This window comes from Lepidochelys kempii, chromosome 25 (assembly GCF_965140285.1).
Source record: "Lepidochelys kempii isolate rLepKem1 chromosome 25, rLepKem1.hap1, whole genome shotgun sequence".
NCBI classification, from domain to species: Eukaryota; Metazoa; Chordata; order Testudines; family Cheloniidae; genus Lepidochelys; species Lepidochelys kempii.
Genome location: NC_136404.1, coordinates 1451266 through 1523354, shown reverse-complemented (window position 1 = coordinate 1523354; position 72089 = coordinate 1451266).

Sequence of the window (72089 nt, the reverse complement as noted above, 5' to 3'; positions counted from 1 at the left end):
GCTCTGTTTGCTAGCTCCTGTGCCACTGCAGCTGTCTGTGCCGCTGCCTGACTGGCTGCTACCTTTATAGAACCCCTAGTCAGTGAAGCCCCGCCCCTAATCAGGGCTCAGCTTCTCTCACAGCACCTAGCCCCTCCAAGCCTCTACACATACAGATAATACCAATACAAAAACACACACAAATACCTTCTCCTCCAACAGAACTCCCACTCAAACGCCCCTGTTCACAGCTCTGTTTGCTAGCTCCTGTGCCACTGCAGCTGTCTGTTCCGCTGCCTGACTGGCTGCTACCTTTATAGGACCCCTAGTCAGTGAAGCCCCGCCCCCTAATCAGGGTTCAGCTTCTCTCCCAGCACAAAGACTCTCCAAGCCTCTACACATACAGATACTACCAATACAAAACCAAACACACACAAATACCTTCTCCTCCAACAGAACTCCCACTCAAACTCCCCTCTTTACAGCTCTGTTTGCTAGCTCCTGTGCCACTGCAGCTGTCTGTGCCGCTGCCTGACTGGCTGCTCCCTTTCTAGGACCCCTAATCAGTGAAGCCCCGCCCCCTAATCAGGGCCCAGCTTCTCTCCCAGCACAAAGCCCCTCCAAGCCTCTACACATACAGATAATACCAATACAAAAACACACACAAATACGTTCTCCTCCAACAGAACTCCCACTCAAACTCCCCTGTTTACAGGTCTGTTTGCTAGCTCCTGTGCCGCTGCCTGACGGGCTGCTACCTTTATAGGACCCCAAGTCAGTGAAGCCCCGCCCCCTAATCAGGGCTCAGCTTCTCTCGCAGCACCGAGCCCCTCCAAGCCTCTACACATACAGATACTACCAATACAAAAACACACACAAATACCTTCTCCTCCAACAGAACTCCCACTCAAACTCCCCTGTTCACAGCTCTGTTTGCTAGCTCCTGTGCCGCTGCCTGACTGGCTGCTACCTTTATAGGACCCCTAGTCAGTGAAGCCCCGCCCCTAATCAGGGCTCAGCTTCTCTCACAGCACCTAGCCCCTCCAAGCCTCTACACATACAGATAATACCAATACAAAAACACACACAAATACCTTCTCCTCCAACAGAACTCCCACTCAAACTCCCCTGTTTACAGGTCTGTTTGCTAGCTCCTGTGCCGCTGCCTGACGGGCTGCTACCTTTATAGGACCCCAAGTCAGTGAAGCCCCGCCCCCTAATCAGGGCTCAGCTTCTCTCGCAGCACCTAGCCCCTCCAAGAATCTACACATACAGATACTACCAATACAAAAACACACACAAATACCTTCTCCTCCAACAGAACTCCCACTCAAACTCCCCTGTTCACAGCTCTGTTTGCTAGCTCCTGTGCCGCTGCCTGACTGGCTGCTACCTTTATAGGACCCCTAGTCAGTGAAGCCCCGCCCCCTAATCAGGGCTCAGCTTCTCTCCCAGCACAAAGCCCCTCCAAGCCTCTACACATACAGATAATACCAATACAAAAACACACACAAATACGTTCTCCTCCAACAGAACTCCCACTCAAACTCCCCTGTTTACAGGTCTGTTTGCTAGCTCCTGTGCCGCTGCCTGACTGGCTGCTACCTTTATAGGACCCCTAGTCACTGAAGCCCCGCCCCCAAACCAGGGCTCAGCTTCTCTCCCAGCACAAAGCCCCTTCAAACCTCTACACATACAGGAACTACCAATACAAAACCAAACACACACAAATACCTTCTCCTCCAACAGAACTCCCACTCAAACTCCCCTGTTTACAGCTCTGTTTGCTAGCTCCTGTGCCGCTGCAGCTGTCTGTTCCGCTGCCTGACTGGCTGCTACCTTTATAGGATCCCTAGTCAGTGAAGCCCCGCCCCCTAATCAGGGTTCAGCTTCTCTCCCAGCACAAAGCCCCTCCAAGCCTCTACATATACAGATACTACCAATACAAAAAAACACACAAATACCTTCTCCTCCAACAGAACTCCCACTCAAACTCCGCTGCTTACAGCTCTGTTTGCTAGCTCCTGTGCCGCTGCCTGACTGGCTGCTACCTTTATAGGACCCCTCGTCAGTGAAGCCCCGCCCCCTAATCAGGGTTCAGCTTCTCTCCCAGCACAAAGCCCCTCCAAGCCTCTACATATACAGATACTACCAATACAAAAAAACACACAAATACCTTCTCCTCCAACAGAACTCCCACTCAAACTCCCCTGTTCACAGCTCTGTTTGCTAGCTCCTGTGCCACTGCAGCTGTCTGTTCCGCTGCCTGACTGGCTGCTACCTTTATAGGACCCCTAGTCAGTGAAGCCCCGCCCCTAATCAGGGCTCAGCTTCTCTCACAGCACCTAGCCCCTCCAAGCCTCTACACATACAGATAATACCAATACAAAAACACACACAAATACCTTCTCCTCCAACAGAACTCCCACTCAAACGCCCCTGTTCACAGCTCTGTTTGCTAGCTCCTGTGCCACTGCAGCTGTCTGTTCCGCTGCCTGACTGGCTGCTACCTTTATAGGACCCCTAGTCAGTTAAGCCCCGCCCCCTAATCAGGGTTCACCTTCTCTCCAAGCACAAAGCTCCGCCAAACCCCGACACATACAGATACTACCAATAAAAAACCAAACACACACAAATACCTTCTCCTCCAACAGAACTCCCACTCAAACTCCCCTGTTCACAGCTCTGTTTGCTAGCTCCTGTGCCGCTGCCTGACTGGCTGCTACCTTTATAGGACCCCTAGTCAGTGAAGCCCCGCCCCCTAATCAGGGCTCAGCTTCTCTCCCAGCACAAAGCCCCTCCAAGCCTCTACACATACAGATAATACCAATACAAAAACACACACAAATACGTTCTCCTCCAACAGAACTCCCACTCAAACTCCCCTGTTTACAGGTCTGTTTGCAAGCTCCTATGCCGCTGCCTGACGGGCTGCTACCTTTATAGGACCCCTAGTCAGTGAAGCCCCGCCCCCTAATCAGGGCTCAGCTTCTCTCGCAGCACCTAGCCCCTCCAAGGCTCTACACATACAGATACTACCAATACAAAAACACACACAAATACCTTCTCCTCCAACAGAACTCCCACTCAAACTCCCCTGTTCACAGCTCTGTTTGCTAGCTCCTGTGCCGCTGCCTGACTGGCTGCTACCTTTATAGGACCCCTAGTCAGTGAAGCCCCGCCCCCTAATCAGGGCTCAGCTTCTCTCGCAGCACCTAGCCACTGCAAGCCTCTACACATACAGATACTACCAATACAAAAACACACACAAATACCTTCTCCTCCAACAGAACTCCCACTCAAACTCCCCTGTTCACAGCTCTGTTTGCTAGCTCCTGTGCCGCTGCCTGACTGGCTGCTACCTTTATAGGACCCCTAGTCAGTGAAGCCCCGCCCCCTAATCAGGGTTCAGCTTCTCTCCAAGCACAAAGCTCCGCCAAACCCCGACACATACAGATACTACCAATAAAAAACCAAACACACACAAATACCATCTCCTCCAACAGAACTCCCACTCAAACTCCCCTGTTTACAGCTCTGTTTGTTAGCTCCTGTGCCGCTGCCTGACTGGCAGCTAGCTTTATAGGACCCCTAGTCAGTGAAGCCCCGCCCCCTAATCAGGGCTCAGCTTCTCTCCCAGCACAAAGCCCCTCCAAGCCTCTACACATACAGATAATACCAATACAAAAAAACACACAAATACCTTCTCCTCCAAAAGAACTCCCACTCAAACTCCCCTGCTTACAGCTCTGTTTGCTAGCTCCTGTGCCGCTGCCTGACTGGCTCCAACCTTTATAGGACCCCTAGTCAGTGGAGCCCCGCCCCCTAATCAGGGCTCAGTTTCTCTCACAGCACCTAGCCCCTCCAAGCCTCTACACATACAGATACTACCAATACAAAAACACACACAAATACCTTCTCCTCCAACAGAACTCCCACTCAAACTCCCCTGTTCACAGCTCTGTTTGCTAGCTCCTGTGCCACTGCAGCTGTCTGTGCCGCTGCCTGACTGGCTGCTACCTTTATAGGACCCCTAGTCAGTGAAGCCCCGCCCCTAATCAGGGCTCAGCTTCTCTCACAGCACCTAGCCCCTCCAAGCCTCTACACATACAGATAATACCAATACAAAAACACACACAAATACCTTCTCCTCCAACAGAACTCCCACTCAAACGCCCCTGTTCACAGCTCTGTTTGCTAGCTCCTGTGCCACTGCAGCTGTCTGTTCCGCTGCCTGACTGGCTGCTACCTTTATAGGACCCCTAGTCAGTGAAGCCCCGCCCCCTAATCAGGGCTCAGCTTCTCTCCCAGCACAAAGCCCCTCCAAGCCTCTACACACACAGATACTACCAATACAAAACCAAACACACACAAATACCTTCTCGTCCAACAGAACTCCCACTCAAACTCCCCTGTTTACAGCTCTGTTTGCTAGCTCCTGTGCCGCTGCCTGACTGGCAGCTAGCTTTATAGGACCCCTAGTCAGTGAAGCCCCGCCCCCTAATCAGGGCTCAGCTTCTCTCCCAGCACAAAGCCCCTCCAAGCCTCTACACATACAGATACTACCAATACAAAAAACCACACAAATACCTTCTCCTCCAAAAGAACTCCCACTCAAACTCCCCTGCTTACAGCTCTGTTTGCTAGCTCCTGTGCCGCTGCCTGACTGGCTCCTACCTTTATAGGACCCCTAGTCAGTGAAGCCCCGCCCCCTAATCAGGGCTCAGCTTCTCTCGCAGCACCTAGCCCCTCCAAGCCTCTACACATACAGATACTACCAATACAAAAACACACACAAATACCTTCTCCTCCAACAGAACTCCCACTCAAACTCCCCTGTTCACAGCTCTGTTTTCTAGCTCCTGTGCCGCTGCCTGACTGGCTCCTACCTTTATAGGACCCCTAGTCAGTGAAGCCCCGCCCCCTAATCAGGGCTCAGCTTCTCTCGCAGCACCTAGCCCCTCCAAGCCTCTACACATACAGATACTACCAATACAAAAACACACACAAATACGTTCTCCTCCAACAGAACTCCCACTCAAACTCCTCTGTTTACAGCTCTGTTTGCTAGCTCCTGTGCCGCTGCCTGACGGGCTGCTACCTTTATAGGACCCCTAGTCAGTGAAGCCCCGCCCCCTAATCAGGGCTCAGCTTCTCTCGCAGCACCTAGCCCCTCCAAGCCTCTACACATACAGATACTACCAATACAAAAACACACACAAATACCTTCTCCTCCAACAGAACTCCCACTCAAACTCCCCTGTTCACAGCTCTGTTTGCTAGCTCCTGTGCCGCTGCTTGACTGGCTGCTACCTTTATAGGACCCCTAGTCAGTGAAGCCCCGCCCCCGAATCAGGGCTCAGCTTCTCTCGCAGCACCTAGCCACTCCAAGCCTCTACACATACAGATACTACCAATACAAAAACACACACAAATACCTTCTCCTCCAACAGAACTCCCACTCAAACTCCCCTGCTTACAGCTCTGTTTGCTAGCTCCTGTGCCGCTGCCTGACTGGCTGCTACCTTTATAGGACCCCTCGTCAGTGAAGCCCCGCCCCCTAATCAGGGTTCAGCTTCTCTCCCAGCACAAAGCCCCTCCAAGCCTCTACATATACAGATACTACCAATACAAAAAAACACACAAATACTTTCTCCTCCAACAGAACTCCCACTCAAACTCCCCTGTTCACAGCTCTGTTTGCTAGCTCCTCTGCCACTGCAGCTGTCTGTGCCGCTGCCTGACTGGCTGCTACCTTTATAGGACCCCTAGTCAGTGAAGCCCCGCCCCTAATCAGGGCTCAGCATCTCTCACAGCACCTAGCCCCTCCAAGCCTCTACACATACAGATAATACCAATACAAAAACACACACAAATACCATCTCCTCCAACAACTCCCACTCAAACTCCCCTGTTTACAGCTCTGTTTGCTAGCTCCTGTGCCGCTGCCTGACGGGCTGCTACCTTTATAGGACCCCTAGTCAGTGAAGCCCCGCCCCCTAATCAGGGCTCAGCTTCTCTCGCAGCACCTAGCCCCTCCAAGCCTCTACACATACAGATACTACCAATACAAAAACACACACAAATACCTTCTCCTCCAACAGAACTCCCACTCAAACTCCCCTGTTCACAGCTCTGTTTGCTAGCTCTTGTGCCGCTGCCTGACTGGCTGCTACCTTTATAGGACCCCTAGTCAGTGAAGCCCCGCCCCCTAATCAGGGCTCAGCTTCTCTCGCAGCACCTAGCCACTCCAAGCCTCTACACATACAGATACTACCAATACAAAAACGCACACAAATACCTTCTCCTCCAACAGAACTCCCACTCAAACTCCCCTGTTCACAGCTCTGTTTGCTAGCTCCTGTGCCACTGCAGCTGTCTGTGCCGCTGCCTGACTGGCTGCTACCTTTATAGGACCCCTAGTCAGTGAAGCCCCGCCCCTAATCAGGGCTCAGCTTCTCTCACAGCACCTAGCCCCTCCAAGCCTCTACACATACAGATAATACCAATACAAAAACACACACAAATACCTTCTCCTCCAACAGAACTCCCACTCAAACGCCCCTGTTTAGAGCTCTGTTTGCTAGCTCCTGTGCCGCTGCAGCTGTCTGTGCCGCTGCCTGACTGGCTGCTACCTTTATAGGACCCCTAGTCAGTGAAGCCCCGCCCCCTAATCAGGGTTCAGCTTCTCTCCAAGCACAAAGCTCCGCCAAACCCCGACACATACAGATACTACCAATAAAAAACCAAACACACACAAATACCATCTCCTCCAACAACTCCCACTCAAACTCCCCTGTTTACAGCTCTGTTTGCTAGCTCCTGTGCCGCTGCCTGACTGGCAGCTAGCTTTATAGGACCCCTAGTCAGTGAAGCCCCGCCCCCTAATCAGGGCTCAGCTTCTCTCCCAGCACAAAGCCCCTCCAAGCCTCTACACATACAGATACTACCAATACAAAAAACCACACAAATACCTTCTCCTCCAAAAGAACTCCCACTCAAACTCCCCTGTTCACAGCTCTGTTTGCTAGCTCCTGTGCCGCTGCCTGACTGGCTGCTACCTTTATAGGACCCCTAGTCAGTCAAGCCCCGCCCCCTAATCAGGGCTCAGCTTCTCTCCCAGCACAAAGCCCCTCCAAGCCTCTACACATACAGATAATACCAATACAAAAACACACACAAATACGTTCTCCTCCAACAGAACTCCCACTCAAACCCCCTCTTTACAGCTCTGTTTGCTAGCTCCTGTGCCACTGCAGCTGTCTGTGCCGCTGCCTGACTGGCTGCTCCCTTTCTAGGACCCCTAATCAGTGAAGCCCCGCCCCCTAATCAGGGCCCAGCTTCTCTGCCAGCACAAAGCCCCTCCAAGCCTCTACACATACAGATAATACCAATACAAAAACACACACAAATACCTTCTCCTCCAACAGAACTCCCACTCAAACTCCCCTGTTTACAGGTCTGTTTGCTAGCTCCTGTGCCGCTGCCTGACGGGCTGCTACCTTTATAGGACCCCTAGTCAGTGAAGCCCCGCCCCCTAATCAGGGCTCAGCTTCTCTCGCAGCACCTAGCCCCTCCAAGCCTCTACACATACAGATACTACCAATACAAAAACACACACAAATACCTTCTCCTCCAACAGAACTCCCACTCAAACTCCCCTGTTCACAGCTCTGTTAGCTAGCTCCTGTGCCGCTGCAGCTGTCTGTGCCGCTGCCTGACTGGCTGCTAGCTTTATAGGACCCCTAGTCAGTGAAGCCCCGCCCCCTAATCAGGGCTCAGCTTCTCTCCCAGCACAAAGCCCCTTCAAACCTCTACACATACAGATAATACCAATACAAAAACACACACAAATACCTTCTCCTCCAACAGAACTCCCACTCAAACGCCCCTGTTCACAGCTCTGTTTGCTAGCTCCTGTGCCACTGCAGCTGTCTGTTCCGCTGCCTGACTGGCTGCTACCTTTATAGGACCCCTAGTCAGTTAAGCCCCGCCCCCTAATCAGGGTTCAGCTTCTCTCCAAGCACAAAGCTCCGCCAAACCCCGACACATACAGATACTACCAATAAAAAACCAAACACACACAAATACCTTCTCCTCCAACAGAACTCCCACTCAAACTCCCCTGTTCACAGCTCTGTTTGCTAGCTCCTGTGCCGCTGCCTGACTGGCTGCTACCTTTATAGGACCCCTAGTCAGTGAAGCCCCGCCCCCTAATCAGGGCTCAGCTTCTCTCCCAGCACAAAGCCCCTCCAAGCCTCTACACATACAGATAATACCAATACAAAAACACACACAAATACGTTCTCCTCCAACAGAACTCCCACTCAAACTCCCCTGTTTACAGGTCTGTTTGCAAGCTCCTATGCCGCTGCCTGACGGGCTGCTACCTTTATAGGACCCCTAGTCAGTGAAGCCCCGCCCCCTAATCAGGGCTCAGCTTCTCTCGCAGCACCTAGCCCCTCCAAGGCTCTACACATACAGATACTACCAATACAAAAACACACACAAATACCTTCTCCTCCAACAGAACTCCCACTCAAACTCCCCTGTTCACAGCTCTGTTTGCTAGCTCCTGTGCCGCTGCCTGACTGGCTGCTACCTTTATAGGACCCCTAGTCAGTGAAGCCCCGCCCCCTAATCAGGGCTCAGCTTCTCTCGCAGCACCTAGCCACTGCAAGCCTCTACACATACAGATACTACCAATACAAAAACACACACAAATACCTTCTCCTCCAACAGAACTCCCACTCAAACTCCCCTGTTCACAGCTCTGTTTGCTAGCTCCTGTGCCGCTGCCTGACTGGCTGCTACCTTTATACGACCCCTAGTCAGTGAAGCCCCGCCCCCTAATCAGGGCTCAGCTTCTCTCGCAGCACCTAGCCACTCCAAGCCTCTACACATACAGATACTACCAATACAAAAACACACACAAATACCTTCTCCTCCAACAGAACTCCCACTCAAACTCCCCTGTTCACAGCTCTGTTTGCTAGCTCCTGTGCCGCTGCCTGACTGGCTGCTACCTTTATAGGACCCCTAGTCAGTGAAGCCCCGCCCCTAATCAGGGCTCAGCTTCTCTCACAGCACCTAGCCCCTCCAAGCCTCTACACATACAGATAATACCAATACAAAAACACACACAAATACCTTCTCCTCCAACAGAACTCCCACTCAAACGCCCCTGTTCACAGCTCTGTTTGCTAGCTCCTGTGCCACTGCAGCTGTATGTTCCGCTGCCTGACTGGCTGCTACCTTTATAGGACCCCTAGTCAGTGAAGCCCCGCCCCCTAATCAGGGCTCAGCTTCTCTCCCAGCACAAAGCCCCTCCAAGCCTCTACACATACAGATACTACCAATACAAAACCAAACACACACAAATACCTTCTCGTCCAACAGAACTCCCACTCAAACTCCCCTGTTTAGAGCTCTGTTTGCTAGCTCCTGTGCCGCTGCCTGACAGGCAGCTAGCTTTATAGGACCCCTAGTCAGTGAAGCCCCGCCCCCTAATCAGGGCTCAGCTTCTCTCCCAGCACAAAGCCCCTCCAAGCCTCTACACATACAGATACTACCAATACAAAAACACACACAAATACCTTCTCCTCCAACAGAACTCCCACTCAAACTCCCCTGTTTACAGCTCTGTTTGCTAGCTCCTGTGCCGCTGCCTAACTGGCTGCTACCTTTATAGGACCCCTAGTCACTGAAGCCCCGCCCCCAAACCAGGGCTCAGCTTCTCTCCCAGCACAAAGCCCCTCCAAGCCTCTACACATACAGATACTACCAATACAAAACCAAACACACACAAATACCTTCTCCTCCAACAGAAGTCCCACTCAAACTCCCCTGCTTACAGCTCTGTTTGCTAGCTCCTGTGCCGCTGCCTGACTGGCTGCTACCTTTATAGGACCCCTAGTCAGTGAAGCCCCGCCCCCTAATCAGGGTTCAGCTTCTCTGCCAGCACAAAGCCCCTCCAAGCCTCTACACATACAGATACTACCAATACAAAACCAAACACACAGAAATACCTTCTCCTCCAACAGAACTCCCACTCAAACTCCCCTGTTTAGAGCTCTGTTTGCTAGCTCCTGTGCCGCTGCAGCTGTCTGTGCCGCTGCCTGACTGGCTGCTACATTTATAGGACCCCTAGTCAGTGAAGCCCCGCCCCCTAATCAGGGTTCAGCTTCTCTCCAAGCACAAAGCTCCGCCAAACCCCGACACATACAGATACTACCAATAAAAAACCAAACACACACAAATACCATCTCCTCCAACAGAACTCCCACTCAAACTCCCCTGCTTACAGCTCTGTTTGTTAGCTCCTGTGCCGCTGCCTGACTGGCAGCTAGCTTTATAGGACCCCTAGTCAGTGAAGCCCCGCCCCCTAATCAGGGCTCAGCTTCTCTCCCAGCACAAAGCCCCTCCAAGCCTCTACACATACAGATAATACCAATACAAAAAAACACACAAATACCTTCTCCTCCAAAAGAACTCCCACTCAAACTCCCCTGCTTACAGCTCTGTTTGCTAGCTCCTGTGCCGCTGCCTGACTGGCTCCAACCTTTATAGGACCCCTAGTCAGTGGAGCCCCGCCCCCTAATCAGGGCTCAGTTTCTCTCACAGCACCTAGCCCCTCCAAGCCTCTACACATACAGATACTACCAATACAAAAACACACACAAATACCTTCTCCTCCAACAGAACTCCCACTCAAACTCCCCTGTTCACAGCTCTGTTTGCTAGCTCCTGTGCCACTGCAGCTGTCTGTGCCGCTGCCTGACTGGCTGCTACCTTTATAGGACCCCTAGTCAGTGAAGCCCCGCCCCTAATCAGGGCTCAGCTTCTCTCACAGCACCTAGCCCCTCCAAGCCTCTACACATACAGATAATACCAATACAAAAACACACACAAATACCTTCTCCTCCAACAGAACTCCCACTCAAACGCCCCTGTTCACAGCTCTGTTTGCTAGCTCCTGTGCCACTGCAGCTGTCTGTTCCGCTGCCTGACTGGCTGCTACCTTTATAGGACCCCTAGTCAGTGAAGCCCCGCCCCCTAATCAGGGCTCAGCTTCTCTCCCAGCACAAAGCCCCTCCAAGCCTCTACACACACAGATACTACCAATACAAAACCAAACACACACAAATACCTTCTCGTCCAACAGAACTCCCACTCAAACTCCCCTGTTTAGAGCTCTGTTTGCTAGCTCCTGTGCCGCTGCAGCTGTCTGTGCCGCTGCCTGACTGGCTGCTACCTTTATAGGACCCCTAGTCAGTGAAGCCCCGCCCCCTAATCAGGGCTCAGCTTCTCTCCCAGCACAAAGCCCCTCCAAGCCTCTACACACACAGATACTACCAATACAAAACCAAACACACACAAATACCTTCTCGTCCAACAGAACTCCCACTCAAACTCCCCTGTTCACAGCTCTGTTTTCTAGCTCCTGTGCCGCTGCCTGACTGGCTCCTACCTTTATAGGACCCCTAGTCAGTGAAGCCCCGCCCCCTAATCAGGGCTCAGCTTCTCTCGCAGCACCTAGCCCCTCCAAGCCTCTACACATACAGATACTACCAATACAAAAACACACACAAATACGTTCTCCTCCAACAGAACTCCCACTCAAACTGCTCTGTTTACAGCTCTGTTTGCTAGCTCCTGTGCCGCTGCCTGACGGGCTGCTACCTTTATAGGACCCCTAGTCAGTGAAGCCCCGCCCCCTAATCAGGGCTCAGCTTCTCTCGCAGCACCTAGCCCCTCCAAGCCTCTACACATACAGATACTACCAATACAAAAACACACACAAATACCTTCTCCTCCAACAGAACTCCCACTCAAACTCCCCTGTTCACAGCTCTGTTTGCTAGCTCCTGTGCCGCTGCCTGACTGGCTGCTACCTTTATAGGACCCCTAGTCAGTGAAGCCCCGCCCCCGAATCAGGGCTCAGCTTCTCTCGCAGCACCTAGCCACTCCAAGCCTCTACACATACAGATACTACCAATACAAAAACACACACAAATACCTTCTCCTCCAACAGAACTCCCACTCAAACTCCCCTGTTCACAGCTCTGTTTGCTAGCTCCTGTGCCGCTGCCTGACTGGCTGCTACCTTTATAGGACCCCTAGTCAGTGAATCCCCGCCCGCTAATCAGGGCTCAGCTTCTCTCCCAGCACAAAGCCCCTCCAAGCCTCTACATATACAGATACTACCAATACAAAAAAACACACAAATACCTTCTCCTACAACAGAACTCCCACTCAAACTCCCCTGTTTAGAGCTCTGTTTGCTAGCTCCTGTGCCGCTGCAGCTGTCTGTTCCGCTGCCTGACTGGCTGCTACCTTTATAGGATCCCTAGTCAGTGAAGCCCCGCCCCCTAATCAGGGTTCAGCTTCTCTCCCAGCACAAAGCCCCTCCAAGCCTCTACATATACAGATACTACCAATACAAAAAAACACACAAATACCTTCTCCTCCAACAGAACTCCCACTCAAACTCCCCTGCTTACAGCTCTGTTTGCTAGCTCCTGTGCCGCTGCCTGACTGGCTGCTACCTTTATAGGACCCCTCGTCAGTGAAGCCCCGCCCCCTAATCAGGGTTCAGCTTCTCTCCCAGCACAAAGCCCCTCCAAGCCTCTACATATACAGATACTACCAATACAAAAAACACACAAATACCTTCTCCTCCAACAGAACTCCCACTCAAACTCCCCTGTTCACAGCTCTGTTTGCTAGCTCCTGTGCCGCTGCCTGACTGGCTGCTACCTTTATAGGACCCCTAGTCAGTCAAGCCCCGCCCCCTAATCAGGGCTCAGCTTCTCTCCCAGCACAAAGCCCCTCCAAGCCTCTACACATACAGATAATACCAATACAAAAACACACACAAATACGTTCTCCTCCAACAGAACTCCCACTCAAACCCCCTCTTTACAGCTCTGTTTGCTAGCTCCTGTGCCACTGCAGCTGTCTGTGCCGCTGCCTGACTGGCTGCTCCCTTTCTAGGACCCCTAATCAGTGAAGCCCCGCCCCCTAATCAGGGCCCAGCTTCTCTGCCAGCACAAAGCCCCTCCAAGCCTCTACACATACAGATAATACCAATACAAAAACACACACAAATACCTTCTCCTCCAACAGAACTCCCACTCAAACTCCCCTGTTTACAGGTCTGTTTGCTAGCTCCTGTGCCGCTGCCTGACGGGCTGCTACCTTTATAGGACCCCTAGTCAGTGAAGCCCCGCCCCCTAATCAGGGCTCAGCTTCTCTCGCAGCACCTAGCCCCTCCAAGCCTCTACACATACAGATACTACCAATACAAAAACACACACAAATACCTTCTCCTCCAACAGAACTCCCACTCCAACTCCCCTGTTTACAGCTCTGTTTGCTAGCTCCTGTGCCGCTGCAGCTGTCTGTTCCGCTGCCTGACTGGCTGCTACCTTTATAGGATCCCTAGTCAGTGAAGCCCCGCCCCCTAATCAGGGTTCAGCTTCTCTCCCAGCACAAAGCCCCTCCAAGCCTCTACATATACAGATACTACCAATACAAAAAAGCACACAAATACCTTCTCCTCCAACAGAACTCCCACTCAAACTCCCCTGCTTACAGCTCTGTTTGCTAGCTCCTGTGCCGCTGCCTGACTGGCTGCTACCTTTATAGGACCCCTAGTCAGTGAAGCCCCGCCCCCTAATCAGGGTTCAGCTTCTCTCCCAGCACAAAGCCCCTCCAAGCCTCTACATATACAGATACTACCAATACAAAAACACACACAAATACCTTCTCCTCCAACAGAACTCCCACTCAAACGCCCCTGTTCACAGCTCTGTATGCTAGCTCCTGTGCCACTGCAGCTGTCTGTTCCGCTGCCTGACTGGCTGCTACCTTTATAGGACCCCTAGTCAGTGAAGCCCCGCCCCCTAATCAGGGTTCAGCTTCTCTCCAAGCACAAAGCTCCGCCAAACCCCGACACATACAGATAATACCAATACAAAAACACACACAAATACTTTCTCCTCCAACAGAACTCCCACTCAAACTCCCCTGTTTACAGGTCTGTTTGCAAGCTCCTATGCCGCTGCCTGACAGGCTGCTACCTTTATAGGACCCCTAGTCAGTGAAGCCCCGCCCCCTAATCAGGGCTCAGCTTCTCTCGCAGCACCTAGCCCCTCCAAGGCTCTACACATACAGATACTACCAATACAAAAACACACACAAATACCTTCTCCTCCAACAGAACTCCCACTCAAACTCCCCTGTTCACAGCTCTGTTTGCTAGCTCCTGTGCCGCTGCCTGACTGGCTGCTACCTTTATAGGACCCCTAGTCAGTGAAGCCCCGCCCCCTAATCAGGGCTCAGCTTCTCTCGCAGCACCTAGCCACTGCAAGCCTCTACACATACAGATACTACCAATACAAAAACACACACAAATACCTTCTCCTCCAACAGAACTCCCACTCAAACTCCCCTGTTCACAGATCTGTTTGCTAGCTCCTGTGCCGCTGCCTGACTGGCTGCTACCTTTATAGGACCCCTAGTCAGTGAAGCCCCGCCCCCTAATCAGGGCTCAGCTTCTCTCGCAGCACCTAGCCACTCCAAGCCTCTACACATACAGATACTACCAATACAAAAACACACACAAATACCTTCTCCTCCAACAGAACTCCCACTCAAACTCCCCTGTTTAGAGCTCTGTTTGCTAGCTCCTGTGCCGCTGCCTGACGGGCTGCTACCTTTATAGGACCCCAAGTCAGTGAAGCCCCGCCCCCTAATCAGGGCTCAGCTTCTCTCGCAGCACCTAGCCCCTCCAAGCCTCTACACATACAGATACTACCAATACAAAAACACACACAAATACCTTCTCCTCCAACAGAACTCCCACTCAAACTCCCCTGTTCACAGCTCTGTTTGCTAGCTCCTGTGCCGCTGCCTGACTGGCTGCTACCTTTATAGGACCCCTAGTCAGTGAAGCCCCGCCCCTAATCAGGGCTCAGCTTCTCTCACAGCACCTAGCCCCTCCAAGCCTCTACACATACAGATACTACCAATACAAAAACACACACAAATACCTTCTCCTCCAACAGAACTCCCACTCAAACTCCCCTGTTCACAGCTCTGTTTGCTAGCTCCTGTGCCGCTGCCTGACTGGCTGCTACCTTTATAGGACCCCTAGTCAGTGAAGCCCCGCCCCTAATCAGGGCTCAGCTTCTCTCACAGCACCTAGCCCCTCCAAGCCTCTACACATACAGATAATACCAATACAAAAACACACACAAATACCTTCTCCTCCAACAGAACTCCCACTCAAACTCCCCTGTTTACAGGTCTGTTTGCTAGCTCCTGTGCCGCTGCCTGACGGGCTGCTACCTTTATAGGACCCCAAGTCAGTGAAGCCCCGCCCCCTAATCAGGGCTCAGCTTCTCTCGCAGCACCTAGCCCCTCCAAGCCTCTACACATACAGATACTACCAATACAAAAACACACACAAATACCTTCTCCTCCAACAGAACTCCCACTCAAACTCCCCTGTTCACAGCTCTGTTTGCTAGCTCCTGTGCCGCTGCCTGACTGGCTGCTACCTTTATAGGACCCCTAGTCAGTGAAGCCCCGCCCCCTAATCAGGGCTCAGCTTCTCTCGCAGCACCTAGCCCCTCCAAGCCTCTACATATACAGATACTACCAATACAAAAAAACACACAAATACCTTCTCCTCCAACAGAACTCCCACTCAAACTCCCCTCTTTACAGCTCTGTTTGCTAGCTCCTGTGCCACTGCAGCTGTCTGTGCCGCTGCCTGACTGGCTGCTCCCTTTCTAGGGCCCCTAATCAGTGAAGCCCCGCCCCCTAATCAGGGCCCAGCTTCTCTCCCAGCACAAAGCCCCTCCAAGCCTCTACACATACAGATAATACCAATACAAAAACACACACAAATACGTTCTCCTCCAACAGAACTCCCACTCAAACTCCCCTGTTTACAGGTCTGTTTGCTAGCTCCTGTGCCGCTGCAGCTGTCTGTTCCGCTGCCTGACTGGCTGCTACCTTTATAGGATCCCTAGTCAGTGAAGCCCCGCCCCCTAATCAGGGTTCAGCTTCTCTCCCAGCACAAAGCCCCTCCAAGCCTCTACATATACAGATACTACCAATACAAAAAAACACACAAATACCTTCTCCTCCAACAGAACTCCCACTCAAACTCCGCTGCTTACAGCTCTGTTTGCTAGCTCCTGTGCCGCTGCCTGACTGGCTGCTACCTTTATAGGACCCCTCGTCAGTGAAGCCCCGCCCCCTAATCAGGGTTCAGCTTCTCTCCCAGCACAAAGCCCCTCCAAGCCTCTACATATACAGATACTACCAATACAAAAAAACACACAAATACCTTCTCCTCCAACAGAACTCCCACTCAAACTCCCCTGTTCACAGCTCTGTTTGCTAGCTCCTGTGCCACTGCAGCTGTCTGTTCCGCTGCCTGACTGGCTGCTACCTTTATAGGACCCCTCGTCAGTGAAGCCCCGCCCCCTAATCAGGGTTCAGCTTCTCTCCAAGCACAAAGCTCCGCCAAACCCCGACACATACAGATACTACCAATAAAAAACCAAACACACACAAATACCTTCTCCTCCAACAGAACTCCCACTCAAACTCCCCTGTTCACAGCTCTGTTTGCTAGCTCCTGTGCCGCTGCCTGACTGGCTGCTACCTTTATAGGACCCCTAGTCAGTGAAGACCCGCCCCCTAATCAGGGCTCAGCTTCTCTCCCAGCACAAAGCCCCTCCAAGCCTCTACACATACAGATAATACCAATACAAAAACACACACAAATACGTTCTCCTCCAACAGAACTCCCACTCAAACTCCCCTGTTTACAGGTCTGTTTGCAAGCTCCTATGCCGCTGCCTGACGGGCTGCTACCTTTATAGGACCCCTAGTCAGTGAAGCCCCGCCCCCTAATCAGGGCTCAGCTTCTCTCGCAGCACCTAGCCCCTCCAAGGCTCTACACATACAGATACTACCAATACAAAAACACACACAAATACCTTCTCCTCCAACAGAACTCCCACTCAAACTCCCCTGTTCACAGCTCTGTTTGCTAGCTCCTGTGCCGCTGCCTGACTGGCTGCTACCTTTATAGGACCCCTAGTCAGTGAAGCCCCGCCCCTAATCAGGGCTCAGCTTCTCTCACAGCACCTAGCCCCTCCAAGCCTCTACACATACAGATAATACCAATACAAAAACACACACAAATACCTTCTCCTCCAACAGAACTCCCACTCAAACGCCCCTGTTCACAGCTCTGTTTGCTAGCTCCTGTGCCACTGCAGCTGTATGTTCCGCTGCCTGACTGGCTGCTACCTTTATAGGACCCCTAGTCAGTGAAGCCCCGCCCCCTAATCAGGGCTCAGCTTCTCTCCCAGCACAAAGCCCCTCCAAGCCTCTACACATACAGATACTACCAATACAAAACCAAACACACACAAATACCTTCTCGTCCAACAGAACTCCCACTCAAACTCCCCTGTTGAGAGCTCTGTTTGCTAGCTCCTGTGCCGCTGCCTGACAGGCAGCTAGCTTTATAGGACCCCTAGTCAGTGAAGCCCCGCCCCCTAATCAGGGCTCAGCTTCTCTCCCAGCACAAAGCCCCTCCAAGCCTCTACACATACAGATACTACCAATACAAAAACACACACAAATACCTTCTCCTCCAACAGAACTCCCACTCAAACTCCCCTGTTTACAGCTCTGTTTGCTAGCTCCTGTGCCGCTGCCTAACTGGCTGCTACCTTTATAGGACCCCTAGTCACTGAAGCCCCGCCCCCAAACCAGGGCTCAGCTTCTCTCCCAGCACAAAGCCCCTCCAAGCCTCTACACATACAGATACTACCAATACAAAACCAAACACACACAAATACCTTCTCCTCCAACAGAAGTCCCACTCAAACTCCCCTGCTTACAGCTCTGTTTGCTAGCTCCTGTGCCGCTGCCTGACTGGCTGCTACCTTTATAGGACCCCTAGTCAGTGAAGCCCCGCCCCCTAATCAGGGTTCAGCTTCTCTGCCAGCACAAAGCCCCTCCAAGCCTCTACACATACAGATACTACCAATACAAAACCAAACACACAGAAATACCTTCTCCTCCAACAGAACTCCCACTCAAACTCCCCTGTTTAGAGCTCTGTTTGCTAGCTCCTGTGCCGCTGCAGCTGTCTGTGCCGCTGCCTGACTGGCTGCTACATTTATAGGACCCCTAGTCAGTGAAGCCCCGCCCCCTAATCAGGGTTCAGCTTCCCTCCAAGCACAAAGCTCCGCCAAACCCCGACACATACAGATACTACCAATAAAAAACCAAACACACACAAATACCATCTCCTCCAACAGAACTCCCACTCAAACTCCCCTGTTTACAGCTCTGTTTGTTAGCTCCTGTGCCGCTGCCTGACTGGCAGCTAGCTTTATAGGACCCCTAGTCAGTGAAGCCCCGCCCCCTAATCAGGGCTCAGCTTCTCTCCCAGCACAAAGCCCCTCCAAGCCTCTACACATACAGATAATACCAATACAAAAAAACACACAAATACCTTCTCCTCCAAAAGAACTCCCACTCAAACTCCCCTGCTTACAGCTCTGTTTGCTAGCTCCTGTGCCGCTGCCTGACTGGCTCCAACCTTTATAGGACCCCTAGTCAGTGGAGCCCCGCCCCCTAATCAGGGCTCAGTTTCTCTCACAGCACCTAGCCCCTCCAAGCCTCTACACATACAGATACTACCAATACAAAAACACACACAAATACCTTCTCCTCCAACAGAACTCCCACTCAAACTCCCCTGTTCACAGCTTTGTTTGCTAGCTCCTGTGCCACTGCAGCTGTCTGTGCCGCTGCCTGACTGGCTGCTACCTTTATAGGACCCCTAGTCAGTGAAGCCCCGCCCCTAATCAGGGCTCAGCTTCTCTCACAGCACCTAGCCCCTCCAAGCCTCTACACATACAGATAATACCAATACAAAAACACACACAAATACCTTCTCCTCCAACAGAACTCCCACTCAAACGCCCCTGTTCACAGCTCTGTTTGCTAGCTCCTGTGCCACTGCAGCTGTCTGTTCCGCTGCCTGACTGGCTCCTACCTTTATAGGACCCCTAGTCAGTGAAGCCCCGCCCCCTAATCAGGGCTCAGCTTCTCTCCCAGCACAAAGCCCCTCCAAGCCTCTACACACACAGATACTACCAATACAAAACCAAACACACACAAATACCTTCTCGTCCAACAGAACTCCCACTCAAACTCCCCTGTTTAGAGCTCTGTTTGCTAGCTCCTGTGCCGCTGCAGCTGTCTGTGCCGCTGCCTGACTGGCTGCTACCTTTATAGGACCCCTAGTCAGTGAAGCCCCGCCCCCTAATCAGGGTTCAGCTTCTCTCCAAGCACAAAGCTCCGCCAAACCCCGACACATACAGATACTACCAATAAAAAACCAAACACACACAAATACCATCTCCTCCAACAACTCCCACTCAAACTCCCCTGTTTACAGCTCTGTTTGCTAGCTCCTGTGCCGCTGCCTGACTGGCAGCTAGCTTTATAGGACCCCTAGTCAGTGAAGCCCCGCCCCCTAATCAGGGCTCAGCTTCTCTCCCAGCACAAAGCCCCTCCAAGCCTCTACACATACAGATACTACCAATACAAAAAACCACACAAATACCTTCTCCTCCAAAAGAACTCCCACTCAAACTCCCCTGCTTACAGCTCTGTTTGCTAGCTCCTGTGCCGCTGCCTGACTGGCTCCTACCTTTATAGGACCCCTAGTCAGTGAAGCCCCGCCCCCTAATCAGGGCTCAGCTTCTCTCGCAGCACCTAGCCCCTCCAAGCCTCTACACATACAGATACTACCAATACAAAAACACACACAAATACCTTCTCCTCCAACAGAACTCCCACTCAAACTCCCCTGTTCACAGCTCTGTTTGCTAGCTCCTGTGCCGCTGCCTGACTGGCTGCTACCTTTATAGGACCCCTAGTCAGTGAAGCCCCGCCCCCTAATCAGGGCTCAGCTTCTCTCCCAGCACAAAGCCCCTCCAAGCCTCTACACATACAGATAATACCAATACAAAAACACACACAAATACGTTCTCCTCCAACAGAACTCCCACTCAAACTCCCCTGTTTACAGGTCTGTTTGCAAGCTCCTATGCCGCTGCCTGACGGGCTGCTACCTTTATAGGACCCCTAGTCAGTGAAGCCCCGCCCCCTAATCAGGGCTCAGCTTCTCTCGCAGCACCTAGCCCCTCCAACGCTCTACACATACAGATACTACCAATACAAAAACACACACAAATACCTTCTCCTCCAACAGAACTCCCACTCAAACTCCCCTGTTCACAGCTCTGTTTGCTAGCTCCTGTGCCGCTGCCTGACTGGCTGCTACCTTTATAGGACCCCTAGTCAGTGAAGCCCCGCCCCCTAATCAGGGCTCAGCTTCTCTCGCAGCACCTAGCCACTGCAAGCCTCTACACATACAGATACTACCAATACAAAAACACACACAAATACCTTCTCCTCCAACAGAACTCCCACTCAAACTCCCCTGTTCACAGCTCTGTTTGCTAGCTCCTGTGCCGCTGCCTGACTGGCTGCTACCTTTATAGGACCCCTAGTCAGTGAAGCCCCGCCCCCTAATCAGGGTTCAGCTTCTCTCCAAGCACAAAGCTCCGCCAAACCCCGACACATACAGATACTACCAATAAAAAACCAAACACACACAAATACCATCTCCTCCAACAGAACTCCCACTCAAACTCCCCTGTTTACAGCTCTGTTTGTTAGCTCCTGTGCCGCTGCCTGACTGGCAGCTAGCTTTATAGGACCCCTAGTCAGTGAAGCCCCGCCCCCTAATCAGGGCTCAGCTTCTCTCCCAGCACAAAGCCCCTCCAAGCCTCTACACATACAGATAATACCAATACAAAAAAACACACAAATACCTTCTCCTCCAAAAGAACTCCCACTCAAACTCCCCTGCTTACAGCTCTGTTTGCTAGCTCCTGTGCCGCTGCCTGACTGGCTCCAACCTTTATAGGACCCCTAGTCAGTGGAGCCCCGCCCCCTAATCAGGGCTCAGTTTCTCTCACAGCACCTAGCCCCTCCAAGCCTCTACACATACAGATACTACCAATACAAAAACACACACAAATACCTTCTCCTCCAACAGAACTCCCACTCAAACTCCCCTGTTCACAGCTCTGTTTGCTAGCTCCTGTGCCACTGCAGCTGTCTGTGCCGCTGCCTGACTGGCTGCTACCTTTATAGGACCCCTAGTCAGTGAAGCCCCGCCCCTAATCAGGGCTCAGCTTCTCTCACAGCACCTAGCCCCTCCAAGCCTCTACACATACAGATAATACCAATACAAAAACACACACAAATACCTTCTCCTCCAACAGAACTCCCACTCAAACGCCCCTGTTCACAGCTCTGTTTGCTAGCTCCTGTGCCACTGCAGCTGTCTGTTCCGCTGCCTGACTGGCTGCTACCTTTATAGGACCCCTAGTCAGTGAAGCCCCGCCCCCTAATCAGGGCTCAGCTTCTCTCCCAGCACAAAGCCCCTCCAAGCCTCTACACACACAGATACTACCAATACAAAACCAAACACACACAAATACCTTCTCGTCCAACAGAACTCCCACTCAAACTCCCCTGTTTAGAGCTCTGTTTGCTAGCTCCTGTGCCGCTGCAGCTGTCTGTGCCGCTGCCTGACTGGCTGCTACCTTTATAGGACCCCTAGTCAGTGAAGCCCCGCCCCCTAATCAGGGTTCAGCTTCTCTCCAAGCACAAAGCTCCGCCAAACCCCGACACATACAGATACTACCAATAAAAAACCAAACACACACAAATACCATCTCCTCCAACAACTCCCACTCAAACTCCCCTGTTTACAGCTCTGTTTGCTAGCTCCTGTGCCGCTGCCTGACTGGCAGCTAGCTTTATAGGACCCCTAGTCAGTGAAGCCCCGCCCCCTAATCAGGGCTCAGCTTCTCTCCCAGCACAAAGCCCCTCCAAGCCTCTACACATACAGATACTACCAATACAAAAAACCACACAAATACCTTCTCCTCCAAAAGAACTCCCACTCAAACTCCCCTGCTTACAGCTCTGTTTGCTAGCTCCTGTGCCGCTGCCTGACTGGCTCCTACCTTTATAGGACCCCTAGTCAGTGAAGCCCCGCCCCCTAATCAGGGCTCAGCTTCTCTCGCAGCACCTAGCCCCTCCAAGCCTCTACACATACAGATACTACCAATACAAAAACACACACAAATACCTTCTCCTCCAACAGAACTCCCACTCAAACTCCCCTGTTCACAGCTCTGTTTTCTAGCTCCTGTGCCGCTGCCTGACTGGCTCCTACCTTTATAGGACCCCTAGTCAGTGAAGCCCCGCCCCCTAATCAGGGCTCAGCTTCTCTCGCAGCACCTAGCCCCTCCAAGCCTCTACACATACAGATACTACCAATACAAAAACACACACAAATACGTTCTCCTCCAACAGAACTCCCACTCAAACTCCTCTGTTTACAGCTCTGTTTGCTAGCTCCTGTGCCGCTGCCTGACGGGCTGCTACCTTTATAGGACCCCTAGTCAGTGAAGCCCCGCCCCCTAATCAGGGCTCAGCTTCTCTCGCAGCACCTAGCCCCTCCAAGCCTCTACACATACAGATACTACCAATACAAAAACACACACAAATACCTTCTCCTCCAACAGAACTCCCACTCAAACTCCCCTGTTCACAGCTCTGTTTGCTAGCTCCTGTGCCGCTGCCTGACTGGCTGCTACCTTTATAGGACCCCTAGTCAGTGAAGCCCCGCCCCCGAATCAGGGCTCAGCTTCTCTCGCAGCACCTAGCCACTCCAAGCCTCTACACATACAGATACTACCAATACAAAAACACACACAAATACCTTCTCCTCCAACAGAACTCCCACTCAAACTCCCCTGTTCACAGCTCTGTTTGCTAGCTCCTGTGCCGCTGCCTGACTGGCTGCTACCTTTATAGGATCCCTAGTCAGTGAAGCCCCGCCCCCTAATCAGGGTTCAGCTTCTCTCCCAGCACAAAGCCCCTCCAAGCCTCTACATATACAGATACTACCAATACAAAAAAACACACAAATACCTTCTCCTCCAACAGAACTCCCACTCAAACTCCCCTGCTTACAGCTCTGTTTGCTAGCTCCTGTGCCGCTGCCTGACTGGCTGCTACCTTTATAGGACCCCTCGTCAGTGAAGCCCCGCCCCCTAATCAGGGTTCAGCTTCTCTCCCAGCACAAAGCCCCTCCAAGCCTCTACATATACAGATACTACCAATACAAAAAAACACACAAATACCTTCTCCTCCAACAGAACTCCCACTCAAACTCCCCTGTTCACAGCTCTGTTTGCTAGCTCCTCTGCCACTGCAGCTGTCTGTGCCGCTGCCTGACTGGCTGCTACCTTTATAGGACCCCTAGTCAGTGAAGCCCCGCCCCTAATCAGGGCTCAGCATCTCTCACAGCACCTAGCCCCTCCAAGCCTCTACACATACAGATAATACCAATACAAAAACACACACAAATACCATCTCCTCCAACAACTCCCACTCAAACTCCCCTGTTTACAGCTCTGTTTGCTAGCTCCTGTGCCGCTGCCTGACGGGCTGCTACCTTTATAGGACCCCTAGTCAGTGAAGCCCCGCCCCCTAATCAGGGCTCAGCTTCTCTCGCAGCACCTAGCCCCTCCAAGCCTCTACACATACAGATACTACCAATACAAAAACACACACAAATACCTTCTCCTCCAACAGAACTCCCACTCAAACTCCCCTGTTCACAGCTCTGTTTGCTAGCTCTTGTGCCGCTGCCTGACTGGCTGCTACCTTTATAGGACCCCTAGTCAGTGAAGCCCCGCCCCCTAATCAGGGCTCAGCTTCTCTCGCAGCACCTAGCCACTCCAAGCCTCTACACATACAGATACTACCAATACAAAAACGCACACAAATACCTTCTCCTCCAACAGAACTCCCACTCAAACTCCCCTGTTCACAGCTCTGTTTGCTAGCTCCTGTGCCACTGCAGCTGTCTGTGCCGCTGCCTGACTGGCTGCTACCTCTATAGGACCCCTAGTCAGTGAAGCCCCGCCCCTAATCAGGGCTCAGCTTCTCTCACAGCACCTAGCCCCTCCAAGCCTCTACACATACAGATAATACCAATACAAAAACACACACAAATACCTTCTCCTCCAACAGAACTCCCACTCAAACGCCCCTGTTTAGAGCTCTGTTTGCTAGCTCCTGTGCCGCTGCAGCTGTCTGTGCCGCTGCCTGACTGGCTGCTACCTTTATAGGACCCCTAGTCAGTGAAGCCCCGCCCCCTAATCAGGGTTCAGCTTCTCTCCAAGCACAAAGCTCCGCCAAACCCCGACACATACAGATACTACCAATAAAAAACCAAACACACACAAATACCATCTCCTCCAACAACTCCCACTCAAACTCCCCTGTTTACAGCTCTGTTTGCTAGCTCCTGTGCCGCTGCCTGACTGGCAGCTAGCTTTATAGGACCCCTAGTCAGTGAAGCCCCGCCCCCTAATCAGGGCTCAGCTTCTCTCCCAGCACAAAGCCCCTCCAAGCCTCTACACATACAGATACTACCAATACAAAAAACCACACAAATACCTTCTCCTCCAAAAGAACTCCCACTCAAACTCCCCTGTTCACAGCTCTGTTTGCTAGCTCCTGTGCCGCTGCCTGACTGGCTGCTACCTTTATAGGACCCCTAGTCAGTCAAGCCCCGCCCCCTAATCAGGGCTCAGCTTCTCTCCCAGCACAAAGCCCCTCCAAGCCTCTACACATACAGATAATACCAATACAAAAACACACACAAATACGTTCTCCTCCAACAGAACTCCCACTCAAACCCCCTCTTTACAGCTCTGTTTGCTAGCTCCTGTGCCACTGCAGCTGTCTGTGCCGCTGCCTGACTGGCTGCTCCCTTTCTAGGACCCCTAATCAGTGAAGCCCCGCCCCCTAATCAGGGCCCAGCTTCTCTGCCAGCACAAAGCCCCTCCAAGCCTCTACACATACAGATAATACCAATACAAAAACACACACAAATACCTTCTCCTCCAACAGAACTCCCACTCAAACTCCCCTGTTTACAGGTCTGTTTGCTAGCTCCTGTGCCGCTGCCTGACGGGCTGCTACCTTTATAGGACCCCTAGTCAGTGAAGCCCCGCCCCCTAATCAGGGCTCAGCTTCTCTCGCAGCACCTAGCCCCTCCAAGCCTCTACACATACAGATACTACCAATACAAAAACACACACAAATACCTTCTCCTCCAACAGAACTCCCACTCAAACTCCCCTGTTCACAGCTCTGTTAGCTAGCTCCTGTGCCGCTGCAGCTGTCTGTGCCGCTGCCTGACTGGCTGCTAGCTTTATAGGACCCCTAGTCAGTGAAGCCCCGCCCCCTAATCAGGGCTCAGCTTCTCTCCCAGCACAAAGCCCCTTCAAACCTCTACACATACAGATAATACCAATACAAAAACACACACAAATACCTTCTCCTCCAACAGAACTCCCACTCAAACGCCCCTGTTCACAGCTCTGTTTGCTAGCTCCTGTGCCACTGCAGCTGTCTGTTCCGCTGCCTGACTGGCTGCTACCTTTATAGGACCCCTAGTCAGTTAAGCCCCGCCCCCTAATCAGGGTTCAGCTTCTCTCCAAGCACAAAGCTCCGCCAAACCCCGACACATACAGATACTACCAATAAAAAACCAAACACACACAAATACCTTCTCCTCCAACAGAACTCCCACTCAAACTCCCCTGTTCACAGCTCTGTTTGCTAGCTCCTGTGCCGCTGCCTGACTGGCTGCTACCTTTATAGGACCCCTAGTCAGTGAAGCCCCGCCCCCTAATCAGGGCTCAGCTTCTCTCCCAGCACAAAGCCCCTCCAAGCCTCTACACATACAGATAATACCAATACAAAAACACACACAAATACGTTCTCCTCCAACAGAACTCCCACTCAAACTCCCCTGTTTACAGGTCTGTTTGCAAGCTCCTATGCCGCTGCCTGACGGGCTGCTACCTTTATAGGACCCCTAGTCAGTGAAGCCCCGCCCCCTAATCAGGGCTCAGCTTCTCTCGCAGCACCTAGCCCCTCCAAGGCTCTACACATACAGATACTACCAATACAAAAACACACACAAATACCTTCTCCTCCAACAGAACTCCCACTCAAACTCCCCTGTTCACAGCTCTGTTTGCTAGCTCCTGTGCCGCTGCCTGACTGGCTGCTACCTTTATAGGACCCCTAGTCAGTGAAGCCCCGCCCCCTAATCAGGGCTCAGCTTCTCTCGCAGCACCTAGCCACTGCAAGCCTCTACACATACAGATACTACCAATACAAAAACACACACAAATACCTTCTCCTCCAACAGAACTCCCACTCAAACGCCCCTGTTCACAGCTCTGTTTGCTAGCTCCTGTGCCACTGCAGCTGTCTGTTCCGCTGCCTGACTGGCTGCTACCTTTATAGGACCCCTAGTCAGTTAAGCCCCGCCCCCTAATCAGGGTTCAGCTTCTCTCCAAGCACAAAGCTCCGCCAAACCCCGACACATACAGATACTACCAATAAAAAACCAAACACACACAAATACCTTCTCCTCCAACAGAACTCCCACTCAAACTCCCCTGTTCACAGCTCTGTTTGCTAGCTCCTGTGCCGCTGCCTGACTGGCTGCTACCTTTATACGACCCCTAGTCAGTGAAGCCCCGCCCCCTAATCAGGGCTCAGCTTCTCTCGCAGCACCTAGCCACTCCAAGCCTCTACACATACAGATACTACCAATACAAAAACACACACAAATACCTTCTCCTCCAACAGAACTCCCACTCAAACTCCCCTGTTCACAGCTCTGTTTGCTAGCTCCTGTGCCGCTGCCTGACTGGCTGCTACCTTTATAGGACCCCTAGTCAGTGAAGCCCCGCCCCTAATCAGGGCTCAGCTTCTCTCACAGCACCTAGCCCCTCCAAGCCTCTACACATACAGATAATACCAATACAAAAACACACACAAATACCTTCTCCTCCAACAGAACTCCCACTCAAACGCCCCTGTTCACAGCTCTGTTTGCTAGCTCCTGTGCCACTGCAGCTGTATGTTCCGCTGCCTGACTGGCTGCTACCTTTATAGGACCCCTAGTCAGTGAAGCCCCGCCCCCTAATCAGGGCTCAGCTTCTCTCCCAGCACAAAGCCCCTCCAAGCCTCTACACATACAGATACTACCAATACAAAACCAAACACACACAAATACCTTCTCGTCCAACAGAACTCCCACTCAAACTCCCCTGTTTAGAGCTCTGTTTGCTAGCTCCTGTGCCGCTGCCTGACAGGCAGCTAGCTTTATAGGACCCCTAGTCAGTGAAGCCCCGCCCCCTAATCAGGGCTCAGCTTCTCTCCCAGCACAAAGCCCCTCCAAGCCTCTACACATACAGATACTACCAATACAAAAACACACACAAATACCTTCTCCTCCAACAGAACTCCCACTCAAACTCCCCTGTTTACAGCTCTGTTTGCTAGCTCCTGTGCCGCTGCCTAACTGGCTGCTACCTTTATAGGACCCCTAGTCACTGAAGCCCCGCCCCCAAACCAGGGCTCAGCTTCTCTCCCAGCACAAAGCCCCTCCAAGCCTCTACACATACAGATACTACCAATACAAAACCAAACACACACAAATACCTTCTCCTCCAACAGAAGTCCCACTCAAACTCCCCTGCTTACAGCTCTGTTTGCTAGCTCCTGTGCCGCTGCCTGACTGGCTGCTACCTTTATAGGACCCCTAGTCAGTGAAGCCCCGCCCCCTAATCAGGGTTCAGCTTCTCTGCCAGCACAAAGCCCCTCCAAGCCTCTACACATACAGATACTACCAATACAAAACCAAACACACACAAATACCTTCTCCTCCAACAGAACTCCCACTCAAACTCCCCTGTTTAGAGCTCTGTTTGCTAGCTCCTGTGCCGCTGCAGCTGTCTGTGCCGCTGCCTGACTGGCTGCTACATTTATAGGACCCCTAGTCAGTGAAGCCCCGCCCCCTAATCAGGGTTCAGCTTCTCTCCAAGCACAAAGCTCCGCCAAACCCCGACACATACAGATACTACCAATAAAAAACCAAACACACACAAATACCATCTCCTCCAACAGAACTCCCACTCAAACTCCCCTGTTTACAGCTCTGTTTGTTAGCTCCTGTGCCGCTGCCTGACTGGCAGCTAGCTTTATAGGACCCCTAGTCAGTGAAGCCCCGCCCCCTAATCAGGGCTCAGCTTCTCTCCCAGCACAAAGCCCCTCCAAGCCTCTACACATACAGATAATACCAATACAAAAAAACACACAAATACCTTCTCCTCCAAAAGAACTCCCACTCAAACTCCCCTGCTTACAGCTCTGTTTGCTAGCTCCTGTGCCGCTGCCTGACTGGCTCCAACCTTTATAGGACCCCTAGTCAGTGGAGCCCCGCCCCCTAATCAGGGCTCAGTTTCTCTCACAGCACCTAGCCCCTCCAAGCCTCTACACATACAGATACTACCAATACAAAAACACACACAAATACCTTCTCCTCCAACAGAACTCCCACTCAAACTCCCCTGTTCACAGCTCTGTTTGCTAGCTCCTGTGCCACTGCAGCTGTCTGTGCCGCTGCCTGACTGGCTGCTACCTTTATAGGACCCCTAGTCAGTGAAGCCCCGCCCCTAATCAGGGCTCAGCTTCTCTCACAGCACCTAGCCCCTCCAAGCCTCTACACATACAGATAATACCAATACAAAAACACACACAAATACCTTCTCCTCCAACAGAACTCCCACTCAAACGCCCCTGTTCACAGCTCTGTTTGCTAGCTCCTGTGCCACTGCAGCTGTCTGTTCCGCTGCCTGACTGGCTGCTACCTTTATAGGACCCCTAGTCAGTGAAGCCCCGCCCCCTAATCAGGGCTCAGCTTCTCTCCCAGCACAAAGCCCCTCCAAGCCTCTACACACACAGATACTACCAATACAAAACCAAACACACACAAATACCTTCTCGTCCAACAGAACTCCCACTCAAACTCCCCTGTTTAGAGCTCTGTTTGCTAGCTCCTGTGCCGCTGCAGCTGTCTGTGCCGCTGCCTGACTGGCTGCTACCTTTATAGGACCCCTAGTCAGTGAAGCCCCGCCCCCTAATCAGGGCTCAGCTTCTCTCCCAGCACAAAGCCCCTCCAAGCCTCTACACACACAGATACTACCAATACAAAACCAAACACACACAAATACCTTCTCGTCCAACAGAACTCCCACTCAAACTCCCCTGTTCACAGCTCTGTTTTCTAGCTCCTGTGCCGCTGCCTGACTGGCTCCTACCTTTATAGGACCCCTAGTCAGTGAAGCCCCGCCCCCTAATCAGGGCTCAGCTTCTCTCGCAGCACCTAGCCCCTCCAAGCCTCTACACATACAGATACTACCAATACAAAAACACACACAAATACGTTCTCCTCCAACAGAACTCCCACTCAAACTCCTCTGTTTACAGCTCTGTTTGCTAGCTCCTGTGCCGCTGCCTGACGGGCTGCTACCTTTATAGGACCCCTAGTCAGTGAAGCCCCGCCCCCTAATCAGGGCTCAGCTTCTCTCGCAGCACCTAGCCCCTCCAAGCCTCTACACATACAGATACTACCAATACAAAAACACACACAAATACCTTCTCCTCCAACAGAACTCCCACTCAAACTCCCCTGTTCACAGCTCTGTTTGCTAGCTCCTGTGCCGCTGCCTGACTGGCTGCTACCTTTATAGGACCCCTAGTCAGTGAAGCCCCGCCCCCGAATCAGGGCTCAGCTTCTCTCGCAGCACCTAGCCACTCCAAGCCTCTACACATACAGATACTACCAATACAAAAACACACACAAATACCTTCTCCTCCAACAGAACTCCCACTCAAACTCCCCTGTTCACAGCTCTGTTTGCTAGCTCCTGTGCCGCTGCCTGACTGGCTGCTACCTTTATAGGACCCCTAGTCAGTGAATCCCCGCCCGCTAATCAGGGCTCAGCTTCTCTCCCAGCACAAAGCCCCTCCAAGCCTCTACATATACAGATACTACCAATACAAAAAAACACACAAATACCTTCTCCTACAACAGAACTCCCACTCAAACTCCCCTGTTTAGAGCTCTGTTTGCTAGCTCCTGTGCCGCTGCAGCTGTCTGTTCCGCTGCCTGACTGGCTGCTACCTTTATAGGATCCCTAGTCAGTGAAGCCCCGCCCCCTAATCAGGGTTCAGCTTCTCTCCCAGCACAAAGCCCCTCCAAGCCTCTACATATACAGATACTACCAATACAAAAAAACACACAAATACCTTCTCCTCCAACAGAACTCCCACTCAAACTCCCCTGCTTACAGCTCTGTTTGCTAGCTCCTGTGCCGCTGCCTGACTGGCTGCTACCTTTATAGGACCCCTCGTCAGTGAAGCCCCGCCCCCTAATCAGGGTTCAGCTTCTCTCCCAGCACAAAGCCCCTCCAAGCCTCTACATATACAGATACTACCAATACAAAAAAACACACAAATACCTTCTCCTCCAACAGAACTCCCACTCAAACTCCCCTGTTCACAGCTCTGTTTGCTAGCTCCTCTGCCACTGCAGCTGTCTGTGCCGCTGCCTGACTGGCTGCTACCTTTATAGGACCCCTAGTCAGTGAAGCCCCGCCCCTAATCAGGGCTCAGCTTCTCTCACAGCACCTAGCCCCTCCAAGCCTCTACACATACAGATAATACCAATACAAAAACACACACAAATACCATCTCCTCCAACAACTCCCACTCAAACTCCCCTGTTTACAGCTCTGTTTGCTAGCTCCTGTGCCGCTGCCTGACTGGCAGCTAGCTTTATAGGACCCCTAGTCAGTGAAGCCCCGCCCCCTAATCAGGGCCCAGCTTCTCTCCCAGCACAAAGCCCCTCCAAGCCTCTACACATACAGATAATACCAATACAAAAACACACACAAATACTTTCTCCTCCAACAGAACTCCCACTCAAACTCCCCTGTTTACAGGTCTGTTTGCTAGCTCCTGTGCCGCTGCCTGACGGGCTGCTACCTTTATAGGACCCCTAGTCAGTGAAGCCCCGCCCCCTAATCAGGGCTCAGCTTCTCTCGCAGCACCTAGCCCCTCCAAGCCTCTACACATACAGATACTACCAATACAAAAACACACACAAATACCTTCTCCTCCAACAGAACTCCCACTCAAACTCCCCTGTTCACAGCTCTGTTTGCTAGCTCTTGTGCCGCTGCCTGACTGGCTGCTACCTTTATAGGACCCCTAGTCAGTGAAGCCCCGCCCCCTAATCAGGGCTCAGCTTCTCTCGCAGCACCTAGCCACTCCAAGCCTCTACACATACAGATACTACCAATACAAAAACGCACACAAATACCTTCTCCTCCAACAGAACTCCCACTCAAACTCCCCTGTTCACAGCTCTGTTTGCTAGCTCCTGTGCCACTGCAGCTGTCTGTGCCGCTGCCTGACTGGCTGCTACCTTTATAGGACCCCTAGTCAGTGAAGCCCCGCCCCTAATCAGGGCTCAGCTTCTCTCACAGCACCTAGCCCCTCCAAGCCTCTACACATACAGATAATACCAATACAAAAACACACACAAATACCTTCTCCTCCAACAGAACTCCCACTCAAACGCCCCTGTTTAGAGCTCTGTTTGCTAGCTCCTGTGCCGCTGCAGCTGTCTGTGCCGCTGCCTGACTGGCTGCTACCTTTATAGGACCCCTAGTCAGTGAAGCCCCGCCCCCTAATCAGGGTTCAGCTTCTCTCCAAGCACAAAGCTCCGCCAAACCCCGACACATACAGATACTACCAATAAAAAACCAAACACACACAAATACCATCTCCTCCAACAACTCCCACTCAAACTCCCCTGTTTACAGCTCTGTTTGCTAGCTCCTGTGCCGCTGCCTGACTGGCAGCTAGCTTTATAGGACCCCTAGTCAGTGAAGCCCCGCCCCCTAATCAGGGCTCAGCTTCTCTCCCAGCACAAAGCCCCTCCAAGCCTCTACACATACAGATACTACCAATACAAAAAACCACACAAATACCTTCTCCTCCAAAAGAACTCCCACTCAAACTCCCCTGTTCACAGCTCTGTTTGCTAGCTCCTGTGCCGCTGCCTGACTGGCTGCTACCTTTATAGGACCCCTAGTCAGTCAAGCCCCGCCCCCTAATCAGGGCTCAGCTTCTCTCCCAGCACAAAGCCCCTCCAAGCCTCTACACATACAGATAATACCAATACAAAAACACACACAAATACGTTCTCCTCCAACAGAACTCCCACTCAAACCCCCTCTTTACAGCTCTGTTTGCTAGCTCCTGTGCCACTGCAGCTGTCTGTGCCGCTGCCTGACTGGCTGCTCCCTTTCTAGGACCCCTAATCAGTGAAGCCCCGCCCCCTAATCAGGGCCCAGCTTCTCTGCCAGCACAAAGCCCCTCCAAGCCTCTACACATACAGATAATACCAATACAAAAACACACACAAATACCTTCTCCTCCAACAGAACTCCCACTCAAACTCCCCTGTTTACAGGTCTGTTTGCTAGCTCCTGTGCCGCTGCCTGACGGGCTGCTACCTTTATAGGACCCCTAGTCAGTGAAGCCCCGCCCCCTAATCAGGGCTCAGCTTCTCTCGCAGCACCTAGCCCCTCCAAGCCTCTACACATACAGATACTACCAATACAAAAACACACACAAATACCTTCTCCTCCAACAGAACTCCCACTCAAACTCCCCTGTTCACAGCTCTGTTAGCTAGCTCCTGTGCCGCTGCAGCTGTATGTTCCGCTGCCTGACTGGCTGCTAGCTTTATAGGACCCCTAGTCAGTGAAGCCCCGCCCCCTAATCAGGGCTCAGCTTCTCTCCCAGCACAAAGCCCCTTCAAACCTCTACACATACAGGAACTACCAATACAAAAACACACACAAATACCTTCTCCTCCAACAGAACTCCCACTCCAACTCCCCTGTTTACAGCTCTGTTTGCTAGCTCCTGTGCCGCTGCAGCTGTCTGTTCCGCTGCCTGACTGGCTGCTACCTTTATAGGATCCCTAGTCAGTGAAGCCCCGCCCCCTAATCAGGGTTCAGCTTCTCTCCCAGCACAAAGCCCCTCCAAGCCTCTACATATACAGATACTACCAATACAAAAAAACACACAAATACCTTCTCCTCCAACAGAACTCCCACTCAAACTCCCCTGCTTACAGCTCTGTTTGCTAGCTCCTGTGCCGCTGCCTGACTGGCTGCTACCTTTATAGGACCCCTAGTCAGTGAAGCCCCGCCCCCTAATCAGGGTTCAGCTTCTCTCCCAGCACAAAGCCCCTCCAAGCCTCTACATATACAGATACTACCAATACAAAAACACACACAAATACCTTCTCCTCCAACAGAACTCCCACTCAAACGCCCCTGTTCACAGCTCTGTATGCTAGCTCCTGTGCCACTGCAGCTGTCTGTTCCGCTGCCTGACTGGCTGCTACCTTTATAGGACCCCTAGTCAGTGAAGCCCCGCCCCCTAATCAGGGTTCAGCTTCTCTCCAAGCACAAAGCTCCGCCAAACCCCGACACATACAGATAATACCAATACAAAAACACACACAAATACTTTCTCCTCCAACAGAACTCCCACTCAAACTCCCCTGTTTACAGGTCTGTTTGCAAGCTCCTATGCCGATGCCTGACGGGCTGCTACCTTTATAGGACCCCTAGTCAGTGAAGCCCCGCCCCCTAATCAGGGCTCAGCTTATCTCGCAGCACCTAGCCCCTCCAAGGCTCTACACATACAGATACTACCAATACAAAAACACACACAAATACCTTCTCCTCCAACAGAACTCCCACTCAAACTCCCCTGTTCACAGCTCTGTTTGCTAGCTCCTGTGCCGCTGCCTGACTGGCTGCTACCTTTATAGGACCCCTAGTCAGTGAAGCCCCGCCCCCTAATCAGGGCTCAGCTTCTCTCGCAGCACCTAGCCACTGCAAGCCTCTACACATACAGATACTACCAATACAAAAACACACACAAATACCTTCTCCTCCAACAGAACTCCCACTCAAACTCCCCTGTTCACAGCTCTGTTTGCTAGCTCCTGTGCCGCTGCCTGACTGGCTGCTACCTTTATAGGACCCCTAGTCAGTGAAGCCCCGCCCCCTAATCAGGGCTCAGCTTCTCTCGCAGCACCTAGCCACTCCAAGCCTCTACACATACAGATACTACCAATACAAAAACACACACAAATACCTTCTCCTCCAACAGAACTCCCACTCAAACTCCCCTGTTTAGAGCTCTGTTTGCTAGCTCCTGTGCCGCTGCCTGACGGGCTGCTACCTTTATAGGACCCCAAGTCAGTGAAGCCCCGCCCCCTAATCAGGGCTCAGCTTCTCTCGCAGCACCTAGCCCCTCCAAGCCTCTACACATACAGATACTACCAATACAAAAACACACACAAATACCTTCTCCTCCAACAGAACTCCCACTCAAACTCCCCTGTTCACAGCTCTGTTTGCTAGCTCCTGTGCCGCTGCCTGACTGGCTGCTACCTTTATAGGACCCCTAGTCAGTGAAGCCCCGCCCCTAATCAGGGCTCAGCTTCTCTCACAGCACCTAGCCCCTCCAAGCCTCTACACATACAGATACTACCAATACAAAAACACACACAAATACCTTCTCCTCCAACAGAACTCCCACTCAAACTCCCCTGTTCACAGCTCTGTTTGCTAGCTCCTGTGCCGCTGCCTGACTGGCTGCTACCTTTATAGGACCCCTAGTCAGTGAAGCCCCGCCCCTAATCAGGGCTCAGCTTCTCTCACAGCACCTAGCCCCTCCAAGCCTCTACACATACAGATAATACCAATACAAAAACACACACAAATACCTTCTCCTCCAACAGAACTCCCACTCAAACTCCCCTGTTTACAGGTCTGTTTGCTAGCTCCTGTGCCGCTGCCTGACGGGCTGCTACCTTTATAGGACCCCAAGTCAGTGAAGCCCCGCCCCCTAATCAGGGCTCAGCTTCTCTCGCAGCACCTAGCCCCTCCAAGCCTCTACACATACAGATACTACCAATACAAAAACACACACAAATACCTTCTCCTCCAACAGAACTCCCACTCAAACTCCCCTGTTCACAGCTCTGTTTGCTAGCTCCTGTGCCGCTGCCTGACTGGCTGCTACCTTTATAGGACCCCTAGTCAGTGAAGCCCCGCCCCCTAATCAGGGCTCAGCTTCTCTCGCAGCACCTAGCCCCTCCAAGCCTCTACATATACAGATACTACCAATACAAAAAAACACACAAATACCTTCTCCTCCAACAGAACTCCCACTCAAACTCCCCTCTTTACAGCTCTGTTTGCTAGCTCCTGTGCCACTGCAGCTGTCTGTGCCGCTGCCTGACTGGCTGCTCCCTTTCTAGGGCCCCTAATCAGTGAAGCCCCGCCCCCTAATCAGGGCCCAGCTTCTCTCCCAGCACAAAGCCCCTCCAAGCCTCTACACATACAGATAATACCAATACAAAAACACACACAAATACGTTCTCCTCCAACAGAACTCCCACTCAAACTCCCCTGTTTACAGGTCTGTTTGCTAGCTCCTGTGCCGCTGCAGCTGTCTGTTCCGCTGCCTGACTGGCTGCTACCTTTATAGGATCCCTAGTCAGTGAAGCCCCGCCCCCTAATCAGGGTTCAGCTTCTCTCCCAGCACAAAGCCCCTCCAAGCCTCTACATATACAGATACTACCAATACAAAAAAACACACAAATACCTTCTCCTCCAACAGAACTCCCACTCAAACTCCGCTGCTTACAGCTCTGTTTGCTAGCTCCTGTGCCGCTGCCTGACTGGCTGCTACCTTTATAGGACCCCTCGTCAGTGAAGCCCCGCCCCCTAATCAGGGTTCAGCTTCTCTCCCAGCACAAAGCCCCTCCAAGCCTCTACATATACAGATACTACCAATACAAAAAAACACACAAATACCTTCTCCTCCAACAGAACTCCCACTCAAACTCCCCTGTTCACAGCTCTGTTTGCTAGCTCCTGTGCCACTGCAGCTGTCTGTTCCGCTGCCTGACTGGCTGCTACCTTTATAGGACCCCTCGTCAGTGAAGCCCCGCCCCCTAATCAGGGTTCAGCTTCTCTCCAAGCACAAAGCTCCGCCAAACCCCGACACATACAGATACTACCAATAAAAAACCAAACACACACAAATACCTTCTCCTCCAACAGAACTCCCACTCAAACTCCCCTGTTCACAGCTCTGTTTGCTAGCTCCTGTGCCGCTGCCTGACTGGCTGCTACCTTTATAGGACCCCTAGTCAGTGAAGACCCGCCCCCTAATCAGGGCTCAGCTTCTCTCCCAGCACAAAGCCCCTCCAAGCCTCTACACATACAGATAATACCAATACAAAAACACACACAAATACGTTCTCCTCCAACAGAACTCCCACTCAAACTCCCCTGTTTACAGGTCTGTTTGCAAGCTCCTATGCCGCTGCCTGACGGGCTGCTACCTTTATAGGACCCCTAGTCAGTGAAGCCCCGCCCCCTAATCAGGGCTCAGCTTCTCTCGCAGCACCTAACCCCTCCAAGGCTCTACACATACAGATACTACCAATACAAAAACACACACAAATACCTTCTCCTCCAACAGAACTCCCACTCAAACTCCCCTGTTCACAGCTCTGTTTGCTAGCTCCTGTGCCGCTGCCTGACTGGCTGCTACCTTTATAGGACCCCTAGTCAGTGAAGCCCCGCCCCTAATCAGGGCTCAGCTTCTCTCACAGCACCTAGCCCCTCCAAGCCTCTACACATACAGATAATACCAATACAAAAACACACACAAATACCTTCTCCTCCAACAGAACTCCCACTCAAACGCCCCTGTTCACAGCTCTGTTTGCTAGCTCCTGTGCCACTGCAGCTGTATGTTCCGCTGCCTGACTGGCTGCTACCTTTATAGGACCCCTAGTCAGTGAAGCCCCGCCCCCTAATCAGGGCTCAGCTTCTCTCCCAGCACAAAGCCCCTCCAAGCCTCTACACATACAGATACTACCAATACAAAACCAAACACACACAAATACCTTCTCGTCCAACAGAACTCCCACTCAAACTCCCCTGTTGAGAGCTCTGTTTGCTAGCTCCTGTGCCGCTGCCTGACAGGCAGCTAGCTTTATAGGACCCCTAGTCAGTGAAGCCCCGCCCCCTAATCAGGGCTCAGCTTCTCTCCCAGCACAAAGCCCCTCCAAGCCTCTACACATACAGATACTACCAATACAAAAACACACACAAATACCTTCTCCTCCAACAGAACTCCCACTCAAACTCCCCTGTTTACAGCTCTGTTTGCTAGCTCCTGTGCCGCTGCCTAACTGGCTGCTACCTTTATAGGACCCCTAGTCACTGAAGCCCCGCCCCCAAACCAGGGCTCAGCTTCTCTCCCAGCACAAAGCCCCTCCAAGCCTCTACACATACAGATACTACCAATACAAAACCAAACACACACAAATACCTTCTCCTCCAACAGAAGTCCCACTCAAACTCCCCTGCTTACAGCTCTGTTTGCTAGCTCCTGTGCCGCTGCCTGACTGGCTGCTACCTTTATAGGACCCCTAGTCAGTGAAGCCCCGCCCCTAATCAGGGCTCAGCTTCTCTCACAGCACCTAGCCCCTCCAAGCCTCTACACATACAGATAATACCAATACAAAAACACACACAAATACCTTCTCCTCCAACAGAACTCCCACTCAAACGCCCCTGTTCACAGCTCTGTTTGCTAGCTCCTGTGCCACTGCAGCTGTCTGTTCCGCTGCCTGACTGGCTCCTACCTTTATAGGACCCCTAGTCAGTGAAGCCCCGCCCCCTAATCAGGGCTCAGCTTCTCTCCCAGCACAAAGCCCCTCCAAGCCTCTACACACACAGATACTACCAATACAAAACCAAACACACACAAATACCTTCTCGTCCAACAGAACTCCCACTCAAACTCCCCTGTTTAGAGCTCTGTTTGCTAGCTCCTGTGCCGCTGCAGCTGTCTGTGCCGCTGCCTGACTGGCTGCTACCTTTATAGGACCCCTAGTCAGTGAAGCCCCGCCCCCTAATCAGGGTTCAGCTTCTCTCCAAGCACAAAGCTCCGCCAAACCCCGACACATACAGATACTACCAATAAAAAACCAAACACACACAAATACCATCTCCTCCAACAACTCCCACTCAAACTCCCCTGTTTACAGCTCTGTTTGCTAGCTCCTGTGCCGCTGCCTGACTGGCAGCTAGCTTTATAGGACCCCTAGTCAGTGAAGCCCCGCCCCCTAATCAGGGCTCAGCTTCTCTCCCAGCACAAAGCCCCTCCAAGCCTCTACACATACAGATACTACCAATACAAAAAACCACACAAATACCTTCTCCTCCAAAAGAACTCCCACTCAAACTCCCCTGCTTACAGCTCTGTTTGCTAGCTCCTGTGCCGCTGCCTGACTGGCTCCTACCTTTATAGGACCCCTAGTCAGTGAAGCCCCGCCCCCTAATCAGGGCTCAGCTTCTCTCGCAGCACCTAGCCCCTCCAAGCCTCTACACATACAGATACTACCAATACAAAAACACACACAAATACCTTCTCCTCCAACAGAACTCCCACTCAAACTCCCCTGTTCACAGCTCTGTTTTCTAGCTCCTGTGCCGCTGCCTGACTGGCTCCTACCTTTATAGGACCCCTAGTCAGTGAAGCCCCGCCCCCTAATCAGGGCTCAGCTTCTCTCGCAGCACCTAGCCCCTCCAAGCCTCTACACATACAGATACTACCAATACAAAAACACACACAAATACGTTCTCCTCCAACAGAACTCCCACTCAAACTCCTCTGTTTACAGCTCTGTTTGCTAGCTCCTGTGCCGCTGCCTGACGGGCTGCTACCTTTATAGGACCCCTAGTCAGTGAAGCCCCGCCCCCTAATCAGGGCTCAGCTTCTCTCGCAGCACCTAGCCCCTCCAAGCCTCTACACATACAGATACTACCAATACAAAAACACACACAAATACCTTCTCCTCCAACAGAACTCCCACTCAAACTCCCCTGTTCACAGCTCTGTTTGCTAGCTCCTGTGCCGCTGCCTGACTGGCTGCTACCTTTATAGGACCCCTAGTCAGTGAAGCCCCGCCCCCGAATCAGGGCTCAGCTTCTCTCGCAGCACCTAGCCACTCCAAGCCTCTACACATACAGATACTACCAATACAAAAACACACACAAATACCTACTCCTCCAACAGAACTCCCACTCAAACTCCCCTGTTCACAGCTCTGTTTGCTAGCTCCTGTGCCGCTGCCTGACTGGCTGCTACCTTTATAGGACCCCTAGTCAGTGAATCCCCGCCCGCTAATCAGGGCTCAGCTTCTCTCCCAGCACAAAGCCCCTCCAAGCCTCTACATATACAGATACTACCAATACAAAAAAACACACAAATACCTTCTCCTACAACAGAACTCCCACTCAAACTCCCCTGTTTAGAGCTCTGTTTGCTAGCTCCTGTGCCGCTGCAGCTGTCTGTTCCGCTGCCTGACTGGCTGCTACCTTTATAGGATCCCTAGTCAGTGAAGCCCCGCCCCCTAATCAGGGTTCAGCTTCTCTCCCAGCACAAAGCCCCTCCAAGCCTCTACATATACAGATACTACCAATACAAAAAAACACACAAATACCTTCTCCTCCAACAGAACTCCCACTCAAACTCCCCTGCTTACAGCTCTGTTTGCTAGCTCCTGTGCCGCTGCCTGACTGGCAGCTAGCTTTATAGGACCCCTAGTCAGTGAAGCCCCGCCCCCTAATCAGGGCCCAGCTTCTCTCCCAGCACAAAGCCCCTCCAAGCCTCTACACATACAGATAATACCAATACAAAAACACACACAAATACTTTCTCCTCCAACAGAACTCCCACTCAAACTCCCCTGTTTACAGGTCTGTTTGCTAGCTCCTGTGCCGCTGCCTGACGGGCTGCTACCTTTATAGGACCCCTAGTCAGTGAAGCCCCGCCCCCTAATCAGGGCTCAGCTTCTCTCGCAGCACCTAGCCCCTCCAAGCCTCTACACATACAGATACTACCAATACAAAAACACACACAAATACCTTCTCCTCCAACAGAACTCCCACTCAAACTCCCCTGTTCACAGCTCTGTTTGCTAGCTCTTGTGCCGCTGCCTGACTGGCTGCTACCTTTATAGGACCCCTAGTCAGTGAAGCCCCGCCCCCTAATCAGGGCTCAGCTTCTCTCGCAGCACCTAGCCACTCCAAGCCTCTACACATACAGATACTACCAATACAAAAACGCACACAAATACCTTCTCCTCCAACAGAACTCCCACTCAAACTCCCCTGTTCACAGCTCTGTTTGCTAGCTCCTGTGCCACTGCAGCTGTCTGTGCCGCTGCCTGACTGGCTGCTACCTTTATAGGACCCCTAGTCAGTGAAGCCCCGCCCCTAATCAGGGCTCAGCTTCTCTCACAGCACCTAGCCCCTCCAAGCCTCTACACATACAGATAATACCAATACAAAAACACACACAAATACCTTCTCCTCCAACAGAACTCCCACTCAAACGCCCCTGTTTAGAGCTCTGTTTGCTAGCTCCTGTGCCGCTGCAGCTGTCTGTGCCGCTGCCTGACTGGCTGCTACCTTTATAGGACCCCTAGTCAGTGAAGCCCCGCCCCCTAATCAGGGTTCAGCTTCTCTCCAAGCACAAAGCTCCGCCAAACCCCGACACATACAGATACTACCAATAAAAAACCAAACACACACAAATACCATCTCCTCCAACAACTCCCACTCAAACTCCCCTGTTTACAGCTCTGTTTGCTAGCTCCTGTGCCGCTGCCTGACTGGCAGCTAGCTTTATAGGACCCCTAGTCAGTGAAGCCCCGCCCCCTAATCAGGGCTCAGCTTCTCTCCCAGCACAAAGCCCCTCCAAGCCTCTACACATACAGATACTACCAATACAAAAAACCACACAAATACCTTCTCCTCCAAAAGAACTCCCACTCAAACTCCCCTGTTCACAGCTCTGTTTGCTAGCTCCTGTGCCGCTGCCTGACTGGCTGCTACCTTTATAGGACCCCTAGTCAGTCAAGCCCCGCCCCCTAATCAGGGCTCAGCTTCTCTCCCAGCACAAAGCCCCTCCAAGCCTCTACACATACAGATAATACCAATACAAAAACACACACAAATACGTTCTCCTCCAACAGAACTCCCACTCAAACCCCCTCTTTACAGCTCTGTTTGCTAGCTCCTGTGCCACTGCAGCTGTCTGTGCCGCTGCCTGACTGGCTGCTCCCTTTCTAGGACCCCTAATCAGTGAAGCCCCGCCCCCTAATCAGGGCTCAGCTTCTCTCGCAGCACCTAGCCACTGCAAGCCTCTACACATACAGATACTACCAATACAAAAACACACACAAATACCTTCTCCTCCAACAGAACTCCCACTCAAACTCCCCTGTTCACAGCTCTGTATGCTAGCTCCTGTGCCACTGAAGCTGTCTGTTCCGCTGCCTGACTGGCTGCTACCTTTATAGGACCCCTAGTCAGTGAAGCCCCGCCCCCTAATCAGGGTTCAGCTTCTCTCCAAGCACAAAGCTCCGCCAAACCCCGACACATACAGATAATACCAATACAAAAACACACACAAATACTTTCTCCTCCAACAGAACTCCCACTCAAACTCCCCTGTTTACAGGTCTGTTTGCAAGCTCCTATGCCGCTGCCTGACGGGCTGCTACCTTTATAGGACCCCTAGTCAGTGAAGCCCCGCCCCCTAATCAGGGCTCAGCTTCTCTCGCAGCACCTAGCCCCTCCAAGGCTCTACACATACAGATACTACCAATACAAAAACACACACAAATACCTTCTCCTCCAACAGAACTCCCACTCAAACTCCCCTGTTCACAGCTCTGTTTGCTAGCTCCTGTGCCGCTGCCTGACTGGCTGCTACCTTTATAGGACCCCTAGTCAGTGAAGCCCCGCCCCCTAATCAGGGCTCAGCTTCTCTCGCAGCACCTAGCCACTGCAAGCCTCTACACATACAGATACTACCAATACAAAAACACACACAAATACCTTCTCCTCCAACAGAACTCCCACTCAAACTCCCCTGTTCACAGCTCTGTTTGCTAGCTCCTGTGCCGCTGCCTGACTGGCTGCTACCTTTATAGGACCCCTAGTCAGTGAAGCCCCGCCCCCTAATCAGGGCTCAGCTTCTCTCGCAGCACCTAGCCACTCCAAGCCTCTACACATACAGATACTACCAATACAAAAACACACACAAATACCTTCTCCTCCAACAGAACTCCCACTCAAACTCCCCTGTTCACAGCTCTGTTTGCTAGCTCCTGTGCCGCTGCCTGACTGGCTGCTACCTTTATAGGACCCCTAGTCAGTGAAGCCCCGCCCCCTAATCAGGGCTCAGCTTCTCTCCCAGCACAAAGCCCCTCCAAGCCTCTACACATACAGATACTACCAATACAAAACCAAACACACACAAATACCTTCTCGTCCAACAGAACTCCCACTCAAACTCCCCTGTTTAGAGCTCTGTTTGCTAGCTCCTGTGCCGCTGCCTGACAGGCAGCTAGCTTTATAGGACCCCTAGTCAGTGAAGCCCCGCCCCCTAATCAGGGCTCAGCTTCTCTCCCAGCACAAAGCCCCTCCAAGCCTCTACACATACAGATACTACCAATACAAAAACACACACAAATACGTTCTCCTCCAACAGAACTCCCACTCAAACTCCCCTGTTTACAGGTCTGTTTGCTAGCTCCTGTGCCGCTGCCTGACTGGCTGCTACCTTTATAGGACCCCTAGTCACTGAAGCCCCGCCCCCAAACCAGGGCTCAGCTTCTCTCCCAGCACAAAGCCCCTCCAAGCCTCTACACATACAGATACTACCAATACAAAACCAAACACACACAAATACCTTCTCCTCCAACAGAACTCCCACTCAAACTCCCCTGTTTACAGCTCTGTTTGTTAGCTCCTGTGCCGCTGCCTGACTGGCAGCTAGCTTTATAGGACCCCTAGTCAGTGAAGCCCCGCCCCTAATCAGGGCTCAGCTTCTCTCACAGCACCTAGCCCCTCCAAGCCTCTACACATACAGATAATACCAATACAAAAACACACACAAATACCTTCTCCTCCAACAGAACTCCCACTCAAACGCCCCTGTTCACAGCTCTGTTTGCTAGCTCCTGTGCCACTGCAGCTGTCTTTTCCGCTGCCTGACTGGCTGCTACCTTTATAGGACCCCTAGTCAGTGAAGCCCCGCCCCCTAATCAGGGCTCAGCTTCTCTCCCAGCACAAAGCCCCTCCAAGCCTCTACACATACAGATAATACCAATACAAAAAAACACACAAATACCTTCTCCTCCAAAAGAACTCCCACTCAAACTCCCCTGCTTACAGCTCTGTTTGCTAGCTCCTGTGCCGCTGCCTGACTGGCTCCAACCTTTATAGAACCCCTAGTCAGTGAAGCCCCGCCCCCTAATCAGGGCTCAGTTTCTCTCACAGCACCTAGCCCCTCCAAGCCTCTACACATACAGATACTACCAATACAAAAACACACACAAATACCTTCTCCTCCAACAGAACTCCCACTCAAACTCCCCTGTTCACAGCTCTGTTTGCTAGCTCCTGTGCCACTGCAGCTGTCTGTGCCGCTGCCTGACTGGCTGCTAGCTTTATAGGACCCCTAGTCAGTGAAGCCCCGCCCCTAATCAGGGCTCAGCTTCTCTCACAGCACCTAGCCCCTCCAAGCCTCTACACATACAGATAATACCAATACAAAAACACACACAAATACCTTCTCCTCCAACAGAACTCCCACTCAAACGCCCCTGTTCACAGCTCTGTTTGCTAGCTCCTGTGCCACTGCAGCTGTCTGTTCCGCTGCCTGACTGGCTGCTACCTTTATAGGACCCCTAGTCAGTGAAGCCCCGCCCCCTAATCAGGGCTCAGCTTCTCTCCCAGCACAAAGCCCCTCCAAGCCTCTACACACACAGATACTACCAATACAAAACCAAACACACACAAATACCTTCTCGTCCAACAGAACTCCCACTCAAACTCCCCTGTTTAGAGCTCTGTTTGCTAGCTCCTGTGCCGCTGCAGCTGTCTGTGCCGCTGCCTGACTGGCTGCTACCTTTATAGGACCCCTAGTCAGTGAAGCCCCGCCCCCTAATCAGGGTTCAGCTTCTCTCCAAGCACAAAGCTCCGCCAAACCCCGACACATACAGATACTACCAATAAAAAACCAAACACACACAAATACCATCTCCTCCAAAAGAATCAGTGAAGCCCCGCCCCCTAATCAGGGCCCAGCTTCTCTCCCAGCACAAAGCCCCTCCAAGCCTCTACATATACAGATACTACCAATACAAAAAAACACACAAATACCTTCTCCTCCAACAGAACTCCCACTCAAACTCCCCTGTTCACAGCTCTGTTTGCTAGCTCCTGTGCCACTGCAGCTGTCTGTGCCGCTGCCTGACTGGCTGCTACCTTTATAGGACCCCTAGTCAGTGAAGCCCCGCCCCTAATCAGGGATCAGCTTCTCTCCCAGCACAAAGCCCCTCCAAGCCTCTACATATACAGATACTACCAATACAAAAAAACACACAAATACCTTCTCCTCCAACAGAACTCCCACTCAAACTCCCCTGTTCACAGCTCTGTTTGCTAGCTCCTGTGCCACTGCAGCTGTCTGTGCCGCTGCCTGACTGGCTGCTACCTTTATAGGACCCCTAGTCAGTGAAGCCCCGCCCCCTAATCAGGGCTCAGCTTCTCTCCCAGCACAAAGCCCCTCCAAGCCTCTACACATACAGATACTACCAATACAAAAAACACACACAAATACCTTCTCCTCCAACAGAACTCCCACTCAAACGCCCCTGTTTAGAGCTCTGTTTGCTAGCTCCTGTGCCGCTGCCTGACTGGCTGCTACCTTTATAGGACCCCTAGTCAGTCAAGCCCCGCCCCCTAATCAGGGCTCAGCTTCTCTCCCAGCACAAAGCCCCTCCAAGCCTCTACACATACAGATAATACCAATACAAAAACACACACAAATACGTTCTCCTCCAACAGAACTCCCACTCAAACCCCCTCTTTACAGCTCTGTTTGCTAGCTCCTGTGCCACTGCAGCTGTCTGTGCCGCTGCCTGACTGGCTGCTCCCTTTCTAGGACCCCTAATCAGTGAAGCCCCGCCCCCTAATCAGGGCCCAGCTTCTCTCCCAGCACAAAGCCCCTCCAAGCCTCTACACATACAGATAATACCAATACAAAAACACACACAAATACCTTCTCCTCCAACAGAACTCCCACTCAAACTCCCCTGTTTACAGGTCTGTTTGCTAGCTCCTGTGCCGCTGCCTGACGGGCTGCTACCTTTATAGGACCCCTAGTCAGTGAAGCCCCGCCCCCTAATCAGGGCTCAGCTTCTCTCGCAGCACCTAGCCCCTCCAAGCCTCTACACATACAGATACTACCAATACAAAAACACACACAAATACCTTCTCCTCCAACAGAACTCCCACTCAAACTCCCCTGTTCACAGCTCTGTTAGCTAGCTCCTGTGCCGCTGCAGCTGTCTGTGCCGCTGCCTGACTGGCTGCTAGCTTTATAGGACCCCTAGTCAGTGAAGCCCCGCCCCCTAATCAGGGCTCAGCTTCTCTCCCAGCACAAAGCCCCTCCAAGCCTCTACATATACAGATACTACCAATACAAAAAAACACACAAATACCTTCTCCTCCAACAGAACTCCCACTCAAACTCCCCTGCTTACAGCTCTGTTTGCTAGCTCCTGTGCCGCTGCCTGACTGGCTGCTACCTTTATAGGACCCCTAGTCAGTGAAGCCCCGCCCCCTAATCAGGGTTCAGCTTCTCTCCCAGCACAAAGCCCCTCCAAGCCTCTACATATACAGATACTACCAATACAAAAACACACACAAATACCTTCTCCTCCAACAGAACTCCCACTCAAACGCCCCTGTTCACAGCTCTGTATGCTAGCTCCTGTGCCACTGCAGCTGTCTGTTCCGCTGCCTGACTGGCTGCTACCTTTATAGGACCCCTAGTCAGTGAAGCCCCGCCCCCTAATCAGGGTTCAGCTTCTCTCCAAGCACAAAGCTCCGCCAAACCCCGACACATACAGATAATACCAATACAAAAACACACACAAATACTTTCTCCTCCAACAGAACTCCCACTCAAACTCCCCTGTTTACAGGTCTGTTTGCAAGCTCCTATGCCGCTGCCTGACGGGCTGCTACCTTTATAGGACCCCTAGTCAGTGAAGCCCCGCCCCCTAATCAGGGCTCAGCTTCTCTCGCAGCACCTAGCCCCTCCAAGGCTCTACACATACAGATACTACCAATACAAAAACACACACAAATACCTTCTCCTCCAACAGAACTCCCACTCAAACTCCCCTGTTCACAGCTCTGTTTGCTGGCTCCTGTGCCGCTGCCTGACTGGCTGCTACCTTTATAGGACCCCTAGTCAGTGAAGCCCCGCCCCCTAATCAGGGCTCAGCTTCTCTCGCAGCACCTAGCCACTGCAAGCCTCTACACATACAGATACTACCAATACAAAAACACACACAAATACCTTCTCCTCCAACAGAACTCCCACTCAAACTCCCCTGTTCACAGCTCTGTTTGCTAGCTCCTGTGCCGCTGCCTGACTGGCTGCTACCTTTATAGGACCCCTAGTCAGTGAAGCCCCGCCCCCTAATCAGGGCTCAGCTTCTCTCGCAGCACCTAGCCACTCCAAGCCTCTACACATACAGATACTACAAATACAAAAACACACACAAATACCTTCTCCTCCAACAGAACTCCCACTCAAACTCCCCTGTTCACAGCTCTGTTTGCTAGCTCCTATGCCGCTGCCTGACTGGCTGCTACCTTTATAGGACCCCTAGTCAGTGAAGCCCCGCCCCCTAATCAGGGCTCAGCTTCTCTCCCAGCACAAAGCCCCTCCAAGCCTCTACACATACAGATACTACCAATACAAAACCAAACACACACAAATACCTTCTCGTCCAACAGAACTCCCACTCAAACTCCCCTGTTTAGAGCTCTGTTTGCTAGCTCCTGTGCCGCTGCCTGACAGGCAGCTAGCTTTATAGGACCCCTAGTCAGTGAAGCCCCGCCCCCTAATCAGGGCTCAGCTTCTCTCCCAGCACAAAGCCCCTCCAAGCCTCTACACATACAGATACTACCAATACAAAAACACACACAAATACGTTCTCCTCCAACAGAACTCCCACTCAAACTCCCCTGTTTACAGGTCTGTTTGCTAGCTCCTGTGCCGCTGCCTGACTGGCTGCTACCTTTATAGGACCCCTAGTCACTGAAGCCCCGCCCCCAAACCAGGGCTCAGCTTCTCTCCCAGCACAAAGCCCCTCCAAGCCTCTACACATACAGATACTACCAATACAAAACCAAACACACACAAATACCTTCTCCTCCAACAGAACTCCCACTCAAACTCCCCTGTTTACAGCTCTGTTTGTTAGCTCCTGTGCCGCTGCCTGACTGGCAGCTAGCTTTATAGGACCCCTAGTCAGTGAAGCCCCGCCCCTAATCAGGGCTCAGCTTCTCTCACAGCACCTAGCCCCTCCAAGCCTCTACACATACAGATAATACCAATACAAAAACACACACAAATACCTTCTCCTCCAACAGAACTCCCACTCAAACGCCCCTGTTCACAGCTCTGTTTGCTAGCTCCTGTGCCACTGCAGCTGTCTTTTCCGCTGCCTGACTGGCTGCTACCTTTATAGGACCCCTAGTCAGTGAAGCCCCGCCCCCTAATCAGGGCTCAGCTTCTCTCCCAGCACAAAGCCCCTCCAAGCCTCTACACATACAGATAATACCAATACAAAAAAACACACAAATACCTTCTCCTCCAAAAGAACTCCCACTCAAACTCCCCTGCTTACAGCTCTGTTTGCTAGCTCCTGTGCCGCTGCCTGACTGGCTCCAACCTTTATAGAACCCCTAGTCAGTGAAGCCCCGCCCCCTAATCAGGGCTCAGTTTCTCTCACAGCACCTAGCCCCTCCAAGCCTCTACACATACAGATACTACCAATACAAAAACACACACAAATACCTTCTCCTCCAACAGAACTCCCACTCAAACTCCCCTGTTCACAGCTCTGTTTGCTAGCTCCTGTGCCACTGCAGCTGTCTGTGCCGCTGCCTGACTGGCTGCTAGCTTTATAGGACCCCTAGTCAGTGAAGCCCCGCCCCTAATCAGGGCTCAGCTTCTCTCACAGCACCTAGCCCCTCCAAGCCTCTACACATACAGATAATACCAATACAAAAACACACACAAATACCTTCTCCTCCAACAGAACTCCCACTCAAACGCCCCTGTTCACAGCTCTGTTTGCTAGCTCCTGTGCCACTGCAGCTGTCTGTTCCGCTGCCTGACTGGCTGCTACCTTTATAGGACCCCTAGTCAGTGAAGCCCCGCCCCCTAATCAGGGCTCAGCTTCTCTCCCAGCACAAAGCCCCTCCAAGCCTCTACACACACAGATACTACCAATACAAAACCAAACACACACAAATACCTTCTCGTCCAACAGAACTCCCACTCAAACTCCCCTGTTTAGAGCTCTGTTTGCTAGCTCCTGTGCCGCTGCAGCTGTCTGTGCCGCTGCCTGACTGGCTGCTACCTTTATAGGACCCCTAGTCAGTGAAGCCCCGCCCCCTAATCAGGGTTCAGCTTCTCTCCAAGCACAAAGCTCCGCCAAACCCCGACACATACAGATACTACCAATAAAAAACCAAACACACACAAATACCATCTCCTCCAAAAGAATCAGTGAAGCCCCGCCCCCTAATCAGGGCTCAGCTTCTCTCCCAGCACAAAGCCCCTCCAAGCCTCTACACACACAGATACTACCAATACAAAACCAAACACACACAAATACCTTCTCGTCCAACAGAACTCCCACTCAAACTCCCCTGTTTAGAGCTCTGTTTGCTAGCTCCTGTGCCGCTGCAGCTGTCTGTGCCGCTGCCTGACTGGCTGCTACCTTTATAGGACCCCTAGTCAGTGAAGCCCCGCCCCCTAATCAGGGCTCAGCTTCTCTCCCAGCACAAAGCCCCTCCAAGCCTCTACACACACAGATACTACCAATACAAAACCAAACACACACAAATACCTTCTCGTCCAACAGAACTCCCACTCAAACTCCCCTGTTCACAGCTCTGTTTTCTAGCTCCTGTGCCGCTGCCTGACTGGCTCCTACCTTTATAGGACCCCTAGTCAGTGAAGCCCCGCCCCCTAATCAGGGCTCAGCTTCTCTCGCAGCACCTAGCCCCTCCAAGCCTCTACACATACAGATACTACCAATACAAAAACACACACAAATACGTTCTCCTCCAACAGAACTCCCACTCAAACTCCTCTGTTTACAGCTCTGTTTGCTAGCTCCTGTGCCGCTGCCTGACGGGCTGCTACCTTTATAGGACCCCTAGTCAGTGAAGCCCCGCCCCCTAATCAGGGCTCAGCTTCTCTCGCAGCACCTAGCCCCTCCAAGCCTCTACACATACAGATACTACCAATACAAAAACACACACAAATACCTTCTCCTCCAACAGAACTCCCACTCAAACTCCCCTGTTCACAGCTCTGTTTGCTAGCTCCTGTGCCGCTGCCTGACTGGCTGCTACCTTTATAGGACCCCTAGTCAGTGAAGCCCCGCCCCCGAATCAGGGCTCAGCTTCTCTCGCAGCACCTAGCCACTCCAAGCCTCTACACATACAGATACTACCAATACAAAAACACACACAAATACCTTCTCCTCCAACAGAACTCCCACTCAAACTCCCCTGTTCACAGCTCTGTTTGCTAGCTCCTGTGCCGCTGCCTGACTGGCTGCTACCTTTATAGGACCCCTAGTCAGTGAATCCCCGCCCGCTAATCAGGGCTCAGCTTCTCTCCCAGCACAAAGCCCCTCCAAGCCTCTACATATACAGATACTACCAATACAAAAAAACACACAAATACCTTCTCCTACAACAGAACTCCCACTCAAACTCCCCTGTTTAGAGCTCTGTTTGCTAGCTCCTGTGCCGCTGCAGCTGTCTGTTCCGCTGCCTGACTGGCTGCTACCTTTATAGGATCCCTAGTCAGTGAAGCCCCGCCCCCTAATCAGGGTTCAGCTTCTCTCCCAGCACAAAGCCCCTCCAAGCCTCTACATATACAGATACTACCAATACAAAAAAACACACAAATACCTTCTCCTCCAACAGAACTCCCACTCAAACTCCCCTGCTTACAGCTCTGTTTGCTAGCTCCTGTGCCGCTGCCTGACTGGCTGCTACCTTTATAGGACCCCTCGTCAGTGAAGCCCCGCCCCCTAATCAGGGTTCAGCTTCTCTCCCAGCACAAAGCCCCTCCAAGCCTCTACATATACAGATACTACCAATACAAAAAAACACACAAATACCTTCTCCTCCAACAGAACTCCCACTCAAACTCCCCTGTTCACAGCTCTGTTTGCTAGCTCCTCTGCCACTGCAGCTGTCTGTGCCGCTGCCTGACTGGCTGCTACCTTTATAGGACCCCTAGTCAGTGAAGCCCCGCCCCTAATCAGGGCTCAGCTTCTCTCACAGCACCTAGCCCCTCCAAGCCTCTACACATACAGATAATACCAATACAAAAACACACACAAATACCATCTCCTCCAACAACTCCCACTCAAACTCCCCTGTTTACAGCTCTGTTTGCTAGCTCCTGTGCCGCTGCCTGACTGGCAGCTAGCTTTATAGGACCCCTAGTCAGTGAAGCCCCGCCCCCTAATCAGGGCCCAGCTTCTCTCCCAGCACAAAGCCCCTCCAAGCCTCTACACATACAGATAATACCAATACAAAAACACACACAAATACTTTCTCCTCCAACAGAACTCCCACTCAAACTCCCCTGTTTACAGGTCTGTTTGCTAGCTCCTGTGCCGCTGCCTGACGGGCTGCTACCTTTATAGGACCCCTAGTCAGTGAAGCCCCGCCCCCTAATCAGGGCTCAGCTTCTCTCGCAGCACCTAGCCCCTCCAAGCCTCTACACATACAGATACTACCAATACAAAAACACACACAAATACCTTCTCCTCCAACAGAACTCCCACTCAAACTCCCCTGTTCACAGCTCTGTTTGCTAGCTCTTGTGCCGCTGCCTGACTGGCTGCTACCTTTATAGGACCCCTAGTCAGTGAAGCCCCGCCCCTAATCAGGGCTCAGCTTCTCTCACAGCACCTAGCCCCTCCAAGCCTCTACACATACAGATAATACCAATACAAAAACACACACAAATACCTTCTCCTCCAACAGAACTCCCACTCAAACGCCCCTGTTTAGAGCTCTGTTTGCTAGCTCCTGTGCCGCTGCAGCTGTCTGTGCCGCTGCCTGACTGGCTGCTACCTTTATAGGACCCCTAGTCAGTGAAGCCCCGCCCCCTAATCAGGGTTCAGCTTCTCTCCAAGCACAAAGCTCCGCCAAACCCCGACACATACAGATACTACCAATAAAAAACCAAACACACACAAATACCATCTCCTCCAACAACTCCCACTCAAACTCCCCTGTTTACAGCTCTGTTTGCTAGCTCCTGTGCCGCTGCCTGACTGGCAGCTAGCTTTATAGGACCCCTAGTCAGTGAAGCCCCGCCCCCTAATCAGGGCTCAGCTTCTCTCCCAGCACAAAGCCCCTCCAAGCCTCTACACATACAGATACTACCAATACAAAAAACCACACAAATACCTTCTCCTCCAAAAGAACTCCCACTCAAACTCCCCTGTTCACAGCTCTGTTTGCTAGCTCCTGTGCCGCTGCCTGACTGGCTGCTACCTTTATAGGACCCCTAGTCAGTCAAGCCCCGCCCCCTAATCAGGGCTCAGCTTCTCTCCCAGCACAAAGCCCCTCCAAGCCTCTACACATACAGATAATACCAATACAAAAACACACACAAATACGTTCTCCTCCAACAGAACTCCCACTCAAACCCCCTCTTTACAGCTCTGTTTGCTAGCTCCTGTGCCACTGCAGCTGTCTGTGCCGCTGCCTGACTGGCTGCTCCCTTTCTAGGACCCCTAATCAGTGAAGCCCCGCCCCCTAATCAGGGCCCAGCTTCTCTGCCAGCACAAAGCCCCTCCAAGCCTCTACACATACAGATAATACCAATACAAAAACACACACAAATACCTTCTCCTCCAACAGAACTCCCACTCAAACTCCCCTGTTTACAGGTCTGTTTGCTAGCTCCTGTGCCGCTGCCTGACGGGCTGCTACCTTTATAGGACCCCTAGTCAGTGAAGCCCCGCCCCCTAATCAGGGCTCAGCTTCTCTCGCAGCACCTAGCCCCTCCAAGCCTCTACACATACAGATACTACCAATACAAAAACACACACAAATACCTTCTCCTCCAACAGAACTCCCACTCAAACTCCCCTGTTCACAGCTCTGTTAGCTAGCTCCTGTGCCGCTGCAGCTGTATGTTCCGCTGCCTGACTGGCTGCTAGCTTTATAGGACCCCTAGTCAGTGAAGCCCCGCCCCCTAATCAGGGCTCAGCTTCTCTCCCAGCACAAAGCCCCTTCAAACCTCTACACATACAGGAACTACCAATACAAAAACACACACAAATACCTTCTCCTCCAACAGAACTCCCACTCCAACTCCCCTGTTTACAGCTCTGTTTGCTAGCTCCTGTGCCGCTGCAGCTGTCTGTTCCGCTGCCTGACTGGCTGCTACCTTTATAGGATCCCTAGTCAGTGAAGCCCCGCCCCCTAATCAGGGTTCAGCTTCTCTCCCAGCACAAAGCCCCTCCAAGCCTCTACATATACAGATACTACCAATACAAAAAAACACACAAATACCTTCTCCTCCAACAGAACTCCCACTCAAACTCCCCTGCTTACAGCTCTGTTTGCTAGCTCCTGTGCCGCTGCCTGACTGGCTGCTACCTTTATAGGACCCCTAGTCAGTGAAGCCCCGCCCCCTAATCAGGGTTCAGCTTCTCTCCCAGCACAAAGCCCCTCCAAGCCTCTACATATACAGATACTACCAATACAAAAACACACACAAATACCTTCTCCTCCAACAGAACTCCCACTCAAACGCCCCTGTTCACAGCTCTGTATGCTAGCTCCTGTGCCACTGCAGCTGTCTGTTCCGCTGCCTGACTGGCTGCTACCTTTATAGGACCCCTAGTCAGTGAAGCCCCGCCCCCTAATCAGGGTTCAGCTTCTCTCCAAGCACAAAGCTCCGCCAAACCCCGACACATACAGATAATACCAATACAAAAACACACACAAATACTTTCTCCTCCAACAGAACTCCCACTCAAACTCCCCTGTTTACAGGTCTGTTTGCAAGCTCCTATGCCGCTGCCTGACGGGCTGCTACCTTTATAGGACCCCTAGTCAGTGAAGCCCCGCCCCCTAATCAGGGCTCAGCTTCTCTCGCAGCACCTAGCCCCTCCAAGGCTCTACACATACAGATACTACCAATACAAAAACACACACAAATACCTTCTCCTCCAACAGAACTCCCACTCAAACTCCCCTGTTCACAGCTCTGTTTGCTAGCTCCTGTGCCGCTGCCTGACTGGCTGCTACCTTTATAGGACCCCTAGTCAGTGAAGCCCCGCCCCCTAATCAGGGCTCAGCTTCTCTCGCAGCACCTAGCCACTGCAAGCCTCTACACATACAGATACTACCAATACAAAAACACACACAAATACCTTCTCCTCCAACAGAACTCCCACTCAAACTCCCCTGTTCACAGCTCTGTTTGCTAGCTCCTGTGCCGCTGCCTGACTGGCTGCTACCTTTATAGGACCCCTAGTCAGTGAAGCCCCGCCCCCTAATCAGGGCTCAGCTTCTCTCGCAGCACCTAGCCACTCCAAGCCTCTACACATACAGATACTACCAATACAAAAACACACACAAATACCTTCTCCTCCAACAGAACTCCCACTCAAACTCCCCTGTTTAGAGCTCTGTTTGCTAGCTCCTGTGCCGCTGCCTGACGGGCTGCTACCTTTATAGGACCCCAAGTCAGTGAAGCCCCGCCCCCTAATCAGGGCTCAGCTTCTCTCGCAGCACCTAGCCCCTCCAAGCCTCTACACATACAGATACTACCAATACAAAAACACACACAAATACCTTCTCCTCCAACAGAACTCCCACTCAAACTCCCCTGTTCACAGCTCTGTTTGCTAGCTCCTGTGCCGCTGCCTGACTGGCTGCTACCTTTATAGGACCCCTAGTCAGTGAAGCCCCGCCCCTAATCAGGGCTCAGCTTCTCTCACAGCACCTAGCCCCTCCAAGCCTCTACACATACAGATACTACCAATACAAAAACACACACAAATACCTTCTCCTCCAACAGAACTCCCACTCAAACTCCCCTGTTCACAGCTCTGTTTGCTAGCTCCTGTGCCGCTGCCTGACTGGCTGCTACCTTTATAGGACCCCTAGTCAGTGAAGCCCCGCCCCTAATCAGGGCTCAGCTTCTCTCACAGCACCTAGCCCCTCCAAGCCTCTACACATACAGATACTACCAATACAAAAACACACACAAATACCTTCTCCTCCAACAGAACTCCCACTCAAACTCCCCTGTTCACAGCTCTGTTTGCTAGCTCCTGTGCCGCTGCCTGACGGGCTGCTACCTTTATAGGACCCCAAGTCAGTGAAGCCCCGCCCCCTAATCAGGGCTCAGCTTCTCTCGCAGCACCTAGCCCCTCCAAGCCTCTACACATACAGATACTACAAATACAAAAACACACACAAATACCTTCTCCTCCAACAGAACTCCCACTCAAACTCCCCTGTTCACAGCTCTGTTTGCTAGCTCCTGTGCCGCTGCCTGACTGGCTGCTACCTTTATAGGACCCCTAGTCAGTGAAGCCCCGCCCCCTAATCAGGGCTCAGCTTCTCTCGCAGCACCTAGCCCCTCCAAGCCTCTACATATACAGATACTACCAATACAAAAAAACACACAAATACCTTCTCCTCCAACAGAACTCCCACTCAAACTCCCCTCTTTACAGCTCTGTTTGCTAGCTCCTGTGCCACTGCAGCTGTCTGTGCCGCTGCCTGACTGGCTGCTCCCTTTCTAGGGCCCCTAATCAGTGAAGCCCCGCCCCCTAATCAGGGTTCAGCTTCTCTCCCAGCACAAAGCCCCTCCAAGCCTCTACATATACAGATACTACCAATACAAAAAAACACACAAATACCTTCTCCTCCAACAGAACTCCCACTCAAACTCCCCTGTTCACAGCTCTGTTTGCTAGCTCCTGTGCCACTGCAGCTGTCTGTTCCGCTGCCTGACTGGCTGCTACCTTTATAGGACCCCTCGTCAGTGAAGCCCCGCCCCCTAATCAGGGTTCAGCTTCTCTCCAAGCACAAAGCTCCGCCAAACCCCGACACATACAGATACTACCAATAAAAAACCAAACACACACAAATACCTTCTCCTCCAACAGAACTCCCACTCAAACTCCCCTGTTCACAGCTCTGTTTGCTAGCTCCTGTGCCGCTGCCTGACTGGCTGCTACCTTTATAGGACCCCTAGTCAGTGAAGACCCGCCCCCTAATCAGGGCTCAGCTTCTCTCCCAGCACAAAGCCCCTCCAAGCCTCTACACATACAGATAATACCAATACAAAAACACACACAAATACGTTCTCCTCCAACAGAACTCCCACTCAAACTCCCCTGTTTACAGGTCTGTTTGCAAGCTCCTATGCCGCTGCCTGACGGGCTGCTACCTTTATAGGACCCCTAGTCAGTGAAGCCCCGCCCCCTAATCAGGGCTCAGCTTCTCTCGCAGCACCTAACCCCTCCAAGGCTCTACACATACAGATACTACCAATACAAAAACACACACAAATACCTTCTCCTCCAACAGAACTCCCACTCAAACTCCCCTGTTCACAGCTCTGTTTGCTAGCTCCTGTGCCGCTGCCTGACTGGCTGCTACCTTTATAGGACCCCTAGTCAGTGAAGCCCCGCCCCTAATCAGGGCTCAGCTTCTCTCACAGCACCTAGCCCCTCCAAGCCTCTACACATACAGATAATACCAATACAAAAACACACACAAATACCTTCTCCTCCAACAGAACTCCCACTCAAACGCCCCTGTTCACAGCTCTGTTTGCTAGCTCCTGTGCCACTGCAGCTGTATGTTCCGCTGCCTGACTGGCTGCTACCTTTATAGGACCCCTAGTCAGTGAAGCCCCGCCCCCTAATCAGGGCTCAGCTTCTCTCCCAGCACAAAGCCCCTCCAAGCCTCTACACATACAGATACTACCAATACAAAACCAAACACACACAAATACCTTCTCGTCCAACAGAACTCCCACTCAAACTCCCCTGTTGAGAGCTCTGTTTGCTAGCTCCTGTGCCGCTGCCTGACAGGCAGCTAGCTTTATAGGACCCCTAGTCAGTGAAGCCCCGCCCCCTAATCAGGGCTCAGCTTCTCTCCCAGCACAAAGCCCCTCCAAGCCTCTACACATACAGATACTACCAATACAAAAACACACACAAATACCTTCTCCTCCAACAGAACTCCCACTCAAACTCCCCTGTTTACAGCTCTGTTTGCTAGCTCCTGTGCCGCTGCCTAACTGGCTGCTACCTTTATAGGACCCCTAGTCACTGAAGCCCCGCCCCCAAACCAGGGCTCAGCTTCTCTCCCAGCACAAAGCCCCTCCAAGCCTCTACACATACAGATACTACCAATACAAAACCAAACACACACAAATACCTTCTCCTCCAACAGAAGTCCCACTCAAACTCCCCTGCTTACAGCTCTGTTTGCTAGCTCCTGTGCCGCTGCCTGACTGGCTGCTACCTTTATAGGACCCCTAGTCAGTGAAGCCCCGCCCCCTAATCAGGGTTCAGCTTCTCTGCCAGCACAAAGCCCCTCCAAGCCTCTACACATACAGATACTACCAATACAAAACCAAACACACAGAAATACCTTCTCCTCCAACAGAACTCCCACTCAAACTCCCCTGTTTAGAGCTCTGTTTGCTAGCTCCTGTGCCGCTGCAGCTGTCTGTGCCGCTGCCTGACTGGCTGCTACATTTATAGGACCCCTAGTCAGTGAAGCCCCGCCCCCTAATCAGGGTTCAGCTTCCCTCCAAGCACAAAGCTCCGCCAAACCCCGACACATACAGATACTACCAATAAAAAACCAAACACACACAAATACCATCTCCTCCAACAGAACTCCCACTCAAACTCCCCTGTTTACAGCTCTGTTTGTTAGCTCCTGTGCCGCTGCCTGACTGGCAGCTAGCTTTATAGGACCCCTAGTCAGTGAAGCCCCGCCCCCTAATCAGGGCTCAGCTTCTCTCCCAGCACAAAGCCCCTCCAAGCCTCTACACATACAGATAATACCAATACAAAAAAACACACAAATACCTTCTCCTCCAAAAGAACTCCCACTCAAACTCCCCTGCTTACAGCTCTGTTTGCTAGCTCCTGTGCCGCTGCCTGACTGGCTCCAACCTTTATAGGACCCCTAGTCAGTGGAGCCCCGCCCCCTAATCAGGGCTCAGTTTCTCTCACAGCACCTAGCCCCTCCAAGCCTCTACACATACAGATACTACCAATACAAAAACACACACAAATACCTTCTCCTCCAACAGAACTCCCACTCAAACTCCCCTGTTCACAGCTTTGTTTGCTAGCTCCTGTGCCACTGCAGCTGTCTGTGCCGCTGCCTGACTGGCTGCTACCTTTATAGGACCCCTAGTCAGTGAAGCCCCGCCCCTAATCAGGGCTCAGCTTCTCTCACAGCACCTAGCCCCTCCAAGCCTCTACACATACAGATAATACCAATACAAAAACACACACAAATACCTTCTCCTCCAACAGAACTCCCACTCAAACGCCCCTGTTCACAGCTCTGTTTGCTAGCTCCTGTGCCACTGCAGCTGTCTGTTCCGCTGCCTGACTGGCTCCTACCTTTATAGGACCCCTAGTCAGTGAAGCCCCGCCCCCTAATCAGGGCTCAGCTTCTCTCCCAGCACAAAGCCCCTCCAAGCCTCTACACACACAGATACTACCAATACAAAACCAAACACACACAAATACCTTCTCGTCCAACAGAACTCCCACTCAAACTCCCCTGTTTAGAGCTCTGTTTGCTAGCTCCTGTGCCGCTGCAGCTGTCTGTGCCGCTGCCTGACTGGCTGCTACCTTTATAGGACCCCTAGTCAGTGAAGCCCCGCCCCCTAATCAGGGTTCAGCTTCTCTCCAAGCACAAAGCTCCGCCAAACCCCGACACATACAGATACTACCAATAAAAAACCAAACACACACAAATACCATCTCCTCCAACAACTCCCACTCAAACTCCCCTGTTTACAGCTCTGTTTGCTAGCTCCTGTGCCGCTGCCTGACTGGCAGCTAGCTTTATAGGACCCCTAGTCAGTGAAGCCCCGCCCCCTAATCAGGGCTCAGCTTCTCTCCCAGCACAAAGCCCCTCCAAGCCTCTACACATACAGATACTACCAATACAAAAAACCACACAAATACCTTCTCCTCCAAAAGAACTCCCACTCAAACTCCCCTGCTTACAGCTCTGTTTGCTAGCTCCTGTGCCGCTGCCTGACTGGCTCCTACCTTTATAGGACCCCTAGTCAGTGAAGCCCCGCCCCCTAATCAGGGCTCAGCTTCTCTCGCAGCACCTAGCCCCTCCAAGCCTCTACACATACAGATACTACCAATACAAAAACACACACAAATACCTTCTCCTCCAACAGAACTCCCACTCAAACTCCCCTGTTCACAGCTCTGTTTTCTAGCTCCTGTGCCGCTGCCTGACTGGCTCCTACCTTTATAGGACCCCTAGTCAGTGAAGCCCCGCCCCCTAATCAGGGCTCAGCTTCTCTCGCAGCACCTAGCCCCTCCAAGCCTCTACACATACAGATACTACCAATACAAAAACACACACAAATACGTTCTCCTCCAACAGAACTCCCACTCAAACTCCTCTGTTTACAGCTCTGTTTGCTAGCTCCTGTGCCGCTGCCTGACGGGCTGCTACCTTTATAGGACCCCTAGTCAGTGAAGCCCCGCCCCCTAATCAGGGCTCAGCTTCTCTCGCAGCACCTAGCCCCTCCAAGCCTCTACACATACAGATACTACCAATACAAAAACACACACAAATACCTTCTCCTCCAACAGAACTCCCACTCAAACTCCCCTGTTCACAGCTCTGTTTGCTAGCTCCTGTGCCGCTGCCTGACTGGCTGCTACCTTTATAGGACCCCTAGTCAGTGAAGCCCCGCCCCCGAATCAGGGCTCAGCTTCTCTCGCAGCACCTAGCCACTCCAAGCCTCTACACATACAGATACTACCAATACAAAAACACACACAAATACCTACTCCTCCAACAGAACTCCCACTCAAACTCCCCTGTTCACAGCTCTGTTTGCTAGCTCCTGTGCCGCTGCCTGACTGGCTGCTACCTTTATAGGACCCCTAGTCAGTGAATCCCCGCCCGCTAATCAGGGCTCAGCTTCTCTCCCAGCACAAAGCCCCTCCAAGCCTCTACATATACAGATACTACCAATACAAAAAAACACACAAATACCTTCTCCTACAACAGAACTCCCACTCAAACTCCCCTGTTTAGAGCTCTGTTTGCTAGCTCCTGTGCCGCTGCAGCTGTCTGTTCCGCTGCCTGACTGGCTGCTACCTTTATAGGATCCCTAGTCAGTGAAGCCCCGCCCCCTAATCAGGGTTCAGCTTCTCTCCCAGCACAAAGCCCCTCCAAGCCTCTACATATACAGATACTACCAATACAAAAAAACACACAAATACCTTCTCCTCCAACAGAACTCCCACTCAAACTCCCCTGCTTACAGCTCTGTTTGCTAGCTCCTGTGCCGCTGCCTGACTGGCTGCTACCTTTATAGGACCCCTCGTCAGTGAAGCCCCGCCCCCTAATCAGGGTTCAGCTTCTCTCCCAGCACAAAGCCCCTCCAAGCCTCTACATATACAGATACTACCAATACAAAAAAACACACAAATACATTCTCCTCCAACAGAACTCCCACTCAAACTCCCCTGTTCACAGCTCTGTTTGCTAGCTCCTCTGCCACTGCAGCTGTCTGTGCCGCTGCCTGACTGGCTGCTACCTTTATAGGACCCCTAGTCAGTGAAGCCCCGCCCCTAATCAGGGCTCAGCTTCTCTCACAGCACCTAGCCCCTCCAAGCCTCTACACATACAGATAATACCAATACAAAAACACACACAAATACCATCTCCTCCAACAACTCCCACTCAAACTCCCCTGTTTACAGCTCTGTTTGCTAGCTCCTGTGCCGCTGCCTGACTGGCAGCTAGCTTTATAGGACCCCTAGTCAGTGAAGCCCCGCCCCCTAATCAGGGCCCAGCTTCTCTCCCAGCACAAAGCCCCTCCAAGCCTCTACACATACAGATAATACCAATACAAAAACACACACAAATACTTTCTCCTCCAACAGAACTCCCACTCAAACTCCCCTGTTTACAGGTCTGTTTGCTAGCTCCTGTGCCGCTGCCTGACGGGCTGCTACCTTTATAGGACCCCTAGTCAGTGAAGCCCCGCCCCCTAATCAGGGCTCAGCTTCTCTCGCAGCACCTAGCCCCTCCAAGCCTCTACACATACAGATACTACCAATACAAAAACACACACAAATACCTTCTCCTCCAACAGAACTCCCACTCAAACTCCCCTGTTCACAGCTCTGTTTGCTAGCTCTTGTGCCGCTGCCTGACTGGCTGCTACCTTTATAGGACCCCTAGTCAGTGAAGCCCCGCCCCCTAATCAGGGCTCAGCTTCTCTCGCAGCACCTAGCCACTCCAAGCCTCTACACATACAGATACTACCAATACAAAAACGCACACAAATACCTTCTCCTCCAACAGAACTCCCACTCAAACTCCCCTGTTCACAGCTCTGTTTGCTAGCTCCTGTGCCACTGCAGCTGTCTGTGCCGCTGCCTGACTGGCTGCTACCTTTATAGGACCCCTAGTCAGTGAAGCCCCGCCCCTAATCAGGGCTCAGCTTCTCTCACAGCACCTAGCCCCTCCAAGCCTCTACACATACAGATAATACCAATACAAAAACACACACAAATACCTTCTCCTCCAACAGAACTCCCACTCAAACGCCCCTGTTTAGAGCTCTGTTTGCTAGCTCCTGTGCCGCTGCAGCTGTCTGTGCCGCTGCCTGACTGGCTGCTACCTTTATAGGACCCCTAGTCAGTGAAGCCCCGCCCCCTAATCAGGGTTCAGCTTCTCTCCAAGCACAAAGCTCCGCCAAACCCCGACACATACAGATACTACCAATAAAAAACCAAACACACACAAATACCATCTCCTCCAACAACTCCCACTCAAACTCCCCTGTTTACAGCTCTGTTTGCTAGCTCCTGTGCCGCTGCCTGACTGGCAGCTAGCTTTATAGGACCCCTAGTCAGTGAAGCCCCGCCCCCTAATCAGGGCTCAGCTTCTCTCCCAGCACAAAGCCCCTCCAAGCCTCTACACATACAGATACTACCAATACAAAAACACACACAAATACCTTCTCCTCCAACAGAACTCCCACTCAAACTCCCCTGTTTACAGCTCTGTTTGCTAGCTCCTGTGCCGCTGCCTAACTGGCTGCTACCTTTATAGGACCCCTAGTCACTGAAGCCCCGCCCCCAAACCAGGGCTCAGCTTCTCTCCCAGCACAAAGCCCCTCCAAGCCTCTACACATACAGATACTACCAATACAAAACCAAACACACACAAATACCTTCTCCTCCAACAGAAGTCCCACTCAAACTCCCCTGCTTACAGCTCTGTTTGCTAGCTCCTGTGCCGCTGCCTGACTGGCTGCTACCTTTATAGGACCCCTAGTCAGTGAAGCCCCGCCCCCTAATCAGGGTTCAGCTTCTCTGCCAGCACAAAGCCCCTCCAAGCCTCTACACATACAGATACTACCAATACAAAACCAAACACACAGAAATACCTTCTCCTCCAACAGAACTCCCACTCAAACTCCCCTGTTTAGAGCTCTGTTTGCTAGCTCCTGTGCCGCTGCAGCTGTCTGTGCCGCTGCCTGACTGGCTGCTACATTTATAGGACCCCTAGTCAGTGAAGCCCCGCCCCCTAATCAGGGTTCAGCTTCCCTCCAAGCACAAAGCTCCGCCAAACCCCGACACATACAGATACTACCAATAAAAAACCAAACACACACAAATACCATCTCCTCCAACAGAACTCCCACTCAAACTCCCCTGTTTACAGCTCTGTTTGTTAGCTCCTGTGCCGCTGCCTGACTGGCAGCTAGCTTTATAGGACCCCTAGTCAGTGAAGCCCCGCCCCCTAATCAGGGCTCAGCTTCTCTCCCAGCACAAAGCCCCTCCAAGCCTCTACACATACAGATAATACCAATACAAAAAAACACACAAATACCTTCTCCTCCAAAAGAACTCCCACTCAAACTCCCCTGCTTACAGCTCTGTTTGCTAGCTCCTGTGCCGCTGCCTGACTGGCTCCAACCTTTATAGGACCCCTAGTCAGTGGAGCCCCGCCCCCTAATCAGGGCTCAGTTTCTCTCACAGCACCTAGCCCCTCCAAGCCTCTACACATACAGATACTACCAATACAAAAACACACACAAATACCTTCTCCTCCAACAGAACTCCCACTCAAACTCCCCTGTTCACAGCTTTGTTTGCTAGCTCCTGTGCCACTGCAGCTGTCTGTGCCGCTGCCTGACTGGCTGCTACCTTTATAGGACCCCTAGTCAGTGAAGCCCCGCCCCTAATCAGGGCTCAGCTTCTCTCACAGCACCTAGCCCCTCCAAGCCTCTACACATACAGATAATACCAATACAAAAACACACACAAATACCTTCTCCTCCAACAGAACTCCCACTCAAACGCCCCTGTTCACAGCTCTGTTTGCTAGCTCCTGTGCCACTGCAGCTGTCTGTTCCGCTGCCTGACTGGCTCCTACCTTTATAGGACCCCTAGTCAGTGAAGCCCCGCCCCCTAATCAGGGCTCAGCTTCTCTCCCAGCACAAAGCCCCTCCAAGCCTCTACACACACAGATACTACCAATACAAAACCAAACACACACAAATACCTTCTCGTCCAACAGAACTCCCACTCAAACTCCCCTGTTTAGAGCTCTGTTTGCTAGCTCCTGTGCCGCTGCAGCTGTCTGTGCCGCTGCCTGACTGGCTGCTACCTTTATAGGACCCCTAGTCAGTGAAGCCCCGCCCCCTAATCAGGGTTCAGCTTCTCTCCAAGCACAAAGCTCCGCCAAACCCCGACACATACAGATACTACCAATAAAAAACCAAACACACACAAATACCATCTCCTCCAACAACTCCCACTCAAACTCCCCTGTTTACAGCTCTGTTTGCTAGCTCCTGTGCCGCTGCCTGACTGGCAGCTAGCTTTATAGGACCCCTAGTCAGTGAAGCCCCGCCCCCTAATCAGGGCTCAGCTTCTCTCCCAGCACAAAGCCCCTCCAAGCCTCTACACATACAGATACTACCAATACAAAAAACCACACAAATACCTTCTCCTCCAAAAGAACTCCCACTCAAACTCCCCTGCTTACAGCTCTGTTTGCTAGCTCCTGTGCCGCTGCCTGACTGGCTCCTACCTTTATAGGACCCCTAGTCAGTGAAGCCCCGCCCCCTAATCAGGGCTCAGCTTCTCTCGCAGCACCTAGCCCCTCCAAGCCTCTACACATACAGATACTACCAATACAAAAACACACACAAATACCTTCTCCTCCAACAGAACTCCCACTCAAACTCCCCTGTTCACAGCTCTGTTTTCTAGCTCCTGTGCCGCTGCCTGACTGGCTCCTACCTTTATAGGACCCCTAGTCAGTGAAGCCCCGCCCCCTAATCAGGGCTCAGCTTCTCTCGCAGCACCTAGCCCCTCCAAGCCTCTACACATACAGATACTACCAATACAAAAACACACACAAATACGTTCTCCTCCAACAGAACTCCCACTCAAACTCCTCTGTTTACAGCTCTGTTTGCTAGCTCCTGTGCCGCTGCCTGACGGGCTGCTACCTTTATAGGACCCCTAGTCAGTGAAGCCCCGCCCCCTAATCAGGGCTCAGCTTCTCTCGCAGCACCTAGCCCCTCCAAGCCTCTACACATACAGATACTACCAATACAAAAACACACACAAATACCTTCTCCTCCAACAGAACTCCCACTCAAACTCCCCTGTTCACAGCTCTGTTTGCTAGCTCCTGTGCCGCTGCCTGACTGGCTGCTACCTTTATAGGACCCCTAGTCAGTGAATCCCCGCCCGCTAATCAGGGCTCAGCTTCTCTCCCAGCACAAAGCCCCTCCAAGCCTCTACATATACAGATACTACCAATACAAAAAAACACACAAATACCTTCTCCTACAACAGAACTCCCACTCAAACTCCCCTGTTTAGAGCTCTGTTTGCTAGCTCCTGTGCCGCTGCAGCTGTCTGTTCCGCTGCCTGACTGGCTGCTACCTTTATAGGATCCCTAGTCAGTGAAGCCCCGCCCCCTAATCAGGGTTCAGCTTCTCTCCCAGCACAAAGCCCCTCCAAGCCTCTACATATACAGATACTACCAATACAAAAAAACACACAAATACCTTCTCCTCCAACAGAACTCCCACTCAAACTCCCCTGCTTACAGGTCTGTTTGCTAGCTCCTGTGCCGCTGCCTGACGGGCTGCTACCTTTATAGGACCCCTAGTCAGTGAAGCCCCGCCCCCTAATCAGGGCTCAGCTTCTCTCGCAGCACCTAGCCCCTCCAAGCCTCTACACATACAGATACTACCAATACAAAAACACACACAAATACCTTCTCCTCCAACAGAACTCCCACTCAAACTCCCCTGTTCACAGCTCTGTTTGCTAGCTCTTGTGCCGCTGCCTGACTGGCTGCTACCTTTATAGGACCCCTAGTCAGTGAAGCCCCGCCCCCTAATCAGGGCTCAGCTTCTCTCGCAGCACCTAGCCACTCCAAGCCTCTACACATACAGATACTACCAATACAAAAACGCACACAAATACCTTCTCCTCCAACAGAACTCCCACTCAAACTCCCCTGTTCACAGCTCTGTTTGCTAGCTCCTGTGCCACTGCAGCTGTCTGTGCCGCTGCCTGACTGGCTGCTACCTTTATAGGACCCCTAGTCAGTGAAGCCCCGCCCCTAATCAGGGCTCAGCTTCTCTCACAGCACCTAGCCCCTCCAAGCCTCTACACATACAGATAATACCAATACAAAAACACACACAAATACCTTCTCCTCCAACAGAACTCCCACTCAAACGCCCCTGTTTAGAGCTCTGTTTGCTAGCTCCTGTGCCGCTGCAGCTGTCTGTGCCGCTGCCTGACTGGCTGCTACCTTTATAGGACCCCTAGTCAGTGAAGCCCCGCCCCCTAATCAGGGTTCAGCTTCTCTCCAAGCACAAAGCTCCGCCAAACCCCGACACATACAGATACTACCAATAAAAAACCAAACACACACAAATACCATCTCCTCCAACAACTCCCACTCAAACTCCCCTGTTTACAGCTCTGTTTGCTAGCTCCTGTGCCGCTGCCTGACTGGCAGCTAGCTTTATAGGACCCCTAGTCAGTGAAGCCCCGCCCCCTAATCAGGGCTCAGCTTCTCTCCCAGCACAAAGCCCCTCCAAGCCTCTACACATACAGATACTACCAATACAAAAACACACACAAATACCTTCTCCTCCAACAGAACTCCCACTCAAACTCCCCTGTTTACAGCTCTGTTTGCTAGCTCCTGTGCCGCTGCCTAACTGGCTGCTACCTTTATAGGACCCCTAGTCACTGAAGCCCCGCCCCCAAACCAGGGCTCAGCTTCTCTCCCAGCACAAAGCCCCTCCAAGCCTCTACACATACAGATACTACCAATACAAAACCAAACACACACAAATACCTTCTCCTCCAACAGAAGTCCCACTCAAACTCCCCTGCTTACAGCTCTGTTTGCTAGCTCCTGTGCCGCTGCCTGACTGGCTGCTACCTTTATAGGACCCCTAGTCAGTGAAGCCCCGCCCCCTAATCAGGGTTCAGCTTCTCTGCCAGCACAAAGCCCCTCCAAGCCTCTACACATACAGATACTACCAATACAAAACCAAACACACAGAAATACCTTCTCCTCCAACAGAACTCCCACTCAAACTCCCCTGTTTAGAGCTCTGTTTGCTAGCTCCTGTGCCGCTGCAGCTGTCTGTGCCGCTGCCTGACTGGCTGCTACATTTATAGGACCCCTAGTCAGTGAAGCCCCGCCCCCTAATCAGGGTTCAGCTTCCCTCCAAGCACAAAGCTCCGCCAAACCCCGACACATACAGATACTACCAATAAAAAACCAAACACACACAAATACCATCTCCTCCAACAGAACTCCCACTCAAACTCCCCTGTTTACAGCTCTGTTTGTTAGCTCCTGTGCCGCTGCCTGACTGGCAGCTAGCTTTATAGGACCCCTAGTCAGTGAAGCCCCGCCCCCTAATCAGGGCTCAGCTTCTCTCCCAGCACAAAGCCCCTCCAAGCCTCTACACATACAGATAATACCAATACAAAAAAACACACAAATACCTTCTCCTCCAAAAGAACTCCCACTCAAACTCCCCTGCTTACAGCTCTGTTTGCTAGCTCCTGTGCCGCTGCCTGACTGGCTCCAACCTTTATAGGACCCCTAGTCAGTGGAGCCCCGCCCCCTAATCAGGGCTCAGTTTCTCTCACAGCACCTAGCCCCTCCAAGCCTCTACACATACAGATACTACCAATACAAAAACACACACAAATACCTTCTCCTCCAACAGAACTCCCACTCAAACTCCCCTGTTCACAGCTTTGTTTGCTAGCTCCTGTGCCACTGCAGCTGTCTGTGCCGCTGCCTGACTGGCTGCTACCTTTATAGGACCCCTAGTCAGTGAAGCCCCGCCCCTAATCAGGGCTCAGCTTCTCTCACAGCACCTAGCCCCTCCAAGCCTCTACACATACAGATAATACCAATACAAAAACACACACAAATACCTTCTCCTCCAACAGAACTCCCACTCAAACGCCCCTGTTCACAGCTCTGTTTGCTAGCTCCTGTGCCACTGCAGCTGTCTGTTCCGCTGCCTGACTGGCTCCTACCTTTATAGGACCCCTAGTCAGTGAAGCCCCGCCCCCTAATCAGGGCTCAGCTTCTCTCCCAGCACAAAGCCCCTCCAAGCCTCTACACACACAGATACTACCAATACAAAACCAAACACACACAAATACCTTCTCGTCCAACAGAACTCCCACTCAAACTCCCCTGTTTAGAGCTCTGTTTGCTAGCTCCTGTGCCGCTGCAGCTGTCTGTGCCGCTGCCTGACTGGCTGCTACCTTTATAGGACCCCTAGTCAGTGAAGCCCCGCCCCCTAATCAGGGTTCAGCTTCTCTCCAAGCACAAAGCTCCGCCAAACCCCGACACATACAGATACTACCAATAAAAAACCAAACACACACAAATACCATCTCCTCCAACAACTCCCACTCAAACTCCCCTGTTTACAGCTCTGTTTGCTAGCTCCTGTGCCGCTGCCTGACTGGCAGCTAGCTTTATAGGACCCCTAGTCAGTGAAGCCCCGCCCCCTAATCAGGGCTCAGCTTCTCTCCCAGCACAAAGCCCCTCCAAGCCTCTACACATACAGATACTACCAATACAAAAAACCACACAAATACCTTCTCCTCCAAAAGAACTCCCACTCAAACTCCCCTGCTTACAGCTCTGTTTGCTAGCTCCTGTGCCGCTGCCTGACTGGCTCCTACCTTTATAGGACCCCTAGTCAGTGAAGCCCCGCCCCCTAATCAGGGCTCAGCTTCTCTCGCAGCACCTAGCCCCTCCAAGCCTCTACACATACAGATACTACCAATACAAAAACACACACAAATACCTTCTCCTCCAACAGAACTCCCACTCAAACTCCCCTGTTCACAGCTCTGTTTTCTAGCTCCTGTGCCGCTGCCTGACTGGCTCCTACCTTTATAGGACCCCTAGTCAGTGAAGCCCCGCCCCCTAATCAGGGCTCAGCTTCTCTCGCAGCACCTAGCCCCTCCAAGCCTCTACACATACAGATACTACCAATACAAAAACACACACAAATACGTTCTCCTCCAACAGAACTCCCACTCAAACTCCTCTGTTTACAGCTCTGTTTGCTAGCTCCTGTGCCGCTGCCTGACGGGCTGCTACCTTTATAGGACCCCTAGTCAGTGAAGCCCCGCCCCCTAATCAGGGCTCAGCTTCTCTCGCAGCACCTAGCCCCTCCAAGCCTCTACACATACAGATACTACCAATACAAAAACACACACAAATACCTTCTCCTCCAACAGAACTCCCACTCAAACTCCCCTGTTCACAGCTCTGTTTGCTAGCTCCTGTGCCGCTGCCTGACTGGCTGCTACCTTTATAGGACCCCTAGTCAGTGAATCCCCGCCCGCTAATCAGGGCTCAGCTTCTCTCCCAGCACAAAGCCCCTCCAAGCCTCTACATATACAGATACTACCAATACAAAAAAACACACAAATACCTTCTCCTACAACAGAACTCCCACTCAAACTCCCCTGTTTAGAGCTCTGTTTGCTAGCTCCTGTGCCGCTGCAGCTGTCTGTTCCGCTGCCTGACTGGCTGCTACCTTTATAGGATCCCTAGTCAGTGAAGCCCCGCCCCCTAATCAGGGTTCAGCTTCTCTCCCAGCACAAAGCCCCTCCAAGCCTCTACATATACAGATACTACCAATACAAAAAAACACACAAATACCTTCTCCTCCAACAGAACTCCCACTCAAACTCCCCTGCTTACAGCTCTGTTTGCTAGCTCCTGTGCCGCTGCCTGACTGGCTGCTACCTTTATAGGACCCCTCGTCAGTGAAGCCCCGCCCCCTAATCAGGGTTCAGCTTCTCTCCCAGCACAAAGCCCCTCCAAGCCTCTACATATACAGATACTACCAATACAAAAAAACACACAAATACATTCTCCTCCAACAGAACTCCCACTCAAACTCCCCTGTTCACAGCTCTGTTTGCTAGCTCCTCTGCCACTGCAGCTGTCTGTGCCGCTGCCTGACTGGCTGCTACCTTTATAGGACCCCTAGTCAGTGAAGCCCCGCCCCTAATCAGGGCTCAGCTTCTCTCACAGCACCTAGCCCCTCCAAGCCTCTACACATACAGATAATACCAATACAAAAACACACACAAATACCATCTCCTCCAACAACTCCCACTCAAACTCCCCTGTTTACAGCTCTGTTTGCTAGCTCCTGTGCCGCTGCCTGACTGGCAGCTAGCTTTATAGGACCCCTAGTCAGTGAAGCCCCGCCCCCTAATCAGGGCCCAGCTTCTCTCCCAGCACAAAGCCCCTCCAAGCCTCTACACATACAGATAATACCAATACAAAAACACACACAAATACTTTCTCCTCCAACAGAACTCCCACTCAAACTCCCCTGTTTACAGGTCTGTTTGCTAGCTCCTGTGCCGCTGCCTGACGGGCTGCTACCTTTATAGGACCCCTAGTCAGTGAAGCCCCGCCCCCTAATCAGGGCTCAGCTTCTCTCGCAGCACCTAGCCCCTCCAAGCCTCTACACATACAGATACTACCAATACAAAAACACACACAAATACCTTCTCCTCCAACAGAACTCCCACTCAAACTCCCCTGTTCACAGCTCTGTTTGCTAGCTCTTGTGCCGCTGCCTGACTGGCTGCTACCTTTATAGGACCCCTAGTCAGTGAAGCCCCGCCCCCTAATCAGGGCTCAGCTTCTCTCGCAGCACCTAGCCACTCCAAGCCTCTACACATACAGATACTACCAATACAAAAACGCACACAAATACCTTCTCCTCCAACAGAACTCCCACTCAAACTCCCCTGTTCACAGCTCTGTTTGCTAGCTCCTGTGCCACTGCAGCTGTCTGTGCCGCTGCCTGACTGGCTGCTACCTTTATAGGACCCCTAGTCAGTGAAGCCCCGCCCCTAATCAGGGCTCAGCTTCTCTCACAGCACCTAGCCCCTCCAAGCCTCTACACATACAGATAATACCAATACAAAAACACACACAAATACCTTCTCCTCCAACAGAACTCCCACTCAAACGCCCCTGTTTAGAGCTCTGTTTGCTAGCTCCTGTGCCGCTGCAGCTGTCTGTGCCGCTGCCTGACTGGCTGCTACCTTTATAGGACCCCTAGTCAGTGAAGCCCCGCCCCCTAATCAGGGTTCAGCTTCTCTCCAAGCACAAAGCTCCGCCAAACCCCGACACATACAGATACTACCAATAAAAAACCAAACACACACAAATACCATCTCCTCCAACAACTCCCACTCAAACTCCCCTGTTTACAGCTCTGTTTGCTAGCTCCTGTGCCGCTGCCTGACTGGCAGCTAGCTTTATAGGACCCCTAGTCAGTGAAGCCCCGCCCCCTAATCAGGGCTCAGCTTCTCTCCCAGCACAAAGCCCCTCCAAGCCTCTACACATACAGATACTACCAATACAAAAAACCACACAAATACCTTCTCCTCCAAAAGAACTCCCACTCAAACTCCCCTGTTCACAGCTCTGTTTGCTAGCTCCTGTGCCGCTGCCTGACTGGCTGCTACCTTTATAGGACCCCTAGTCAGTCAAGCCCCGCCCCCTAATCAGGGCTCAGCTTCTCTCCCAGCACAAAGCCCCTCCAAGCCTCTACACATACAGATAATACCAATACAAAAACACACACAAATACGTTCTCCTCCAACAGAACTCCCACTCAAACCCCCTCTTTACAGCTCTGTTTGCTAGCTCCTGTGCCACTGCAGCTGTCTGTGCCGCTGCCTGACTGGCTGCTCCCTTTCTAGGACCCCTAATCAGTGAAGCCCCGCCCCCTAATCAGGGCTCAGCTTCTCTCGCAGCACCTAGCCACTGCAAGCCTCTACACATACAGATACTACCAATACAAAAACACACACAAATACCTTCTCCTCCAACAGAACTCCCACTCAAACTCCCCTGTTCACAGCTCTGTATGCTAGCTCCTGTGCCACTGCAGCTGTCTGTTCCGCTGCCTGACTGGCTGCTACCTTTATAGGACCCCTAGTCAGTGAAGCCCCGCCCCCTAATCAGGGTTCAGCTTCTCTCCAAGCACAAAGCTCCGCCAAACCCCGACACATACAGATAATACCAATACAAAAACACACACAAATACTTTCTCCTCCAACAGAACTCCCACTCAAACTCCCCTGTTTACAGGTCTGTTTGCAAGCTCCTATGCCGCTGCCTGACGGGCTGCTACCTTTATAGGACCCCTAGTCAGTGAAGCCCCGCCCCCTAATCAGGGCTCAGCTTCTCTCGCAGCACCTAGCCCCTCCAAGGCTCTACACATACAGATACTACCAATACAAAAACACACACAAATACCTTCTCCTCCAACAGAACTCCCACTCAAACTCCCCTGTTCACAGCTCTGTTTGCTAGCTCCTGTGCCGCTGCCTGACTGGCTGCTACCTTTATAGGACCCCTAGTCAGTGAAGCCCCGCCCCCTAATCAGGGCTCAGCTTCTCTCGCAGCACCTAGCCACTCCAAGCCTCTACACATACAGATACTACCAATACAAAAACACACACAAATACCTTCTCCTCCAACAGAACTCCCACTCAAACTCCCCTGTTCACAGCTCTGTTTGCTAGCTCCTGTGCCGCTGCCTGACTGGCTGCTACCTTTATAGGACCCCTAGTCAGTGAAGCCCCGCCCCCTAATCAGGGCTCAGCTTCTCTCCCAGCACAAAGCCCCTCCAAGCCTCTACACATACAGATACTACCAATACAAAACCAAACACACACAAATACCTTCTCGTCCAACAGAACTCCCACTCAAACTCCCCTGTTTAGAGCTCTGTTTGCTAGCTCCTGTGCCGCTGCCTGACAGGCAGCTAGCTTTATAGGACCC